Source organism: Xyrauchen texanus, chromosome 2 (genome assembly GCF_025860055.1).
Source record: "Xyrauchen texanus isolate HMW12.3.18 chromosome 2, RBS_HiC_50CHRs, whole genome shotgun sequence".
NCBI lineage: Eukaryota > Metazoa > Chordata > Actinopteri > Cypriniformes > Catostomidae > Xyrauchen > Xyrauchen texanus.
The window spans coordinates 42,806,221-42,878,309 of NC_068277.1; the positions used below are offsets into that span (position 1 = coordinate 42,806,221).

A 72,089-nucleotide genomic window follows, 5' to 3' on the forward strand; every position below is an offset into this window, starting at 1 on the left:
TCCTGGTCTGAATTTTTAAGAATCCTCTGAGGGAAAGAATGTGTTGTCACCCTAAAACAAGCTGATATTACAGCTTTTCGTACTTTACAACTTGTTGACAGTTTGGCCACATCCCTTAATGATTGTAGTACTGCACTGATAAGCAGCACATCTGGACAGGTGAATGCTCTGACATTGTGATCCACGAATATTGTTTCACTCGTAACATATATTATCCATAAAGAACAAATTAAACTTTAATCATGATTGTAACTAGAGGACAAAATGCAACTGTCGTATCTGAAGGCCACAAATGGTGAAATGGTCATTGAGGCTTTATGGTAGTTGGGGCACACCAAGATGGCTGCTTGAACACTACGGTGGCTTCACCTCCTGCTGGCAGTTTACCATTGCATCAGTGATTCAGTTCTATACAAATATCAGTGGCAAATACCCAATGCTAAAGCACAATATAATGTATTTTGTACTTGTATTGGGGGCGGCTGTTGCTCTGATGGTAGAGTGGGTTGTCCTTTAATCACAGGGTTGGTGGTTTGATTCCTGGCCCACACGACTCCACATGCCAGAGTGTCCTTGGGCAAGACACTGAACCCCAAGTTGCTCCCAATGACATTCATTGGTGTGTGAATGTGTGTGTGAATGTGTGAATGAGACGCAGTGTAAAGCGCTTTAAATACCACTAAGGTTAAAAAGGTGCTATATAAGTGCAGAACATTTATCATATCTTTGGCTTATTTATTTCTGTCTAGACATCTCTATGTGTGCGTGTGTATTTGGATGAGTAAAGCGAAGCGAGGAACAAATGGGTTTGAAATATATAAATAAGCATGTCTGTCAAAGACTTCTGTTTTTGGAAGTAATGTGTGTGTGTGTGTGTGTGCGTTTTAATGGTTGCTGCTCATGTCTGCATGAATTTGGGGGATCGTTTCCAGATGCTGACTCCCAGAAGGATGAAATGGTAATGTGAGCCTGAGGCGAGCAAACCCTCAACTGTTAAAAACACAGAGAAAATTTTATCTGTCATCATACTGAGGTTTGTATGTTAGACTGTGCACTAAACTGTCTTATTTGCTTCTCATATCAGTAAAAAAAAAAAAAAATAAAAACAAAGCACATCCCTCCTGCAGTGCAGCAAACTAATTTCTCAAAGTTGTTTTCCCCTTTTTGGCCCATGGAGCTGTCAGGTTGAAGGTGACCTTGTTTAACATATATTTTGACTGAAATGCCACCTAATAGGTCCTACTGAATAAGGAATGGCAGCACGTTCTCCCACAACCTTGCTGGGTCGTCTGAACATTACAAGCTATCCGAAGTCATGGCTTTTACAGTTCTTCTGCATTTCTCACTCTTTTCTCTTCTATATTTTGTGAATATCATTCAAATTTTCCACATACAGTCTCAAAGCCCATGCAGTGTCATTGCCCAGGACTGGGCTTCCATCCATGAATGGCTCAAAACTCCTCCAGCAAAAACAGGGCAGACTGGAAACAAATAAAATAGTTGAAACCACTTGCAATAGAGTTGCTAGAGGAAAGGAGCAGCCTTGTGGACCTCAGAGTCCCATGTGCAGTAAATTAGTAAGGCACTATAAATAGTCATGTGGATAACTGTAGGAAGATGTGATATAAGAAATGTAAGAAGGTTTGTTGTCCGACATGAAACCACATTTTTCTCCAGTTTAGACACAGATTGTGTTTGAGGAACAGTGAAAGTCTTAGAAGTGCTACAGTATAATTTTGTATTCTGGGTAAAAAGTGTTAGAACAGATCTTTTTTTTTTTGTTGGAAGTTCTGTCTGAACAATGAGTAGTCTTGTCGCATATGTGGGCTAAAGTCAGTCTTTTGGTTGTCACTCACTTTTCACTCACTACTGTCAAACCGTTTATGTGGTTTGGATTCTTTCTGTCAAAATCAAATTTTCTGCATCTCAAAAGGGACTTGTGCTGACGGTAATATCACCAGGACATAAGCAGCATTACACAAGAGCCTGGCAATAACATTAAAGGACACACTAAGACAAACGTTGCATTTTGTTTTCCGTCAGAAGGAGAAACCTGATCACCATGCTTCAACCAAAGTGTTGCCCATTGTCTGAATCAATCAAGCAAGAGGGTGTTGTTTTGGAGCTGATTACATTAACAGTGGAAGTCTACCATGACACTGTTCTGTTTTTATAACCTCTCAGCCTCTTTACTCTAATTAAAATACATAAATCAGGTAAACAATTAAATTAAATTCTAAATCACAACCTATCGATTAGATTAAATTCTGATTTCCATTCAATTCTAATTAATTTCGATTTATTTCAGCTATAATGTAAATTTTGCTTATACTGTATATGAAAGAAATTATCTCTCAGCTAACGCTGTAAATTATACAGGGAACCTCGTAACTTGGTATATGAAAAACAGGGCACTTACTTTGCAGTTTAATTGCTACCTATTTATCAGATATAATAATCAACACAACCAAAAATGGAGATTTCATGGGGCAGGTTTCATCATTTTTCATTCATTTGTTAAGTTTCGTTAGTTCAGCAGAATGCAGTGACAAGATGGGAGCCGCTCTAGAAATAAATTTTCAGGTAGCCATTGAAAATAGACAAGAGATCTACTTTTTCATAATGTTGTAAAAGGGAGGTTTACCCTATCTTGTTGTTTGAAACATTCAATAGGCATGTGTCCATTGCAGGACACCACAAAGAAAGCCGCTGCTTTCCAACAAAAACATTGCTCTGTGCCTGAAGTTTGCAAAAGACCACCTTGACACAACAAATCTATTGGGAAACACTTGTTTGAGGTTATTACTACCAAATGAGGATTGACAAGTTATTAAATCCAAAGATTCACTGTGAATGTTTAACGGGATGTGTTCAATAAAGACATGAAATATTAAATTGTTTGTGTATTGTTAGCTTAAGCACATTGTGTTTATCTATCCTTCACATTTTATGCAAAAGAAAACCCACCTAATTACAAATGGTTCACATACTTTTTGTTACCACTATAATGGACTGTTTACATTAATACTACACCAAAAGTAAAAAAAAGTTAAAAAGTTAAAAATCAGTCAAACAGCACAGGGGTACTGAAATGAGAAAATAAAAATGTATCTTCAAGATTATTGTTATTTGTGTAGTTTCTCTCTCTACTGTCTTTTCCTTTTCCAATGTTAAATATATCAGCCAGTGGCTGTCTTGCCTAATGAGCACCACTGGCATAAAGTAAAAGACTGATCTTGTTATTTTAGGAATCAATATTATATGTTTTGGGCAATGCATGGCGATCAGCCTATTACCACACAGAGTTTTGTAGGAATACACAATATAATTGTTTAAATGTTGTTGGGGAGACAGAGGGCGGGAAGAGGGAAATAGAAAGAGTATGACACCTGTCAATCTTTATGTCCTTGGCCCAGGTCGGATATTTAAAATTCTAAGCCATGGAGAATTTGTTTGTGGAATACCAACAGTTGTGAATTAGTGGAGCCAGCACATACATAGATATATCAGCATCCTTCCTCTGTTGATTTTATACAAATGCAAAATGTTCTCTGAAAATATTCCACATGCTGAGGGAGGTTTAGGTGGCCTGACAGAAACATTGGCCACACTTCAAAATCCAAATGGTGTCCATTTGAATTGAGATGTCACTAAGAACCCAATAATCTCAGAGGTTGCAGCTGAGATCTAAAGTCCCAAAACACATAGTGCAAAGCCATTTGAAACAGGATTAAATCAAATACACCAAAACACAAAATTATAATTCTGCATTTTTCAGAATAAAAGAGTGTATATCCTCTTATCCCATGGTGTTATCTTTTTAGATTTAGTTAGGTTTCTAGTTTTGTTTGGTAGAGCTGAAGCATGGGTTTGATAGGATTTCTCCAGACTTCTACTAAAAAACAAAAAACAAACAAGAAGCTTCCTAATGACGGACATTAATTCTCATTCTCATTATTCCTTCAGACTTTCAAGGACTGTGGTGTCTCTCACTAGATTTTTATCTCTGTCAAATCACTCATTTAACAATCAAATTGGATGTTATAAAGTGCAACATTTGGAACATTTAATGTAGAGCAATAAGGTGAGGCAATAACAACTTTTCCATCCATTAATGACCAAGCCAATGTCCAGTACCTGATCTATGTCACTGTTCTATTATTGTTTATTCTCCGGAGCATCTTGTTGCCACCAGAGGTCAGAGGAAATTATCTCTGAGCAGTGAAAAGTTGGTGGTTTGAAAGAAAGTCAAGCTGACAGATACTTAGAGAAGGTGACTTGGTGAGACAGAGTGAGTTTCCCAAAGGCACCAGTGCCATGGGAGTGTTTTAGATAGTCAATCCCCAGTCTTACACCCTCATGGGAGGCATGGATTAGTGCTGAAACCCCTGAGCAGCCATGCTGCCACACCACATACTGTTCTGCCCAATTATCTCCTGTCTCCAGTCTGTCTTCAGTCCTGCTGCATTGATCCCCTGGAACCCTGTCAGTGAGCCTCTCAACACCTAGAGCTCTGGACAGCCCTCAACAAAGGCTCAGGCCTGAGACAGTTCATAGTATCAGAGCTCTCATGACACTTTATGCTTTTTCTGTTTATCAGCCATTATGCACAAAATATAATTTAACAGATGTTTCTGTCAATAAGAATTTCTCAAAATCTCTAAAAGCAAAACATTTTTTTCAAAGTAATTACCATTTATAATGTTATTGAATGTTGAGCAAACAATATCAGCTGGTCATCTGAAACATTGAATGTACTGAGGGAGACAATTGCTCACACTTTGATAATGCACCATTTGAGACTATTTGGCGGCTGTGTCCCAAATGACAGTTTCAAAACAAAACACTGACACACAAGGGAAATGGAATAGAATATTTAAAATATCTTTCCCTTTCCAAGAGAAAATTTGCATGCAAAACTCAAGCAGGACATCAAATGAGGATAAAATAATTTATGAAATATATTTCCCCTCAAGAGTCCTCATTGATTGCTTGGAACATATATTGGGGCTCATAAGGATAAAGATCTGGGGGCACTTTCAAGGTAAATATATAATATACACTCATTTAGCTCCTCATTCCTCCCTCTTCCTCATCAACACACTGTCAGTACTTGAACCCTATTAAAAGTTGCATGATTTGTAACAAAGCGTTTGAATACAGCTGAGCTTTAAACGGGTGCTTAAAATTATATGAATAAAGCAGTTTGAGCGGAATAAATTTAACCCCTCTCTATACTGCATGAAACATTAATTCTGATAAATGAATAATACACTGTATGCGCCCCATGTCTTAAGTAGTTGCTCATTTATGTTTAAATCATTATTCTTCTCACTCAAACCACATGGCTCATTAGAAATTATATAAAAATATAAAGCTTATGAGTCTTCACATTCAATGCACATTTCGATTACGATTGACTGGTAATCTTTCAGGGGCAATAATGTAATGTAATATAATTTGAGTTAGGGCTGTAAACCTATTTTATTTTTTAAACCAATTAATCTTACAGTTTTCTGTGATTAATCATTATTTATCATGGTACATTAAAACAAACATTCAAATATAATCATAAATATATATAATTTTATACTTTGTCTCATAGAGAGGGCCGGCCCTGGCATTTTGGGGGCCCTGTGTATTTCAAAATGGGGCCACCTTAACTAAGCATTCTTAAATTGTGCAAAACAAACAAGTTAATTGTAAAGGATCCCACTGAGGACACCGGACAACAGGTTCCTTCAACTCAAGTGAGTACTTTTATTTGGCTTTCACAGGGCGCCACAGCACACCAGCTTCAAAGTGGATGTCAGCTTCAAAATAACTTTGCATAAAGTTTTGTAAAAAGGTTCAGCTAAACAATATACATTCATCTCTACAACACTTTAGGTTCATGGAACTTTCTGATCCAGACTCTCTCTCTCCCCGGTCTGCTGGCTGTGTGGCTCTTTTATGACGCTCTCCCTGTGTTCGCTGTAAACAAAAACAGGTGTTAGGCATAATTTAGCTCAGGTGCAATCACCCTTACCGCTCTCTCTCTCTCTCTCGGACGGACACTTGCCCACGTCCCCGCTGCCACATAAATGTATTGTTAAATGTATAAAGCTTAAAATTGCAAAACTATCAACTGTTGTTTATTAGCACATATATATATATATAACATCTTTCTACAGTATATTATCTAATTATATAATATAAAAATATGAAATAATGAAATATAAAAAAAAAAAAAGTTGTTTGATAGGTTCTAGCGAACTGTTGGCGTGCACATAGCCGGGCTGTGTGCCTAGTGCAATTTACACTTGAACACCAGGGGGCCCTATGCAGCCACTTATTACACTTATTAGGCAGGGCCAGCACTGCTCATATAACTTGCAAGACATTGTTAGTCGAGTAATCAGTCTGGTGCAACTTCACCTACAGACAAGGTGCATGGAGAAGACAAAGTACATTCGAAATCGAAATGACTGAGAACACATTTTTCCCCAATCTGATGGTTGATGTTGTAACATTTCCAGTTTATTGTTTAATTTATTTTCTTGAAATTGCCATTTTATTCCTGCCCTTGGGGGGGGGCAGTGTATGCTTCAGTTTTGTAAGTGCATGCTACATTGATATACACACCATTTGCGACTGTTCATCATGAGAGATCAAGACCTATCGTTTCCGCTCATCTTACGCCTTGAATTCCTTGTGTCAGCTGCAGTCATGTTGGATTTTGACATCTCCACATATTAATTTCCTGGACAATAAGAGTCATCACATCCTTTCTCTTGCTATAACCAGCTATCCTCAATTAATCTATATTACACCTTACCAGCTCTTCAAATATCCAATAATACCATAGCTGTCATAAAGGATTTGATGAGTCTTGCAGATGATTCCCGCACCAAAAGACAGCTAGAGGGTTTATTACTGATCTGGCCTACAGTCTGCACAGATGTGCTAGGCCAAACATCTGTCATTAAATACCAGATAATGACCAGTGATTCCATCCCAGTATGCAAAAGAGCATACCACGTACCAGTCAACAAGCAAAAGTTCATCGATGAGGAAATCAAGACCATGTTGAACAAGGGCATAATACGACCATCCACATCACTTTGGGCAGCTCTGGAGACATTCAAATACACTTATGTGGGGGCCTGAGTAGCTCAGCGAGAATTTACAATGAATACCAACCCTGGAGTCATGAGTTCAAATCCAGGGTGTGCTGAGTGACTCCAGCCAGGTCTCCTAAGCAATCAAATTGGCCCGGTTTCTACGGAGGGTAGAGTTACATGGGGTAACCTCCTCATGGTTGCGATTAGTGGTTCTCGCTCTCAATGTGGCACATCGTCATTTGTGCATGGAGAATAGCATGAGCCTCCATGTGCAGAGTCTCCGCTGTGTTGTGCACAGCAAGCCACGTGATAAGATGTGTGGATTGACAGTCTCAAAAGCGGAGACAACTGAGACTTGACCTCCGCCACCCGGATTGAGTTGAGTAACGGCACCGCCACGAGGACATACTAAGTAGGAGTTACTCAAGATGGCGCAGAGTATGGCTGCTGCGTTGCGAGCTCCGACACAACAGTGCAGTTTATTGTTTGTTTTGTTTACAGTTTTTTGTTTTTTGTCTTGGATGTTGTCTGCCTTATTGTATACAACAGACAAACGCTTTTGGACATTGGTTATACAATTACACACCGTAAACCAGACTTCAAATTCCTCATTGCCGACCCGCTGTTTACAAACAAGCCAGCGAAGCCCTTTGTCTTGGCTGCCCGGCCACGGATATGCAGAAGGAAAAGGGGAAAAAGAGCCAGCATTCTCATCAGAGTAAGACGTCGCACAAATCGACCCATGCTACCCAGTATACTACTGGCAAATGTTCAGTCTCTGGACAACAAGCTCTGCGAGCTGAGAGTGCGGATCTCTTTCCAATGAGAGACGAGGGACTGCTGCGTTATTTGCCTTACAGAAACCTGGCTGGCTGCGGGTTCTCCATCCACCGAGCGGACAGAGCAAAAGACCTATCAGGTAAAAGCAGAGGTGGTGGTGTATGTTTTATGATCAACAAATCATGGTGTGATCAGAGGAACATACATTTTATTAAGTCTTTCTGCTCCCCTGATCTGGAATATCTTATTCTTCTGTATTGACCATTCTGACTGTGTACATACCCCCACAAGCTGACACAGACCAGCACTCAAGGAACTGTATGGGAGTATAAGTGAGCATGAAACTGCGCACCCTGAGGCCACGTTCATTGTTACTGGGGACTTTAACAAAGCCAATTTTAAAACAATCGCACCAAAATACCACCAACACATCAGCTTCAACACACGAGGGGACTGGGTTTTGGACCATTGCTATTCTCCTTTCTGGGATGGCTACAAATCCCTCCCCCGCACACCATTTGGCAAATCAGACCACTCTTCCGTTCTGCTTCTGCCCGCTTACAGGAAGAAACTCAAACAGGAAGCACCCACCCTCAGAACAATCCAGTGCTGGTCGGACCAATCAGACTCTGCGCTACAAGACTGTTTTGATCACGTGGACTGGGAGATTTTCCGGTCCGCCTCTGATGATGACATCGAGGCTTACGCTGATAGCGTAACGTGTTTCATCTGTAAACATCTGCTGCTGGATAGATGGTATGGTCTCTGCGTGTTGGTATGTAAAACCCACTTATGTCTGAAACTAATCCACAAAGGTATGTGGATTAGTTTCAATTTTGCTTTACATTTTAGGTGAATAAATCAGCCCATTAGTGCATCTCTTCCTGCTCTGTAACTGCATAGCTTGAAGCTTTGATGCTGTTGTTTTGATTCACTGTTTTTTTTCACCGTTTTGTTTCAGTGTTTTTGTTTTGTTTCGCTGGCTTTCTAGCCTAATTGATTTTGTTTTAATTTTTTTTGTTGGCTGCTACTACTTTTGGTTAGACTGGATTTCTGGTACACCAGGGGATTAAACTCCTTGCTGTGGTTCCACTAACCATTGGAGTGGATATCCTCAGGTTTGAGTGTCTTTCTTTTGTTATTATAATTTGATTCATTTTCTGTGATCATTGGTTTTGGTGCATTTTGCTTTTGATTTCTTTTTTTTGTCTTTCTAGGAGCTGTGGGTCTGGAGTGGGCAGGCTAGTCATCCCCATGTGGTGGTGTTTCTCCTTACACTGAGTGCTGTGTGCATATCTTTGCAGTGTATCTCACAGGAGTGTGTGAGTGTGTGATCTGTTGCATGTGTGGTTATTTATTATTGCGGGTATTACTTGGGTCCACCAGACCCTCCGGAGGCGTTCCCAGTTCGGCAAATTTCATCATTTGCTCCAGGAGCTCCGCCTGGATGACGGCCGCTTTCAGTGGTACTTCCGCTTGTCCCGCGCCCAGTTTGATGACCTGTTGTCCCGCATCGGAGCGAGGATCACCCTTCAGGACACCGACTACAGGCGCTCTATCCCAGCTGCGGAGCGCCTGTCCATCTGTCTTCGGTTAGTAAATGTATATAAAATGTTAAATACAGTATATTAAATATATGTTAATTTACGCTATGCTAGCAATGTTTTTCAAACTGTGTGGTACGGATACCACTGTTGGTGCTCTTTCTAGTGATACTCAGTTAACTGCTGTAACGTTAACCTAAAAAATAAAATATTATTTTGGCAGACGTGTTGATGTCTCTATCTGTAAGCAATATGTAGTGCTCTTTCTAGTGATAACGTTACTCGGTTAACTGCTATAACCTAAAAATGATACTGTCATGTCTCTATCTGTAAGCAATATGTAGTAACGTTACTCTTTCTTTTGATAATCAGTTATTGGTTATTGGCACACTAGTGATTTAAACCATATACACATATACCCTTTTGTTTTGAAGATTCAAAACTTTGTTAAATTGCTTGCAAAATTGCTAGCAAACAAACAAATATGGTGCATTAAAGTAAAACAGACTGGTTATTGTATATAGTTGAATATGTAACTACAAGTGTACTTATAAAAATATTTTCTAGGTTTCTTGCCACAGGGGACTCATTCTGGACCATAGCGTCCAGCTTCAGGGTTGGTGTCTCAACAGTGAGCCAGATCGTCCACCAGGTTGTGACTGCAATCTGGGACTGTCTTGTGGAGGAGTGCATGGCTGTGCCCACCACTGATGACTGGAGGTCCATCGCAGAAGGATTCCAGGAGCGGTGGAACTACCCTCTATGCTGTCCTCCAGAGAGGCGTGTCTTCAATTACCGCCTCTCCAGAGCCAGGCTGGTGGTGGAGAACGCCTTTGGCATCCTCTCCTCACAGTGGAGGATGTACCGCCGCCTCATCAAGGTCCACCCAGAAGTTGCGGAGAAGTGTGTGAAGGCGACGTGTCTTCTCCACAACTTTCTGAGGTGTTCGGAGGGGAGAGAGGCACCTGCTGCGAGGGAAGCGGGACATGCTGGAGAGGAGCCACTGCCAGGTCTGGGTCGGGTTGCGGCCAACAACTCCTCCAGAGAGGCACTCCGGGTGAGGGATGTCTTCATGGCACACTTCTCGGTGGAGGGAGCAGTACCATGGCAGCCGACGGAGTAGCGTTTGAAGTCCTCCTCATGACTTCCCCACAACGGCTCTTTTAAGAGCCACCCACAAACCTATAAAGAGCTAAACTATCTAAAAATAGTCCATTATTATTATATTTTGTTTTTTTTTTCCCAGGTTGTCAGCCCCAGTTCCAGGATGTCAGGTCCACAACATGCACATTTATTAAGTTGAGACTTTTTAAAAATGTCAGGTTTTCCATGGTAGTATATCAGGTTAAATTATTTATTTATTTTTGTTTTGATGATAAATGGAGCCAGCCTCAAAAGTAATTAACCTGTCCTGTGTTTTTTCCTTATTCAACACTGTCCAGACACTAATGTTGGTTGTCTTTACATTACAATAATAATGTTTCATATAATCTAGATTTAGATATGGAATAAATAGCAATCATTTCAAAATCAAAATGTCTCATATATTGAAATCAAGTTATGTGATAAAATATTTGCTTTGTTTGTGCATTAGAACCACACCAGGCATTTAGTCATATTACAAAATAATTTATTGAGGCCAAACATATGAAGTAATTTTAGGTATAACATTAAAAAACATATTTAGGCAAAACGTAAAAAAAATTATTTAGGCAAAACATATAAAATAACAATATGAACTGAAAAAAATGAACAATATGTGCAAACTATTTACATTAAGAGACAGGAACAAAAAGGACCTCGCTTGGAAGGTGGAAGAGCCACAGGGAACGGCATAGGAGAAGAGGAAGGAGGGCAGCAGGCAGCTAGGCTCCTGATTGGTTAACGCGGCCAATTGACGCCAAAGTTCAGATTTTTCAACTCGTGCGGCAGACGCGAATTCGCGTCAAACGGCGTGAATGCACAAAATGCACCATTCGGCAGTAGCGCCAGACGCTCAATTCAGCGCTGAACTTGACGCTGAATGAGGCGTATTCGCGTCTATCAGCGCGCGCTCACGCCTCATTCGCGCCGCAGAGAATTTTTTACGCGTGTAACGCGTCTTTGCATTGACTTAACATTGAAATCACTCGCGCCTGACGCGCTATTCGCGTCCGGTGTGAACGTAGCATAAAGAGACCTTTCTACTGACTCTGAGAAACACCAAAAAAAAAAAAAAAAGATGCCCAGGGTCCCTTCTCATCTGCATGAATGTGCCTTAGGCATAAGGACTGCAGATGTGGTCAGGGCAATTAATTTGTTTGTACTGTGAAACACCTTAGACTTAGCACTTTAGGGAGACAAGAAGGACAGCTGATTGTCCTCGCAGTGGCAGACCATGTGTAACAACACCTGCACAGGATTGGTACATCCGAATATCACACCTGCGTGACAAGTACAGGATGGCAACAACAACTGCCTGAGTTACACCAGGAACACAATAAAACACTCAAATAAACCATTGAAGGTGGAAACGCATGTAAATTCTTAGTGGTTGCACTGCTGTCACCTGGGGTATGCAACCAACCTCGCCCAACTTTACGACTCAACAAACACTCCGACTACAGGGATTTGATTTCAATGTGAGGTTTTGGAAAGGGCAGTGCAATGTTTTCCCTGATTCTGTGCCATGCCTGAAGAGGAACTCATAAGACGAGATGCGGTATGTCAGGTGCAAGATGTAGGTGGAGATTTGCAGACTGACTGGGGAGAGATTAGCAGCAGTCAGAAAAGTGACCAAACACTGCAATCTATATGGGACAATGCAAAGCTTACCCCAATGACTCCCAATCATTTCCAACTTCGTATTCAGATGCATCCCCAATGATCAAAAATGTCACATTTTGCTAGTGGTCATCTCAACAGTTTCTCAAATTTGCTCACGATAACCCATTGAGACATTTGGGGCATATGAAGACATTACACCAGCTACTCAATGTTATGTATTGTCCAGAAATTCTTCAGGATGTTTGGGATCAGACTTTCCAAAAGTACAAACCTTGCATATCCAAACTGTCTGGATACCTCCAGTCCACACCTGTGGAAGAACCCAGACATATGCTTGGCATCAATCCTATGGGATCATTCCTAAAGAGCTCAATATTGAATGAGTACATACTCGTCATCATGGACTACTGTAGCAACTGAGTTGAAGTGTTCCATTTACATTCAGCAAAGAGACCTCTGATAGCTAGCATCCTTATCAAAGACATCTTTAACCGTTGGGGGACATCAACTTACATGGTGTCAGATTGAGGAACACAATTTGCCTCTCAGCTTCTGAACACTACTTGCAAGCATTGGGGAGTCATTCAGAAGCTCACCACCGTGTATCACCCACAGACCAACCTGATGGAGAGGGTGAACAGAACTCTTAATGCCATGATAACCTCATATATCAAGGACAACCATTGGAATTGGGACAGATGGATCCATGAATTCAATTAATCAATTCTTCTTGGGAGGAGAGTACTGAACATACCCCAGCCGAAACTGTCCTGGGATGCAAGTTGAAGGGACCCTTAGAACGATTTCAGTATCTTCCTCCAAATCCTAACAACTATGTTTACGACGTCAATGAATGCCAAAAATCCCTTCTGGAAAAAGTTAACGAAAATGTCACAAAAGCCCAGAGTAGAAAAGACTTTCAAGAAGGAGAACTTGTCTGGGTTCGTCACCGGTTGTCTCGTGCTGCGGATGCGTTCATGGCCAAACTGGCTTCCAAGTGGCAAGGACCTGACAAAATTATAAAACAGTTGTGCAAAGTAAATTGCAGAGTTTAGATGTTAGCCAATCCAAAGCAAGCTAAGACATACCACATAGAACATTTAAAAAGGTTATTTTTCTCAACTGGATCACTCTTTGTACTTAGAACTTTAATCATCTACTGATATCATAAACCTGAATTATTACTTGTTCCATGTTTAGGATTACCATTAATTGGGACTAAACCTTTTTTCCACAACTGAACTTCAGATGTGCTTCAACCCCTTCTCCCCCTTTTCCTGGAATTCTACAGTTTGGTGAGAGATTGACAGTTTTCTTTATTCACACCTGAAAAGATTTTTGAGTGCTTGGATTTGAACAGACCAATAATGAGTAGGAACATTCAAACTGACTTTTGTTGTTGTATATATTCTCTTTTATTTTAAATTGTATTTTATATTTCTGGCCTCGTAAATATAATTTTTTAAATGTTTAAATACATTTAAATTTAGTTCTCAGATCGGTGGATTCCCCTCATTATTATATTTAGCTTTAGGAGTGTGACCAACATTAACTGAAGCTCCTGATCTGTATCTGCATGATTTTATGCATTACACTGCTGCCACATGATTAACTGATTAGATAATTGCATGAATAAGCAGGTGCACAGGTATACCTAATGAAATAAAATTATATTTAGCTTTAGGAGTGTGACCAACATTAACTGAAGCTCCTGATCTGTATCTACATGATTTTATGCATTACACTGCTGCCACATGATTAACTGATTAGATAATTGCATGAATAAGCAGGTGCACAGGTATACCTAATGAAGTGGTCAGTGAGAATATGTTTACATGCCATAAAATCAGTGGACAGGCAGTAATTCAAAATTTGGGGAAAATCCTCAGGTATTTTTTTTTATTATAGGATTTATTATAGGAATACTTAATTTGTAAGCTTAATCTTGTAAACTTTATTTTTTATTTTGTAATTTTTTTATATGAAAAATGTAATATTGCATTGCCAATATATAATTAGACACTATACTTACAGATATAAAACAAATAGAATATTGAATTTTAATTTATTGAAGTTTAAAATATCAAAAGTATTATTTTCTCTATCACGCACACACTGGATCTCTTTGCATAGTTTCATTTTTGACAATGTCAATGATTTAGCGTTTTCAGGCGATGCAAAGAGATACTGTATGGCAGCTTGCCCATAAATTTCCAGCACCTGTCTTACAACTTACAGGTGAAGTCTTTATTTTCCATACAGTTAATCCTCCCCTGTAGTTATTATGCCCGGGACATGTGTTGTGCGTAATGAATAAGTTTGCAGTGCTCTCCCAAATGGATGTGCGGTCAATTTGAGTGTGCACCTCCTAAAAAATTTAGATATGCTAATTTTAGTGAAGTTTTAGGAAGTGAAAACAACATAGGCCAATGGTTTACATTTACATTTATGCATTTGGCAGATGCTTTTATCCAAAGCAACTTACAGTGCACTTATTACAGGGACAATCCCCCCGGAGGAACCTGGAATTAAGTGCCTTGCTCAAGGACACAATGGTGGTGGCCGTGGGGATCGAACCAGTGACTTTCTGATTAACAGTTATGTGCTTTAGCCCACTACACCACCACCACAGTGTTCCAAACCCTGTTCCTGGAGGCCCCCCAACACTGCTCCTTTTGTATATCTCATTATCTGACACATCCATTACAGGTTGTGGAGTCTCTACTAACGAGCTATTGAGTGAATCATGTGTGTATGATTAGGGAGATATCCAAAATATGTAGTGTTGGGGGGCCTCTAGGAATGGGGTTGGGAACCACTGACTGCATTATTATTATTGATTTTTTAATGCTTTAAATTACCCTGCCCTACTTTGAATACAGTATATTCAAATGCATTAAATATGAGAACATGGGTAAAGCTGTGAGGTTCAAAATACTTTCTTTGAGCTTTGGTAACTTACATTCTAAGCTCAAATCTGGACTTGCATCAGTATTGGGTTAAACCAGTGTTACAAAGGCTTACACCCTGCCAGCTTGTATCTGGAGCCTTCCCTATTCTTTAAATTGTTTTTTGTGATCAGAGAACTGACCCTGGGTCTGAAGTTAGGTCTTCCATTGGGCCTGGCAGGATAAAGCTAATCCTCTGGGCAAATGTCACCAGGCCTTGATCTGGTAAATCTTGGGATGAGCTTTGGGGACAAAAAGGATGCTGAGAATCAAGGAAACTGTTAACTGCTAAGACACATTGTATGACCTATAATATGTCTTAACCCAGATGTCACAATTGCATTCTCGAGACTCAAGCTGAGAAAGTATTCAATTAAGTAGTTGCCATCCACTTTTTAAAAGATCCGTTCTCAGGCTTAAATCTACAATCCCATAACCAAGCAGCAACAAACCAGCAAAATGCAAACCCTGGAAATAATTTATGCCTTTAAAATCATAAAAAGGACCATAGGAAAAAGTAAAAGAGTAACTGCTTAAATAAGTTTGCAGTTTTACTAAAGCACTGTGATTTTACTGTAATCAACTTTTATTTCACTTCCTTTCATAACAGGAGTGCTTTGGTAGAAATTGGGTAGTCTTTTTAAATGGTCCAATTTAGAAATATTGCATGAATTGATGAAGAATTTTGTTTCAATAATTATACAGCATTCAGGGTAAAAAAGAAAGCACATCAGAATTTTACATTACTGTGCCTTGAACTATGCACTGAAGATTAAACACAGAATGACACAAAATAGAATTTTAGACTTTCTGTATTACAGAATCACCACATAAAAACATTTAGTTAAAAGCACAGCAGGAGTACAGAGAAAGATTCATGTGTATCTGAATGGTGTCTTACGTTGATTTTGTTTTGCTTAACGTCATAAAATGTCTAGACAGGAGGAGTTCCTGCCCTAGTGCAAACCTTCCATGAAATATAGTCAGTATTTTTCTTCTCCTTTCTTTCTTTCTTTCTTTCTTTCTTTCTTTCTTTCTTTCTTTCTTTCTTTCTTTCTTTCTTTTCTTTCTTTCTTTCTTTCTTTCTTTCTTTCTTCAGACAGCATACTTTGGAAAACATTGAGTCTCAACTGAAGAATGATGAGAAAAGCAGAGGTGAAAAAATTATAAATCTTGTATAAGCAGCAATAAAATCATCATTTTGTTTTACTGTGGTCGTCTACCTGGGGCATCTTCATATGGCTTCCCACTTCAGGTCTTCACTGTAGTAGGGAACACATTCACAGATGAGAGGATGAACATATTGACTCAGAGGCAATTAACATGCTCAGTATGGAAGACAATGTGTTCGGTCTGTGATGCCAGGACTCTCCATGCATCAAACATGTTAAGATTTTAAAAATTGCTGTCTATTATTATGTGGTGGTAATGGCTACATCAGTTTAAATATAGTCAATGTTTTGTAAACAAGTATATTTTCCTACCAGTAATTCACACATATATAAAACATTATAGTAATTATTTATTTTTAATATAAAGTAGCCAATTATTTTATAGTAATATTTTATTCATACATTATACATAAATATTTATGTACTTATTTATTTTAATAGATAGACAGACAGACAGACAGACAGACAGCCAGCTAGCCAACCAACTAACCAGGACAGCTCAGAACCTGGGAGTACTGGTCGATGACCAGTTTAACTTCACTGCCCATGTCTCATCAACCACCTGGTCTTGCAGGTTCGCACTTTACAACATCAGGAAAATCAGACCTTTCCTGTCTGAATATGCTGCACAGCCTCTGGTCCAATCTCTGGTCATTTCAAGACTGGACTACTGAAATGCTCTGTTGGCCAGCCTCCCAGCTACCAAGATTAAGCCACTGCAGTTGGTCCAGTATGCAGCAACAAGTCTGGTATTTAATCACACAAAGAGGGCTCATGTGACCCCACTCTTGATTTCACACCACTGATTAACTGTAGCTGCCTGCATAAAATTCAAGGCTTTCACTCTGACCTCCAGGACAGCCTGTGGAACCGCACCTTCTGACATCAATTCACTCATCCATGTCTAAGTCCCAATTCACTCACTGCGGTCAATAAATGAGCGGCGCCTGGGGGTCTCGTCACATAGAGGCACAAAGTCTATTTCACAATTATTCACTTTCTGTCAAAATCACCTCAACATTCAAAATTCAGTTGAAAACACATCTGTTCCATTAACCAATCCACACTAATTTAAATTACTTAATATTTAACCCTTTAAATACGTATGATCAAACCAGTGTGATTATACTTGGTTGGGCACAGATGCGTACGATCAATCTGGTGTGATTTGCATTTGTGCAACTATTAACCAGCTAAAGAGTGACTGAAGCGATCAATCACTAAATAAAAGTTTAAAGCCATTATTGTTGGAGCACACTGTTTTATACACAGATGTGGCCATGTTTTCTGTTATCAAACAAAGAATCCAGTCCAAAAACAATCAGTCCAATCGAGCCTTCTCCCATTCCGTCAGTCACTCATTTTAACCATTTCCAGTGCTGGGAATGTGGAAGGGCTAGGTTTTTAGAACCTTCTATATTTCTAACACAAACTCAAAATCCCATGTTGCATTGCATGTAAACAATATTGCAACGTGCATAACTGGCAATCGCATTCACGATTGCAACTTATCTATCTTAATCAAACATTATAAACTTCTAAAAACCACATTATAGTGTGCTGTGATATAATCTGTCCAGCAGTGCATCTACTGTGAAGTGTAAGGTAAGATTATTATTAAAAAAAATGTAACCAATTATTACAGCGTGGAAAAATAATTCACGGTGGGGGTCCGTCAGTACAGGAGAAACTCACATGCTTAAAGATTAACAATATTTATAAAAAAATACAGAAAAAAATCTGATTTAACTTTTTATAATATGCAAGCTTCTATACTAATGACAAATTGCTTACTATGTTCCAGATTTTTTAGTCACTTTGGATAAAATCGTCTGCTAAATGACTAAATGTAAATGTGTAAAAAATAAAAAATAATAGAAAACTAAAATGCCACACCAACTCATGACGAATGTTGCTCCTATTACTAAATGAGGCTTGCATTCTTGTGTGGTCTCAGGGGAGCTGGTAATTAACAGAAAGAGAAGCCTCTGAGTAAAAGCACAGAGCGAGCTTATCTGAGCTCCAGCATGGCCCTCCGATCACTTTGCCCCAGCTAACAAGTGCTCTGCTCTGCGGTAGGCAGCCCTGCACACTAATTTTAATGGCAATTCAGTTGAGGGCACACCTGCTGTTTTAGCAGTAGCTTCTAAATATGTCCACTTCCTGTGCCATTATCCTCATCTACTGCAGAGTTTTGGTGAAAGAGCAGACATCTGGAAACAAGTTATAATTTTGAAAGAACAAAAGGTTAAAGTGTGGAGAGATCACGCCATCATGAACAGTAAAGCAATGCTGGTACAGAATAACTGAAATGAGGGTTAAGGATACTTGTTGTTCCTTATGGTTCTTGTTACTTTGTCTCTTATACAAGAGACTGGAAATTTGAGATGTTATATGCAAACAATGAAAATAAATAGATAATGGGTTTATTGTTTAGACTGGCCTTGCAATTCTAGACAGGGACAAAGCCTTGTCTAAGGAAGTAGACACATTAATGCTGTAATTTTTTGTTCCTGATACATGAGGACAAATCATGCAATGTGATTTTTTTTTGTTAAATAGGAGAACAGTTTGACATGATGGCTAGCATCAGTGTTGGGGAAGCTACTCACTTTACAATTGTAGCTTCCAAAATGGTTTCAAAGAAACAGGTTTCTTTTATTGCAAAGTGATTTTTATTTGACTCACTGATACATTCAGTAATGTGTGCAGTTTTTGCTGTCCATGTTCTTACTCTCTGTCTGTGTCTATGGGTGTGTCTTCTGCTCTGAGTGTCTGCAGGTGCCGCTGATTTGCAGATTGGTCAGTTCTGATTGTGTGCCTATAAAATCCCTGTGCTGCCTTTCAGATGGGAGCTGTTGTGACTTTGGGCCTGTCACACTCCTCCACGCTCTCCACCTGATCTTCAGAATTGGACTGTTTTCTGAGCAATAGCAGTTAGGATTGTAGGGGTGACCTGTCCTGTTTATTTGATATTGTTCACTCTGTTTCTGTTAGTTTAATCAGGTTAGTTTAATTGTATTTTTATTTCCTCCTTTTTAAGGTTAATTATTTTCTCCTTTTTTCTTCTAGATTTTGTTTAATTTGGACTAGGGGTCACCCTGAAGCCCAAATTTCTGCTGCACTATTACATCTTTAATACTTCCAATTTCCAATAAAAACAAATATTGGATCTATGATCTTGTCTTGGGGTTTTTGGTCTGACGGATGTGCGGAGATCACACCTCCCTTTACTTTGTTGCATCCTACCTTAGGGAATGTAACCCTCGTTGTACATATCATGGTAGTTTCCTGGTGAAATAAATTGTAGATATGCTAAAACACATTTTCTTATTTTATTACCTTTGATACAAATCGCAAGTTAACGGCAGATTAGCAGTTCATAAACATGTAATTTTCACTCTTTTCCTCATACAGTTAAATTTTATGATATAAAACACTTTTACTATTGCACATGACTTGAAAGGTGATATATATTTAAACATTTGCATTACATATCCAACTATCTTTAAAAGCTTGCTTCCTAGCAATCAAATTATCCTTTAGCTCAACTGTGACAACTGTGGAAGGTCCAATGTATGAGTTGTTAGACACGGGGGCAGTGACATGGTCCCTTCAGCAATTGCGTTTTTAATCTCCAAGTTGCTTTTTCTAACACTATTTCTTTGTTTTAGGGTTGTAGATACATTTGTTGATTTAATAGTCAATGGAATGTCTCGGGTTACTTAACTGTAATCCCTGTTCCCTAGAATAGTTGCCCTGACTTACACCACTGGCTAGTGCAGTGGACATAAATCTGAAGGGCATGGACTGGACAAAGTCTGTGAAGTTTTTCCTGCTCCGGCATTGTAAACATAAGCGAGCAGAGGATGTCTCCCCAATGGCAGCCCATCAATCAAGGTGTGAAAAGCCGATAGAGTGGCCACGTAAACCCTGAGAGTGGCGAGGCATGTGCCTGCTGACAATTCTTTTCTGCAGAAAGTCCAGAACTGAAAAAATCTGACAGTTAACTGGATCTGCATTATGTGCACTGCACCATCTTTCAAAGACACCCCATTTATTGGCACAACTTCTTCTAGTAGAGGGAGCCCTAGCAGTTAGAATGGTCTCGAAAACTTCAGTGCCCAGTATAATAAGCCCAGTGTCCCTCAGTTGGTACCCTTCAGGGGCCAAACATGAATGTTCCACAGCTCGGGCCGTGGATGAAATATTGTCCCCTGCGCTTGAGACAGAAGGTCCCTCCTGTCCGGAATTGCCCAAGGCTTGCTGTCGAGGAGAGACATTATCTCGGAGAAACATACCCTGTTCGGCCAGCGTGGCACTATCAGTAAGAGGCAGGACCCTTGCTGGAAAACTCTGGCCAAGATTCCCAGGAGCAGAGAAACCGGCGCATTAGTGGTTTCATAGGGGTATCCTGAGGATCGAAGTGGATGATACACAAGCCCTGTCCTGAGGGGGGCTACCCCCACAAGGCTGGGCGCAAGACCGTCAGGGTTTTTTCCTCTTAGAAATGACTGCCCTGAGTTCTTGCTTTGGGGGCTGCTGAAGGCGACAATCCGGTCCCCAATCGCTTCGAGGGGGGGGCATGACTCGCCATGCTTTGTTTCTGAGCCTCCTTTCTAGAAGGACCGGGGTGGGGCTTGGTGGCCGATGGCCCCCTCCCCCTGAGTGCAGCGAGGAATGAATTACCCGAAGGCCTCCTCGTGATTTTCCGCCTCCTGGAACCGGTGATAACTACATACATAGCGTCATCAAATAAGCCAGAAGGCAAAACCGGGGCATCAAGAAGGAAAACTTTTTCCTTTTCTCTGATGCCCAACACGTTGAGCCATAAGTGTCTCTCCATGCTGACTAAAGCAGACATAGACCGGCCAATGGCGCGGGCCGTTTGCTTGGTCATGCGGAGAGACAGGTCTGTGGCTTGACGAAGCTCAGAGAAAGCCTCCTCATCGACCGTGGTGCCCGCACTCAGGTCCTTCAGCAGATCAGCCTGGTACACCTGTAACACTGCCATAGTGTGCAGGGCAGCACCAGCCTGACCTGCTGCCTGATAAGCCTTCCCCACAAGTGTAGAGGTGGTCCTGCATGGCTTTGTGGGGAGAGTGGGTCTTTTAACGATCTCTAGCCAGGCTAGAGATAACCCGCAAGTGTCTCTTCAACCGGCATCATCACCGAATACCCCCATGCCTCAGCATCCACGATAGTCGAATATATCGACGTCGAGGGCACGAATACACAGGAAGTATAAGGTTTCCTCCATGAACGAGAGAGCTTGTCATGGGGCTCATAAAAGAAAGGAAGGGACTGATGAGGTGTTCCCGTCCCTTGGCCACCAGACAGAAATCTGTCCTCCAACTTGGAGCATTTGGGGGTATCTTGTTCACGTGGCCAGTCTAATTGAAGCCTGGCACCCCACGAGTAATCACCTCGACTAATTCCTCCAATGATTTATTATCATGCCCGGAATGCTCGTAGGTGGGTAACTCGAAGTCCGCAGACTCAAGAGATTGATAGTCCCCCTTATGAACCGAAGAGGTGCCGGAGCGTGCATCAGGATCACGGGAAGGACCAGCTGGATCTGGGGAGAGAGCGAGCGATAGGAACGGACCTGTCTCTCCCTCCTCAGCCAGTTCCATACGAGAGCCCCACGATGGAAGTGTGGGCGCTGACTCTCGGAAGTAAGCAAGACAAGTGCAAAGCATTTTGACTGAGAACAGATCGCAATTCTCGCACCTGCCCCAACGCAAGAGAAGCATGCTCTTCAACCAAACATACAAAACAAAACTGATGTGTGTCCCTCTCAGCCATAGAGCGTAAACAAGGGAACACACACTGCTTGCTTTGTCTTTCAGGCATTTTCTTTTTTTTTTTGAGAAAAGACCAAGGTTTCTGCACACTGCCTAATTAAATCTAACTCCTAACAGAGGAAAGTAGAAAGTTTCTGACAGGCTCATGAAGCACACACACAGAGTGATCTGAAGACAAAAGATCTGACAGTGCATCTATGGCGCACCTATTTATAGCCTTGCTAAAGTTGCATCATATTATATCACCAGCAGAGGCTATCAAATCTGGTCAATTTCATTGACGTGTTGCACACATATTCACAGCTGGTCACACCTAAAGTTTTTCCCAAAGCGCTAAGTCAGTGCAGCATCAAAGTGTAGCTTTTTGACAGGGAACATTAATCGTAAAAACCTCATCTGTCAAGGCGGTAATGTAACCCACTTTAAGCGCCACTTAGTGGACATTTCACATGGGAACTGTCGTGATGCGGGTATGGGCCCACGTAATTAGCAAAAATATCACTACAGTAAAGTAAGTCTCATGTGTTCAGGCTACTCATAGGTGCTAAACTATAGTTAATGGGAGGCTTTTTAAAAAAAAAGTTGGGAACACTACAGCTACTAACACAAGAAGCAAACTACATTGAAGCTATTAAATAATTTTTTTTAATACTACTCTAATTCTGGAAAAGTTGCTAATAAAAACAAAAATTAGTGATTTGTAAATTATATTCACCCTTTGCTATATTGAAAGCACTACAACTATACATTATATGATGTATTAACTTGTGAATTTCATTGTTCTTTTAAAAATGTACAGTCATTTCAAATCAGATTATTGCAACACACTCCAAAAAAGTTGGGAAAGTTGAGTGTTTACAACTGTGAAACATCACCATTTAATCTAATAACACTTATTAAGCATTTAGTCACTGAAGACACAAGTATGTTAAGTTTAAAAAGTAGAGTTTACCCCCATTTATCCACTACGCAAGGCTTCATCTGCACAATTGTTTGGGGTCTTCCTTGCCATATTGTGCACTTCATAATGCACCACACATTCTCAATTGGAGATGGTCAGGACTGTAGGCAGGACAATCTAGCACCTGTACTCTCTACTTATTTGGCAGGGACATCCCTGGAAAAGACATGCTGGATGGCTGTATATGTTGCTCCAAAATTTTTACATACTGTATCTGTCTTCAGTAATCGTGCCCTCACAGATGTGTGAGTTACCCATGCCATGGGCACTGACACACCCCTGGCCCATACAGACACTAGCTTTTGGACCTGATGCTGATAACAGCATGAATGGTCCTTTTCCTCTTTGGCCCGGAGAACACGATGGCTGTGTTTCTCAAAAATGTTAAATGTGGACTCATCAGACCAAAAAATACAGTTCCACTGTTCTACTTTTCATCTAAGATGAGACCGAGCCCAGAGAAGTCGGCAGTGCTTATGGACAGTGTTAATGTATGGCTTCTGCTTTGCATAGAAAAGTCTTAACTTGCATCTGTGGATACAGCGGTGAGTGGCATTGACTAAACCAAAGCCCATGTTCATAATATCCATTACAGATAAATGACGTTTTTTAAGACAGTGATCATACACATTCATAAGTGGTTTTCGTCTTGCCCTTTGCGCACCAAGATCTGCCAGATTCCTTGAATCTTTTAACTATATTTTGCACTGTAGAGGGTGAAATGCCCAAAACCCTTCCATTTTGTCTTTGGGGAACATTGTTCTCAAAGTGCTGGATTTTTTGCTGAATCGTATTTTGGCATATTGACAAGTCTCGAATGATCCTTGTTCTTGAAGGACTAGACTGTTTTTGGAGGCTTCCTATATACTATGATAGGATTTCCTCAGCTGTTTACCATCCCCTCTTTCACATCGCCTTGCTATTTCAACTCATCAAATTATTATTAGTCTTAAATGACCCCTGTCTCTTCTTTTTGGAGTGTGTTGCAATCATCTGGTTTGAAATTACTGTATATTTTCAAAAAACAAAGAAATTCACAAGGAAAAACATCATATAATGTTTAGTTGTAGTGATTTCATTATAACAAAGGTTGAATATAATTTACAAATCACTTCTTTTTGTTTTTATTAACTTTGTTTATACTGTCCCAACATTTTCAGAATTTGGGTTGTACAAAGGACATTTAATTCTATCATCAAAACTATACATATCTGTCACAAACAGCAGTGTCAATCTCATTTAGGGTGACATTAAACAATTTCCAAACACTTCCTTCATCTAAATCAGCAGAGCAATATTTTTAATAGTGTCACAGAATCACAACATTTACAGTGGAGGAAATAAACATATACAGTAGATGCCTTTATTATATTTGTCTCCATGTAACCAGTCCTACTCGACAGGCTTCGAGCAGGATTCAAACCGGCATCTCCAGCATGAGATGTGGGCACACTAACAATGAGGCTAAGGATACAGCCTCTAGTGTCAGTCGCTAGTGTGCCTCTTGAGGCCAGGAGAGTGAGGTTTACACACTGCACAGCTTCATATAAGCTGGCTACCATTACACTCACTCCCCTAAACCTCACTCCCATCCAGGCCCCGGCACCACTGTAACTGGTCCTACTCTACCCACTCCGATTGTGATTTGAATCGGAATCTCCAGCATGGGAGACGGGTGTGCTAGAGCCTATAGTGTCAGTCACTAGTATGCCTCTTGTGGCCAGGGAGTGGGGTTTACACACTGCACAGCTATATATCAGCTGGCTACCATTGCATCTACATATTAAGCTGGGATAGAAGAAACTATTAAACAATGAAAAAGTTACACACGTCAGCTTTAAAAACATAGAACAACGGAAAGGGGCAACGTATTGAAATAGTCTAAACTCCGTCATTTGAATTCTAATTGCGTAACTGTTTGCATTTAAGGTAATTTTCTAAATGTTTAGCTCTTCATCAGTTACAGTGGTGCTGTAATCATGTAATGACGTATCCTCACAAGCGTACACCCAAGATATATTAACCCAGATTTTTCACATTGTTTAATAGACAAGTCAGACAATGATTAGTTTGTCAAAATCAAACACACCAAAATAAAGTTTTCTGCTCACTTTGTTGCTTTCAAACAATACCTATTTAGGATCATTACTGTGATGGCTTCCCTTTTCATCCAGCAGTCATCAGAGGGTAATGAATCCTTCCAAAGGCCTGTTTGTTTTGGTGCTCTTTGTGGAATGTCAGTGATATGACAGGTTTTGCGTCTGACAAATTTCCAAGGACGCCCCTGACAGCCAGTGCTATGAGCTAGCCTGATGGACAGCAACTAGATCTTATCAACAAATGGCTATCAAGGGGTGTGACAAGCCTCTTTATCTCCCAGCCACACATTCTCCCCTATGACTGGGTGGAGGGGGGAGAGTGTTGTCAAGATAGAAGGAGAGGGTAAGGGAAAAGCAGACAAAAGAGGAGTGGCAGAGGGAGGCAAGGAAGAAGAGAGAAATTTGTTGTTTAAAAAAAAAAATAAGGATGTGGAATATGTTAGTCTTCTACTAATGATGATGACATGAACATCTGCACATCTGCACACCTACGTATTAATATTAATATCTCATCAGCCAATTGTGTGGCAACAGTGCAATACATAAAATCATGCATATACGGCTCAGAAGCTGCAGTTAATGTTCACATCAACCAACAAAGTGGGGGAAACATGTGAAATCAGTGGTTTTGACTGTGTCATGGTTGTTGGTGCCAGACAGGCTGGTTTCCTTTCAGTCATTGACAACTACAAATAGCCACAAGTAACCAAAGTAAGAGTGGGATGAAGCTGAGAGAAAAAGAATGTTAAAAAAAATATATATATATTTTGTGAGTAAGCGGAATGAGAGTGCACACTGTGTGTGTGGTCCCTTGATGGAGGAAAGGCTGAGGAGCAAGACTGTGGTTAACTGCTGTGCTAAGCATGTCAGATGGGTTCTATTCCCTGTCCACCTGTCATCTGCTCAGTCTGATTCATTACAGCTGTACACAAACAGCAAATGCTATGTTCCTCCACAAACTAACTGCCTTTATGATAATGACATAGAGGATAAATAGCATCCATTCAGATCTGTCAGAACTAATCTTGCCAAAAATGTTGTTGTCCTTGCCTTAACCTTTTTTTTTCCTGATCTCCTTGTTGTGTGCTCGAAAATCAAACATCTACACCCTGTCAGCAATTAAAAGATCCACTTGCACCTCATCTTTACCATGCCAGCACAGAGGGAATTTATGTCAAAGTGTTCCACTGAGCGAAAATGACTGCTAATCTCAAAGGACAAGGATACATCCTGTTGCTATGGATTTCACATTGTGTGGCAAAGTTTTATCATTTCTTAAAAATCACAATTCTGTTTTACCCTTAGAGATCATGACACTTTGCCTGTTTTTTTTATTAATGTTTTTATTTTTATTTTTTTTATTTATTGTTTTATAAAACAATATTGTTTTTTTTTAATCATAATATCAATGTTTTTGTATCAGTAAAAGTGGATATAATATGTTATTCTTTTTCTTTTCTTTTTATACAACAGTTAGTTAAGAAATTCTAAACATTCATCAGACATTTTTATGTAAATTATATAAATGGGTTTACCTGTTTCTATGGCTGTACTGTTAGCATGTTGCACAAGGAGCCTCAGAGACATGGGTTCCGGTCCCATAAAAAACAGGAAGTAATGGCATTCACAATGATGAGAGTGATTCAGAGATTGGATTTTCCCTCAAAGATTACATTTTTACTCTACTGACAGTTGGGGTTTTGGTGTAGGCTTGATAAAACATGCATTCCTGTTATTTTTATTGTAAAAAAAATAAAATGTTTTACGACTCTCTTTCAGTGCCATGTTGTGGACATTTCACTCACAAACAAATGTCCATACTTTCAACAACACTTCCAGCTTCAGTTATTGGGGGCAGTGATACAAATTTCAGTAATTCAGATTTATTTAAGCAGCAAAAATATTGACCCGCTGTCACCAAATTAACAATGAGATCAGTCTGGACATGGTTCTGGTTTCTTATGGAACTAATTTCATTGGATTCATTGGCATAACAAGCCACATTCTGTTACTGAAGTTACTCAATTTCAACTTGCTCTTGTACTGAATATTAGCATGGGTGCAATTAACTTCCATGCTATTCATTTCAATTCCAATCTTGCTAATGTAATATTACTTTATAGTGATAGGTACTGTAAATCATTGGTGTTAAATCAGATTATAGATTGTTGATCCTGATATTATCTGTTGGACCACAACTATTTGTACATGCAAGCCTTATCATGAAAAGCCTTTCCACCCAATACAGACAGACACAAAAGTGAAACCAATGATGGTTACGGTCATATTCCATGGTGACCAGTGATTAACATACAGTATGCTATCTCTCAGATAACAGGGACAGATTGCTAAAGTGAACAAGAGCAGACACCAAACAGCTATCTGACACAGTTCAAACACTAATCTGTGCCAAAAAACAAGATTACAGTATATGGCTAAAATAAAGGCAGCATAACAGCAAACTGTCAGGCAGTCTTGGACAGCAGCCCAAAACAAACTGTTCCTTTTTAAAATGACAAACCTATATTTTTCAAATCAAACTGACAAATACACAAAAACAAAAAAATAAGAAAATTATATTAATGAGAGAGCAATATCCATCTTCCAAAACATGTCTTTACTTTACCCAAATACACTTTGATAAACCTATAATAATGATTTATATTTTAGAGCTGTCAGGATGGATTTCGCAGGAAATTGCCTACATAAGTCATTCGCCTGTGCATGTTTACGTTTTCACGTCATATCAGTACACAGAGAAAATAAGCAAGAATGAGAAAAATTGACCATAGATCATTCAAAACGGCAAACCCCCAGGGAGTCAAGTCAAGTCAAGTGGTTTTTATTGTCGTTTCAACCATATACAGTTAGTACAGTACACAGCAAAACGAGACAACGTTCCTCCAGGACCATGGTGCTACATAAAAACAACAAAGGACCAACACAGGACCACATGAGACAACACAATGAAATAAAATACCTATATAAAAAACCTATATATACCTATATAAAGTGCACGTGCAAACATGTGCAAAAAGTACGGGACAGTACAACAAATTTCTGACAATGAACAGGACAATAGACAGTGCAGCGCCGACCAGTACTCAGTAGTGCAAAAAGATGACAGTTTCTAAAAATGTAAACATAACATACTATGAGATAGTGTTCTATGCACATAGCAGTTATTGAGGTAGCAGACAGTTATAAAGTGACAGTAATTAAAGTGCAACTCAGGACACATGTGTCTCAAACCAGTCTCTGAGTATTGAGGAGTCTGATGGCTTGGGGGAAGAAGCTGTTACACAGTCTGGCCGTGAGGGCCCGAATGCTTCGGTACCTCTTGCCAGACGGGAGGAGGGTAAAGAGTTTGTGTGAGGGGTGTGTAGGGTCGTCCACAATGCTGGTTGCTTTACGGATACAGTGTTTTTTGTAAATGTCTTTGATGGAGGGAAGAGAGACCCCAATGATCTTCTCAGCTGTCCTCACTATCCTCTGCAGGGCTTTGCGGTCCGAAACGGTGCAAGTCCCAAACCAGGCAGTGATGCAGCTGCTCAGGATGCTCTCAATAGTCCCTCTATAGAATGTAGTGAGGATGGGGGTTGGGAGATGTGCTTTCCTCAGCCTTCGAAGAAAGTAGAGACGCTGCTGGGCTTTCTTGGTGATAGAGCTGGTGATGAGGGACCAGGTGAGGTTCTCCGCCAAGTGAACACCAAGGAATTTGGTGCTTTTGACGATCTCCACAGAGGAGCCGTCGATGTTCAGCGGAGTGTGTTCACCTTGCGCTCTGCTAAAGTCAACAACCATCTCTTTTGTTTTGTCGACATTCAGGGACAGGTTGTTGGCTCTACACCAGTTCGTCAGCCGCTGCACCTCCTCTCTGTATGCTGACTCGTCATTCTTGCTGATGAGATCCACCACGGTCGTGTCATCGGCGAACTTGATGATGTGATTCGAGCTGTGCATTGCTGCACAGTCGTGAGTCAGCAGAGTGAACAGCAGTGGACTGAGCACACAGCCCTGGGGGGCCCCAGTGCTCAGTGTGGTGGTGGTGGAGATGCTGTTCCCGATCCGGACTGACTGAGGTCTCCCAGTCAGGAAGTCCAGGATCCAGTTGCAGAGGGAGTTGTCCAGGCCCAGCAGGTTCAGCTTTCCAATCAGGTGCTGGGGAATGATTGTGTTGAATGCTGAGCTGAAATCTATGAACAGCATTCGAACGTATGAGTCCTTATTGTCTAGGTGGGTGAGGGCCAGATGGAGGGTTGTGGTGATGGCATCGTCCGTTGAACGGTTTTAACGATACGCAAACTGCAGTGGGTCTAGTGAGGGGGGCAGCTGGGTCTTAATCTGCCTCATGACGAGCCTCTCGAAGCACTTCATGATGATGGGTGTAAGTGCGACGGGACGGTAGTCGTTGAGGCAGGACACTGAAGACTTCTTTGGCATGGGGATGATGGTGGTGGCCTTGAAGGGAATCACCGGTTGTAAAAACAAAGAAACACCGAACAGAGCAGAGTCTAAAGCAAAAAGGGAAAGTGACAGATTCTGTAATAAAACCCGAATCAACATCAGCTTGGCTTTTCAGAGGTGGCGACGACTCCGAGATCTGAAAGGATAAAAAGCGACCCAGAGATGGCTTTTTTCTTACTCAACAGGTAAGATATTTTATTGATATTGTTTATGTATAGTTGTGTAATCACTCACACACAAACACACTTTTCACTTCCTGGCACACGTGTATTTTCTTTATAACACAATAATTTATCTAAATAAATCATTTAGTCCTAAGACTGCCATGTGAGTCTCGAAATTATGTTGACCACTGGTTGGTATCAATGATAATCTATAAATAAGTTACTATCGTGGCCTAAATCCTGCAGTTGTAAAAACTTTACAAGGTTTGACCTTATCAGACTAGCAATCGTTATGTCTAATGTTAATGAATGTTGCCTAACTTTTGTAACGTCATTTAATTCAAAACATCAGTTTTTCCAATTAGCCAAATAACCGCATAAGATATGGAACTTACCTGCACAGATGATGTGTTTTTGGATATCTGTCTTTTCCTTTCTTTCATTATTTATTTGTCTGTTTGCTCTGATAAGGATACATTCCTTTATCCATGTGCACACTGGTGGCTCGTACCACATTCATCCACGCAGAGCAGAGACAAAGTACAAATTTGTGCTTTTTTTTTTAAAGAAAAGTCGAATTTAACTTCTGTGGTACTCAACATTATCCCACAAATGTTGTCAATTGAGCTTAACTTGTATTGAACACGGAAGGGGAAAACCTTATTGACAACCACTGTGAAATTTGTTATAAATGATTGATATTTATATTAGGATTAAATGTATTAAGAGTGGATGTTTGTTATTAGACTTCTGTGCTAGTCATGGATTATCTATAACAAACACCATGTTCGAACATAAGGATGCTCATAAGTGTACGTGGTACCAGAGCACCCTAGGCCGGAAGTCGATGATCGATTTTGTAATTGTGTCGTCGGATCTGAGGCCATATGTTTTGGACACTCAGGTAAAGAGAGGGGCAGAGCTGTCAACCGATCACCATCTGGTGGTGAGTTGGGTCAGGGGGTGGGGAAAGACTCTGGACAGACCTGGGAAGCCCAAGCGAGTAGTGTGGGTGAACTGGGAACGTTTGGAGGAGATCCCTGTCCGCGAGATCTTCAACTCACACCTCCGGCGGAGCTTTTCAGGCATCCCTGCGGAGGTTGGGGACATTGAACCGGAGTGGGCAATGTTCAAAGCTTCCATTGCCGAAGCCGCGGTGGAAAGCTGCGGCCTCAAGGTTTTAGGTGCCGTAAGGGGTGGTAATCCTCGAACACCGTGGTGGACACTGGTGGTCAGGGAAGCCGTCCGACTGAAGAAAGAGGCCTTCCGGGATTTGTCGTGCCGGAGGTCTCCGGAGGCAGTTGCAAGGTACCGACAGGCCCGAAGGGCTGCGGCCTCGGCCGTGAGGGAGGCAAAGCAGTGGGTGTGGGAAAAGTTCGGAGAAGCCATGGAGAAGGACTTTCGGTCCGCACCAAAGTGCTTCTGGAAAACCGTCCGCCACCTTAGGAGGGGGAAACGGGGAACCATTCAAGCTGTATACAGCAAAGATGGGACGCTGTTGACCTCAACTGAGGAGGTTATTGGGCGGTGGAAGGAACACTTTGAAGAACTCCTAAATCCCAACACGCCCTCTATGGTAGAGGCAGAGCCGGAGGATGATGGGGATTAGATTCTATTTCCCTGGGGAGGTCACTGAGGTAGTCAAACAACTCCGCGAGTGGCAAAGCCCCGGGATTGATGAGATCCGACCAGAAATGCTGAAAGCTTTGGATGTGAAGGGGTGTCATGGATGGCCTCTTCAACATTAGCGTGGAAATCTGGGACAGTGCCTAAGGAGTGGCAGAACGGGGTGGTGGTTCCCCTCTTCAAAAGGGGGATCAGAGAGTGTGTGCCAACTACAGGGGTATCACACTTCTCAGCCTCCCTGGTAAAGTTTACTCCAAGGTGCTGGAGAGGAGGGTTCGGCCGATTGTCGAACCTCGGATTGAAGAGGAACAATGCGGTTTTCGTCCTGGCCGTGGAACGACGGACCAGATCTTTACTCGCAAGGATCCTGGAGGGGCCTGGGAGTATGCCCATCCGGTCTACATGTGTTTTGTGGATCTGGAGAAGGCGTATGACCGGGTCGCCCGGGAGATACTGTGGGAGGTGCTCGCGGAGTACGGGGTGGGGGATCCCTTCTTAGGGCGATCCAATCCCTGTACGTCCAAAGCGAGAGCTGTGTCCGGGTCCTCGGCACGAAGTCGAGTTCATTCCATGTGGGGTTGGTCTCCGCCAAGGCTGCGCTTTGTCACCAATCCTGTTTGTGATATTCATGGACAGGATATCGAGGCGTAGTCGGGGTGGGGAAGGTGTGCGGTTCGGTGGGCTGGGGATCTCATCGCTGCTTTTTGCAGATGATGTTGTCTTCATGTCATCATCGGTCTGTGACCTTCAGCTCTCACTGGATCGCTTGGCAGTCGAGTGTGAAGCAGCTGGGATGAGGATTAGCACCTCTAAATCTGAGGCCATGGTTCTCAGCAGGAAACCGATGGAGTGCGTACTCCAGGTAGGGAATGAGGTTTTGCCCCAAGTGAAGGAGTTCAAGTACCTCGGGGTCTTGTTCACGAGTGAGGGGACAATGGAGCGGGAGGTTGGCCGGAGAATCGGGGCAGCGGGGGCGGTATTGCACTCGCTCTATCGCACCGTTGTCACGAAAAGAGAGCTGAGCCGAAAGGCAAAGCTCTTGATCTACCGGTCAATTTTTGTTCCTACCCTCACCTATGGTCATGAAGGTTGGGTCATGACCGAAAGAACTAGGTCATGTACAAGTGGCCGAAATGGGCTTCCTCAGAAGGGTGGCTGGCTTCTCCCTTAGAGATAGGGTGAGGAGCTCAGTCATCCGTGAGGAGCTCGGAGTAGAGCCGCTGCTCCTTTGCGTTGAAAGGAGTCAGTTGAGGTGGTTTGGGCATCTGGTAAGGATGCCCCTGGCCAGCCTCCCTAGGGAGGTGTTTCAGGCACGTCCAGCTGGGAGGAGGCCTCGGGGAAGACCCAGGACTAGGTGGAGAGATTACATCTCCACACTGGCCTGGGAACGCCTCGGGGTCCCCCAGTCAGAGTTGGTTAATGTGGCTCGGGATAGGGAAGTTTGGGGCCCCCTGCTGGAGCAGCTGCCCCCACGACCCAACTTCGGATAAGCGGTTGAAGATGGATGGATGGATGGATGTATTAAGAGTATACAAAGTTGCTAGTAAAACTTTTACATAAATTATGCTTAGAACATGCTAGTTCTAGACTTGTGCCTTTTTTAAATGTCCTCCTCCCAGAGAACATGTTGTCATACTTTATTAAAAGCTTGGATTTTCTTGTACTCTTTTCTTGGCTTGTTAAGCACTTAAGGCAAACAAAGACATGAAAATGGAATTAAAAGGAAAACCTGTTCAACAAAATATTGACCCCATTTATCATAACCTGAACATCTCCTTTGACTTTTCTCATCAAGCTAGAATTGGTTCATTTGCTTTGATCTCACAGTGAAATTATAAACAGTCATTTACCTTGTTTTTTATTTTTTGTTATTTTGATAAAATTGGTCTGTGCTTGCTGAAATTCAAAACACTGCACCCAGTGGCCAAAGCAGTAATTGTTGCTGGGCGTATGAGCATGTATGAGCTTCATTTTCTGTATGAAATGTCCACGGAGGGGCACCAAAGCAAGTTGTAAAGCTAAATGTTTTGAGCTTTACAGGCTATAATACAGTTAAGAGGAATGCATCTTTCATAAACTACTCCCCCCAAACCAAACCTAAACCCAACCATCAGTGGAGTAAATGTAATGTTAGAAGACCAAACCTCTAAAACACATTTACATAATGGTTTTAAATCAGGATCTGAAACTGCGCCTCCCATGCTGCTTATGCAATACGCTTCCAGTCATGCCACAAGGAGAGGTACAGTGAGGGAAAAAGTATTGATCCCCTGCTGATATTGTACGTTTGCCCACTGACAAAAAAATTGCCAGTCTATAATTTTAATGGTAGGGTAATTTGAACAGTGAGAGACAGAAAAACAACAAAAAAATCCAGAAAAACGCGTCAAAAATGTTATAGATTAAATTGCATTTTAATGAGGGAAATAATTATTCGACCCCTCTGCAAAACATGACTTAGTACTTGGTGGCAAAACCCTTGTTAGCAATCACAGAGGTCAGACGTTTCTTGTAGCTGGCCACCAGGTTTGCACACATCTCAGGAGGGATTTTGTCCCACTCCTCTTTGCAGATCTTCTCCAAGTCATTAAGATTTCGAGGCTGATGTTTGGCAACTCGAACCTTCAGCTCCCTCCACAGATTTTCTATGGGATTAAGGTCTGGAGACTGGCTAGGCCACTCCAGGACCTTAATGTGCTTCTTCTTGAGTCACTCCTTTGTTGCCTTGGCCATGTGTTTTGGGTCATTGTCATGTTGGAATACCCACCACCGACCCATTTTCAATGCCCTTGCTGAGGGAAGGAGTTTCTCACCCAAGATTTGACGGTACATGGCCCCGTCCATCGTCCTTTTGATGCGGTCAAGTTGTCCTGTTCCCTAAGCAGAAAAACACCCCCAAAGCATAATGTTTCCACCTCCATGTTTGTAGGCGGGGATGGTGTTCTTGGGGTCATAGGCAGCATTCCTCCTCCTCCAAACACGGTGAGTTGAGTTGATGCCAAAGAGCTCGATTTTGGTCTCATCTGACCACAACACTTTCACCCAGTTCTCCTCTGAATCATTCAGATGTTCATTGGCAAACTTCAGACAGGCCTGTACATGTGCTTTCTTGAGCAGGGGGACCTTGCAGGTACTGCAGGATTTCAGTCCTTCATGGCGTAGTGTGTTACCAATTGTTTTCTTGGTGACTATGGTCCCAGCTGCCTTGAGATCATTGACAAGATCCTCCCACATAGTTCTGGGCTGATTCCTCACCATTCTCATGATCATTGCAACTCCACATGGTGAGATCTTGCATGGAGCCCCAGACCGAGGGAGATTGACAGTTCTTTTTGTGTTTCTTCCATTTGCGAATAATCGCACCATCTGTTGTCACCTTCTCACCAAGCAGCTTGCCGATAGTCTTGTAGCCCATTCTAGCCTTGTGTAGATCTACAATCTTTCTTGGACAGCTCTTTGGTCTTGGCCATGGTGGAGAGTTTGGAATCTGATTGATTGATTGCTTCTGTGAACAGGTGTCTTTTATACAGGTAACAAGCTGAGATTAGGAGCACTTCCTTTAAGAGTGTGCTCCTAATCTCAGCTCGTTACCTGTATAAAAGACACCTGGGAGCCAGAAATCTCTGATTGAGAGGGGATCAAATACTTATTTCCCTCATTAAAATGCAACAATTTTGACATGTGTTTTTCTAGATTTCTTTTGTTGTTATTCTGTGTCTCACTGTACAAATTAACCTACCATTTAAATTATAGACTGATCATTTCTTTGTCAGTGGGAAAACGTACAAAATCAGCAGGGGATCAAATACTTTTTCCCTCACTATAAACATGTGGAGCGATGCAAAAATGTCTGATATGTGATGCCCCTTGTTATCGATTCGGCATAATGTGTCCAAACTTAGGGTACTGGAACTCTCAGAAATGGCATGCTAACGATGGGCAGTAGCTTCACAACAAATAGTGAAGCTAAATAGCTTTACTGCATTTCTGAATAGCGAGGTGGTTGCTATGTTAATTTTTAAATCAAGTCATTTTTCACAAGTGTAGCTATATTTTTGATTAGGTAGCGTGTAGCTTTGACAAAAGCTACACCACTACATCATAGGCTACATCACACAGGTGTTTACTATCTCCAGTTTTTAATCAGAACTAAAGATGTCCGACTCACAATTGAATCGCTCATCTGAGTTGGTTCTTTTCAATGAATTGGTCACACACTATAGCAAAGTGATCTGAATCATTTCACAAATCAATCTGAATGACTGAGAAAGCTCATGTGCATGCTGCTTAATCATTTGGTGGGCACTCTCACTTGCCAACATGGTAACAGAATATTTTAAAACATTGAAAATAAAGATAATTCTGATCAGAAGCTTCCAGTACATACAGAAATACAGCAGCAAGACAGAATTGCAGGATATGATGAATAGTAAATATACAGAGTTTTATAAAGTAATGTGCAAAGGAAATTATGTTCAAATGTTGATTATGGAGATAGCAGTATGCATGTGAAATATTTTATGTAAAAATAGTGAGTTTTCATTTTGAATACATGGGTTTGTATAGGCAGAATGCATAAATATGAATTTACATGTTTTTTTTACATGTACATACATTTGATATTGCACCATACTGTATACTGTACTGTACAACCCCAATTCCAAAAAAGTTGGGACTGTATGAAAAATTGCTAACAAAAACAAAAAGGAGTGATTTGTAAATTATACTCACCCTTTGCTGTATTGAAAGCATTACAACTAAACATTATATGAATTTTTTCATTGTGAATTTAATTGTTTTTTGAAAAGCTCCAAAAAAGTTGATACAGGTTCAATTTAAGACAATTAAAAAATTTGAAGAGTTAAAATAACAAGGTGATGTGAAACTGGAGATGTTAATCAGGTGAGGCAATCACATCATAGTATATAAGGAACCTCCAAAAACATCCTAGTACTTCAAGAGCAAGGATAATTCAAGACTTGTCAATATGCCAACAGATACTTCAGCAAATAATCCAGCACTTTGAGAACAATGTTACCCAAAGACAAATTGGAAGGATATTGGGCATTTCACCCTCTACAGTTTCTAATATAGTTATTAGGAATATGGTCTCAGTGCATAAAGAGCAAAACGAAAACCACTTCTGAATGTGTTTGATCTCCGATCCCTCAGACGTCACTGATTTTAAAAACATAATTCATCTGTAATGAATATCATGAACATGGGCTTGGGATAACTTTAGTAAAACTTTGTTAGTCAACACCACTCGCCACTGCATCCAAATGTAAGTTAAGGCTTTACTATGCAAAGCAGAAGTCATACATCAACACTGTCCAGAAGCTCTGCAAACGTCTCTGGGCTCTGTCTCACCTTAGATGGAAAGTAGATAAGTGGAACTTTGTTTTTTGTTCTGAAGAGTCCACATTTCAAATATTTTTAGGAAAAGAGCAATCCAAACTGTTATCAGCTGTTATTATGGTCCAAAAGCCAGTGTTTGCAAGGGCAGGGGGTGTGTCAGTGCCCATGGCATGGGTAACTTGCACATCTACGAGAACACCATGAATGCAGACAGATATTAACTAATTTTGGAGCAACATATACTGTCATCCAGCACTGTCTTTTCCAGGGACATCCCTGCATTTTCCAGCAGGACAACTTCAAACCACATACTACCCGGATTACAAGTGATTAAACAATTAAATTCACAAGGAAATACATAATATAATGTGTAGTTGTAGTGCTTTCAGTATATAAAAGGGTGAATATAATTTACAAATCATCCCTTTTTGTTTTTATTAGCATTTTACATACTGTACCAACTTTTTCGGAATTGGGGTTGTACTATACTGACTATTCTTTACCATGGCTTTAATAAACATTATGTATATAATCTTTTAAATGTTTTGTATATGACAGTATGCTCTGTGCATCTGGTTGAAAATGAAGTAGTTTAGTAGTTGGTAGTTTAGCTTGCAAAATTTTTAGTTGCTTTCCCAACACTGCCCATGTGATCATACTGCAATTTGACCACCATGAAAAGCACCTCTATTTGCCCTTTATATTTTGACATAAGCTTGGAATGCAGAATCAGTTTGGGATTTGAATGGATAATGTCAATTAACTCTGAGTTTGTATTAATAGAAATAGTAAAAGTTTAGTGCATTCATATTGCCGGGGTTATCTAGAGTTTGCAAAGTTCCCTACCCTTCTTCAAACTTTTAACATTTATCTTTTCATTAACTTCAGACTATTCTTGAAGACGATTTGCACTGATAGGACACATTATTAAACTTTTGGTTCATACCAGATTACTGCTATCATCACTATCTCTCTTTTGCTTGACAGACTTTTTTATTTAGGATGAACAAGTATGCTAATTTTATTTAATTTTAGATATGGAAACATTTATCTTTCCCCCACATTCAACGCCAAGGACTTCTGGCTGCTGGACTACTTTGAGGAAATAAAGTGTTTTTTTAGGTTAAGAACCCCCCCTACCCCCAACCCAACCTCTCCCACTCTCTCTCTCTTTGTCAGACTGTCTTTTTTGCCATTCAGCAATCTCTGGCTTAATGAAATGACCAGGCACCCTTTGTGCACTAGAACTTCAATTATACGCAGTCAGAAATTAGGGGGGCCTGAATTGTTTAATTACGTAATCTCCGAATCAGTGGACTGCTCTTTTATGGTTTACAAACTTCACTTTCAGTTTGGTAGATTAGAGAATGTGGATGCACTGTTATGGAAAATAACCTTGAGATGAACAGGAATTCATCCTCCGAAATTACCAACAAGAAGGAACACAAAGACTGTGCTAGATACTCACCAACCGTTGAGCCAAATATTGCCCCCAGCCATTGAAACGTTCTCAGTTTGCTTTGTTTCTTGTTCCATCTGGATAGAGAAGTGGTCTGCTGAGTATGACTGATTTTAGCAATTGCTTTGTGCAGCTTGAGCTATTACACTGTGAAACATGAGAAAAATACAGGGAAACTCACTGAGCTTTAGTTGCAGTGGCTACATGTGGGACAGAGCACTGTCCATAAAATTATCCACCACAAACATCTCTGAGTTTTAGACAGGCTGTTTCATCTCCGATTTAGTAAAAAGAACACCATTAAACAAATGAAATATTTGATGCAGCAAACTTGGCAAGAATTAAGAGATAAACACTACAATAGGCCATTATGATTTATGTTGTCTATGTGGCAGACCAGATGGAGACCGGATTTAAACACTTTAAATGCTCTGGCATTGTCATTGCTAAATAGAGTATTAGCATGTCGTGTATAAAAGCAGCTGCCCCCCACCGGCATGTACAACATTTATCTAAGAGGACTGCATGAGAATGTGTCATTGAAATGGTAGACACACTTCAAGAGTAAACTATTTTCCCCTTCTGCAGCTGCGTTGTCTTTAGCATTCCAGTTTGCTGTCTTGCACTCTTGACCCTTTTATCCAGACGTTATTTAAAAACTTTCTATTCATAATATCTTTTGAAAGGGTCTCTTTAAATGGTAATGGCTAGTTATTTGCTGTGCCTGAAGACACAATGTAACATAATGCAACTATATATTTATTTGTTTATTGTCAGATCCTAGACAGTAAATATTCAGATTTCATATTGATTAAGCCTAAAAAAGAATATCTGGAATCAACCTTACTGTCAATTGACCCATTTAAAAATAAAAATTATAAACCTAAATTCTGATTAACTGACAATTATCCGGTGAAATATTGAAAATAATGCACACACCAAGGTGGTAAAGTGGTAATATTGCGAAACAGTTACACCGTGGGTGTGCATTATTTGTCAATATTTCAACAGGGCGGAGGTATACGTTACACCCAAGCCTCCGTTGCTATTTCGAAAATGTCACTTTAGAATTAGCAAAGGAGGATTGCGATACTTGTGCTGCTTTACTCGAGCACAATGTAGAGCATGTATATGTGTGTGGGCGGGTTTGGGTAGTTAATTAATAATTTTTTTTAGGTTATAAAAAAGGGTATTATGGTATAAATGTGGTTTATGTGGACATTTCCAGTGTCCCCATATCTCAAAATGGCTTAAAAAACATACTAAATTATGTTTTTTTGAAAATGTAAAAATTCTGAAAGTTTTTTGTGAGGGTTAGGTTTAGGGGTAGGATTAGAGCTAGGTGATAGAATCTATAATTCATTCAGTATAAAAATAATTATGCCTATGGAGAGTCCTCATAAAGATAGCCGAACCAACATAGGATTGTGGAGGTGATTATACACACCCGGTCCCTTATCAGGCTAATCAAGCCTCCGAGAGGGATAAAGGCCGACTGCGGAGGATTGTGCGAGAGAGAGAGATAGTTTATGGACATGGCCGTTATGTGTGTGTTTGTGTCTTTTGTTTAAGTTTATAATTAAAATATTATTTATATTATCAAGCCGGTTCTCTCCTCCTCCTTTCCATTGACTGCTTTACAAGGATAAATATGTTTAAGGATACATCTCAGTGTCGCCATTCTTGTTTGTTTAACCCTTTCCCCGCCAAACACGGAATTTTCCGTGTTTTATGAAAAAACGCTTCCCCGCCAAACACGGAATTTTCCGGGTTTCCGTGTTTTAGGTGTTATACGGTAAGGAAGACCCCTGTGCATGTTTTGAAAGAGTACGCAACTCTTTGATCAAAGAAACAGACTGCGATCGTCTCAAACATGAAGAAGTGGAGTATGAGAAGCTCAAAATATCAGACATAAACATGCCTTTTTCCCAGCTTTTTGTCTGAAATGTTGTTTTTTGACAAAACCTACCTCTGTTCAAGTCGCAATAAAAAAAGAACAAATGAAGATAAAATAAAATCGTTTTTTTTTTTTTGCCTAAAAGCAGAGGCTCAGATCTTTATTGTGATATATAGCATCTTCATATATTCATGGAAGAAAATATTCTGCGGGCCATTAAAGTTTAGTGAAAATCGTCAAAAACCCTGGCGGTGGCTGGCAACTTTTTTTTAAAAACGCTGGCGGGGAAAGAGTTAACTTTATTATTCATTCTGTTTGTCACAGAGCAGAAGTTCGGCCTGATGAGGCGCGCGAGGGATAAAGGCGGCCGGTGGCGATGGTTTGAGAGAGAGAGAATTACGGGCATGTCCGTCATGTGTGTTTATGTTTGTGCTTTTGGTTTAAGTTTCTCATTAAAATATTATTTATGTTGACAAGCCGGTTCTCGCCTCCTCCTTGCCCATCCTTTACACCATACCATATTTTTATTTAAAAAATGTATATAATTGTTTATAGATTTCCCATTGCCACACAACTGTTTTATTAAGTTGTGCTGGTTTGCGAGTAATACGTATGTGTATGTGAAAAAAATCTAATAAATTGTGTCCCTGTGTGAGAGTATGGGTGAGAGAGGGGGAGCGTGAGGGTGCTTTCCAGTGAGGCCATTAAGGGTGAAATACAATAAAACACTTGCACATATTATACATTATTTCTGATAATTTAGAAATGTTTGTATTGACAAATCTTTTAAATATACAGTCTCTCATGTCATATTGCTTCAGTCTACAATGGAACACTTAGTTTGGAATTGCTCAATTACTTTACCTGCTTTAAAATAAAAGTTTGTTAAATAAAAATTTTTTAAACAATACACCATCTGTGGCATAGGCTACAGTTAAAAATATACCAAGAACAAGAACATTGGCCATGATGAAAGCTAGTCTATTTAATTCATTTTAGGCTATTTTATTAATTTACTATTTTTATTTCACAATGTCATTGCTAAAAACATTCATTAGAGCATTATGAATATACCAGCTGATAGCAAGACAACCACAGGACGATCTCGATAACAGGTCAAAAAGAAAAGAAAGTAGACAAATACACAAATAACTTGAATCCTAAATATTGGCTGAGTTTGGTATGTGTAACGCACTTTTTAATGGGGATAGCTCACCCAATTAGTTGCAGCAGAGTTAGACAGAGACTCACAATGTGGATGGTATTCCTCAGCTGGCATTTATTTGCAGTCACTGTCAGTCTTACATGAAATTGCAGTTATCAAACCGCCACCCTCAACAGCATTACTGAACAAACAAAAATAACTAAAAAAGAGCTACAGAAATATGAGAAACTCCTGTGCCCCACAGACATGCGGTGAGCACAGCTTGCGATTACTACTTAGACTGAATGCTCAAGGGAAAAGGAAACAGTAAAGAGCGTGCTGCTCTTAAAGGAGCAGTACCAAATTCTACCTGTTACAAATGGCTCTTACTATTTCTTCCATAGACAGACGTCGCAGAAGTAGTAAGGGTAGTATGGGTAGTATGCCATTTCACACTGAGACATTGACTTGGTTCTGTGTGCATGCTTTCACACCTGAGCAGATTGTAGTGTAATAACACTTAGTTATGTCTAAAGTAAATGTGGACAGTGGGACTTTAACTTTAAAACGTATTCATGTATTATAATTTATTTTTTGGTATCGACTACTGAATTTTAGGTATCGTGGTAACACATGCAAAATTAAAAAGGTGACTGAAAACAAAGTCTTAAATAGCATCTTGACCCATGTTATGGGCATAATACTTAGTTACTATAAAAAAGAATATGAAGCCATTAAATGCATTCTGTATAATGGTGTAGTTGTCTAATTATACTGGCGGCCAAAAGTTTGGAATAATGTACAGATTTTGCCCTTATGGTAAGAAATTGGTACTTTTTTTCGCCAAAGTGATATTCAACTGATCACAATGTATAGTCAGGACATTAATAACGTGAAACATTGCTATTACAATTTCAAAATCAATTTCAGAACTTCTTAAACTACTGCAACGAGTTCGCAAAATTAAATCCTGCATGTGCAGCATTGACAGCTTTGAAGATCCTTGACATTCTAGTTGTTTTTGTCCAGATACTCAGGTAATATTTCATCCCACGTTTCCTGTAGCACTTGCCATAGATGTGGCTGTCTTTTGAGCATTGCTCACACACCTTACAGTCTTGCTGATCCCACAAAAGCTCAATGGGTTAAGATCCATAACACTCTTTTTCAATTATCTGTTGTCCAATGTCTGTGTTTATTTGCCCACTGTAACCTTTTCTTTTTGATTTTCTGTTTCAAAAGTGGCTTTTTCTTTGCAATTCTGCCCATAAGGCCTGCAGCCCTGAGTCTTCTCTTTACTGTTGTACATGAAACTGGTGTTAAGGGGGTAGAATTCAATGAAGCTGTCAGCTGAGGACATGTGAGGCATCTATTTCTCAAACTAGAGACTCTGATGTACTTATCCTCTTGTTTAGTTGTACATCTGGCCTTCCACATCTCTTTCTGTCCTTGTTAGAGCCAGTTGTCCTTTGTCTTTGAAGACTGCAGTGTACACCTTTGTATGAAATCTTCAGTTTTTTTGGCAATTTCAAGCATTGTGTATCCTTCATTCCTCAAACAATGATTGACTGACAATGCAGCAACTGCCATAAATAGTACACAGTTCACATTCAAATAATATCCAACTGTTTAAACTGATTGACTGAAGACTGACTGACTGTTTCCTTTTGCCATTTTTGACCTAATATTGACCTTAAGACATGCCAGTCTATTGCATACTCAAAAACAAACACAAAGACAATGTTAAGCTTCATTTAACCTGTTGATACACAATTTCACCGCACTCGGGAGTGACGTCACTCTGCTTACTATATCTCTGTCTATAAATGTAATTAATGTTAACAAATTATACATCTTTTCAAAGGTATAAGGGTTCAACATTGATATCCGATCTCCGTTTCATGATAGCAATGCTCCAGAAACAGAAATTTAGTTATTTGTGCCAGGAGTACAAATTAAAACATGCAATATCAAAACGGGATTTCTCACATTTGTTATGAAATCACGATCGCCAGATTAATCCAGTTCACCACAATTGGGTCAATTTTCCATGACAATCGTTCATTGAAAAAACTTCCAATAGCACTTTTTGTCCATAAAAGTGATAAATCTGAGAAATATTGATCTCATGTTTACATGAGGTCTCGCCTGAAAGATTTACCCTTCGTCATCGTTCTTCAACAAACTATGCAATCTGAGCAGCATTCATGTTGTAAAACTGTATATGATCTTATAAGAGTCTCATAAACAAAATTAGCCTGTCTCCAAAGTCTATTTTTAAAAATGTTTTATTTATAATAGCCAAGCAGTGGAGTCAGATTTTGTGTCGTCTTGAAAGGCAGAGCCTTACTTTTACTCTGTACACCGGCATCGATTTTACAGAGAAAAAAAGCTTGCAAGAACCTCATTTTTCGTTAGATCATCTTCAAATTTGAAACGTAACTTCTTTAGACTTGTGGCTTTGAGAACATTGTATTTCTGGGTTGTCTTGGCACTTTTATTCTTGTTTTTTTAGATTATAAACACACAAATATTTCCATTACTATAAACTTCAGCTTCTCTAACTTTAAGAAATAACAACATATATTAATTCTGAAATAAAAATCTTAAAACTTGGGAAATAAAGCTCAAAGTGTCTTCTTTCAAAAGATACAACAACTGTGTCCATACTCCAAAGGGTCCAGTAAATACAACCATTTAAGTTCAGGTATGCCATTTTCATGGTTTGTGCTCAAAAAGAGGGTGCGTTTCAACAGGTTAATGAACCAAATAGCTTTCAGCAGTGTTTGATATAATGGCAAGTGATTTTATGCAAATAGTGATGATGCTCCATTATTCCAAACTTTTGGCCACCATTGTAATCATTTAGCTTTTTACAGATGGACTTTGTTGTGTCTTTGTTATGTAAAAAGGCTGGCCTTTTACACATATGTAATACTATGTATATATAAAACTACATTGGTGGCCAACATTTTAGAATAATCTACAGATTTTGCCTCTTTTGGAAGTAAATTGATACTTTAATTCACCAAAGTGGCATTCAATTGATAACAAAGTATAGTCAGAACATTACTGATGTAAAAAAAACAGCACCATCACTATTTGAAAAAGAAATCTAGACAGGCCCCATTTCCAGCAGCCATCACTCCAACACCTTATCCTTGAGTAATCATGCTAAATTGCTAATTTGGTACTAGAAAATCACTTGCCATTATATCAAACACTGCTGAAAGCTATTTGTTTCGTTAAATTAAGCTTAACATTGTCTTTGTATTTGTTACTGAGTTGCCACATTATGCCAGAGACTGGCATGTCTTAAGGTCAATATTTGGTCAAAAATGGCAAAAATAAACGTATTTCTCTAGAACCCATCAGTCAATCATTGTTTTGAGGAATGAAGGCTATACAATGCTTGAATTGGCCCAAAAAAAAAACTTTTAAAAGATTTTATACAAAGGTGTACACTGCAGTCTTCAAAGACAAAGGACAACTGGCTCTAACAAGGACAGAAAGAGATGTGGAAGCCCAGATGCACAACTAAACAAGAGGATAAGTACATCAGAGTCTCTAGTTTGAGAAATAGATGCCTCACATGTCGACACCAGTTTCATGTACAACAGTAAAGAGAAGACTCAGGGGTGCAGGCCTTATGGGAAGAATTGCAAAGAAAAAGCCACTTTTGAAACAGAAAATCAAAAAGAATAGGTTAGAGTGGGCAAAGAAACACAGACATTGAACAACAGTAAAAGAGTGTTGTGGATCTTAACCCCATCAAGCTTTTGTGGGATCAGCTAGACGGTAAGGTGTGTGATAAGTGCCCAACAAGACAGACACATCTATGGCAAGTGTTACAGGAAGAGTGGGGTGAAATATCACCTGAGTATCTAGACAAACTGACAGCTAGAATGTCAAGGATCTGCAAAGCTGCAATTGCTGCACATGGTGGATTTCATTATGAGAACTCTCTGAAGTAGTTTAAGAAGATCTGAAATTCTATTTATTTATTTTTAAATTGCAATAGTAATTTTTCACATTATTAATGTCCTGACTGTACCCTGTGATCAGTTGAATGCCACTTTGGTGAAAAAAGTACCAATTCCTTTCCATAACAGCAAAATCTGTAAATAATACCAAACTCTTGGCCGCCAGTGTACATAATTACAATGTGATCATGTTTCATTACTTGATTAAATGCTTAGTACATGTTGTTTCATGTCATTATTTTGTTTAGTACTCTATACTTACTTGGGTAATTACACTGTAACAGGGACACTGTAAAATAAAGTGTTACCCAATGAAGGCCTTGTGCATGGTAGATCTTACAATAATACAATTATGAAATAGTAGATCTCATTCCATAGAAGTGTTAGCACCCCTGCTCAATTTTCTTATTTCCATTCATGCAGCAATGTTTATGCATATGGAACATATTAATAAGTATTGTTGCATTAATAATAATAAGTACATTAATTTTCCACACTTAGCCTATAGTAAACCATATCATCAAAGAGTGATGCAATCAGTAATGTCTAATTAAAAAATTTCCATCTCCCACAGAAAACAGACAGAATAGAGAGAGAGAGTAGAATGTGAAAACATTTGACACCCCAGAGTACATAACTGATATTAAAAATAAGAAGAGACCTAACTATTCACTTAAAATATAATGATATTTAATCTACCGTAAAAAGTACACTATATACTCTTGTTAAACATCATATACATTTTTACCATTGATATATGGGAAAAACATACTTTTTACATCTATAAATTATAATTTTTACAACATTTTACCGTAAAACTACATGTATTGTCTTTTTAAATATATTAAACATTTTTATCTTATATTTTAAGGTAACTACCCGTTAACCAATTAACGTTTTTTTTACTGTAGCATTTTTAAAGTGTTTTATCATTACAATTACAGAAATGTTTTACAGTGTATGCATCTTTTCATGCACCCTAACAATAAGACATATTAGACCCTGTATAGCCTTTGTAATGGCAGTTCCAGAGATGCACTCCCTTGTTGAAAGATGAGATGCTATTTACTTAATTCTGCCGGTAAAATGGTATGACTGACAGATTAATGGAGAGGCTTTTGACAGCCAGCTTTGCTATCACAGTGTGGGAGACTTTCTGAAATGAAAATTAGACATTGCTGCTCTTCCGCATCCATATCATTTCACAGGTAAGGCGTGTGATAACTAGGAGACTTTCTTTGAAGTTCAAACTAATTACTCTACGCCACATCTTTTCTAAGCTCTTTTTCTAACAAACAGGTAAATGACTAATGCCTTGCATGGGGACTATGTGAACTTGGGAGACAGAGAGTAGAATGTGAAACAATTTGTCACCCCACCCCGGACCTCACTGATTTCCAAACTATGGTTACAGCCCTGGCTGCATTGGTTTTGGCCTACAATGCAGCAACTGACATACATAGTTAATTGTCCTTGTAGATATTTCAGTGAGAGGGTTGAAGAGTTATGAGCAGTAAACTAGTGAAGATGTGGGTAAAACGATAAGAATAGTGCTTTTCTGCCATGATGACTACAAGGACCTAAATACTACAGCAATTCCTTTAATGGCATGCAATGACAGTTATTATCATTATCAACTGATTAAATGAGAGGAATTTGTGGGAATAGAGGACATATGTATATCTCTCATTATATGAGTGTGCCCTTCTTGGTGGAATATTACCTCAAGATCCATAATGGGTTCAGCTCAATTAGCCTTTAATTATAAAGCTAATTAAAATCTTCTTTGAGTGATGCTAAACTTAAATAATACAAAGACACCTGAACATATAATTAATTAAAAGGAAGGAAAATAAAATAATGGTCTTAATCAACTTAACCCTTGTGCGATTTCGATTTTGTTTTTTTCCATCATTTTGGCTGAATGGCATGAATTTTGCCAAAGGTGTGTATTTTTTGGGGAATATTGAAATTTAAACCTCAGTTCCTATAATATATCTATGATGCACTGTATACAAATTTTACACTCAGGACCTTAAGGGCAATATTTGATCCCAGTGCAATTAAAGCATGCTTTCATTCTGGATCACTGGCTTCAAAATGTAAAAAAATTATATTATCCATCAGATGGCACAATTTTTCTCATGTTTAGCCTATGGAGCATTTAAAGGGTTAACTTCCAGAAAATGAATGAATAAGCTTTGGTAGTTATGATCAGGACTGACAAAAAAATTGACTCATTAGTTATTACTCAAATTCGTTATTAATATATTATATTATTATAGCAGTTTTTTGACATGGACATTTTTGTCCTCTAAGGACCTCTGAGTAACTTTTTATTGATGCACAAGGGTTAATCAAATTCAAGAAGGAATTCATACCTTTGAAGGAGACACCCATTTCAACAGTCTACATACAAATTGCGCTATAATGTATTTAGACACTTAAATGCATTTTAATCCAAAAGTGAAAATTCTGAAAATCATTCACTAACGTAACTAACGTGCTATTCCAAACCCAATTAGCTTTTTTTTTTCTTTCTTTTTATTTTCTTCTGTGGAACACAATATATTTAGGGCAGAATGTGGTATGGAAGAAAAATGCCATTAAAGAAGTGGTACTTAGGCTAACATTCTGCCTAACATTTCCTTTTGTGTTTCAAGAAAGAAAGTTATTTGGGTTTGGAACAACATGAGGGTTTGTGAATAATGGCATAATTATATATATATATATAATTATTTTTTTTTTATATATAACAATCCATTTAAGGCAGACATCAATTTAATTTTATATATGTATAACACCTGTTTACAATATATATATTTTTCCAAAGCAGCTTTACAAAGAAAAGTGCCTTAAAAAATGGCCATGCAGCATTTAAAGACAACATTCGAAAGGAAAAACTTTAAAGTATGAGGAGGCAGTGGCGGAGCCAGGAGTTTTTCACAGGGGGTGGCCTTGCAGGGTCCAGTGATCAGTCTGTGTTGGCACAGAAAATGTGTCAATGTATGCAAATTATATAAAAAATAAGAAGAAAATAACAATTCATATAAAATATAATGAAATGTCATGGGTCACACAGGGAATTCTGGGAACAACCCTTTTTTTAACCGTAATTTTAACAATAATTTACCATAAAAAATACATATACACTCTTATTAAACATATACATTTTTACCTTTAATTATATGGGAAAATCATACATTTTAAATAAAACAAATTTGGACCACTTTAAATTAGGTGGCCTTAACTACTATGTACTTAACCATTTGATACAATGTACTTATTATGTACATACATGTTATTGCATTGTAACTACATTTAAATCACTTGCATTTAAATACAAAGTTCAGCCATGAAACTCTTCCTTGCAATTGATTGGTTCCCTTTCGTTGGAGCAGCCAGTCAAACTCCCCTTCCTATCTTCTCAATCCCATATATAAGCCCGCCTCAACCCGTCTAGCGCTGTACTGCACGCCATGAGATCTCTTTTTTAGCGCTATTGTTATATCTAGCCTCCTCTCGCTACTTCAGATGTATGTCTCACCAGGACATCGACAATGTTTTATCCCTTGATGAATCCAAGTCTGACACAGATCCTGACCCCGAAATCCAAGACAGTCTACCCACCAAAGTTGATCATCTCTCCACAATCACTAAACGCCAGAGTGCCCGATTTTCCATTTTCAACGGCTAGTATCTAAGATTTTGGAACATTTATTCAGTCGTGATATAACCCCTCCAACCAGTTTATCCCACAAGGATTTGTTTACCTTTTTTCTAATGCCTCCCCTGCCGCCTAGCTCCATCCCGGCTAAAGCTAAGCGAAAACAGATCACCCCTGCTTCTCCCACTTTTCCAGCCAAGCAGCTCCACTCTGACCCTTTCAACTCTATGGACCCTGTACTTGCAGCTCTCTTCGAGATCAAGGACTCAATCAATTGTCTGGACAACAGAGTTTCCACACTGGAAAAACCTAAAATACTCACCTCATTAATCTACCCTCAAAGAAATGGGGTCGTTGGTCTTCAGCAGCATTTAACGCTACGTCAGACTTAATACTAAAGACCTGATTGATGCCCAAAAATGTATGAGTTCTTAACATGCTTTGTCATTAAATACCATGCTAGGTGGTGCTGGATAAAAATTTTGAGTCATTCTTTCTATGTACTAGCAGCACAAATTCACCGCTTTATTATGGCTAGCACCTTACTGCGTGCCATAAGGGCTCTTTTGCCCTCCACCTGTATAGATCTGCTATGGGGTTTTCCTTATTTTACCTTGCAGCAGCAGTATGCATTCTAACTCGTAATTCTGAACACTTCAGCTGAAGCAAGTCTTGTGCTTTCTCAGCAGCAGCAACAGTAGCTGCAGCAGCAGCAGCATATCAGATCTATTCAACCAAGTCCAAACCTGTCCCATTCCGATTAATACAATTTAGAGAGTTGTCATGACTTAATTACATTTGTAGTTACACTTAACTTTACCCCTAACCCAACCCTTATCCCAAAACCTAACTCTAACCCCTAATCCTAACCCAAACCCACCCTTAGTCCTAAACCTACCCGTACCTCAACTTCAGTAGCAGCAAATGTGGGACTTTTGCAGAACAACATGTAGTTACACAGTAAATACATAGTCTTGGATGTAGTTAATGTTAGTTCATAGTAGATAAGGCCACCTAATAAAGTGTGACACTTTCTTTTTTTTTACTACATGAATTGTCTTTTTAAATATATATATATATATATATAAAGTACCTCATATTTTAAGGTAACTACCCATTAACCAGTATTTTTACAGTCTTTTATTGTAACCATTACGGACATTTTTTACAGTGTACAGTTTGCATGCACCATTACAATAAGACATATGAGAAACAGTATAGCCTTTGTAATGGCAGTTCCAGAGATGCACTCCCTTGTTGAAAGATGAGATATGATTTACTTAATTCTGCCGGTAAAATGGTATGACTGACAGATTAATGGAGAGGCTTTTGACAGCCAGCTTTGCTATCACAGTGTGGGAGACTTTCTGAAATGAAAATTAGACAGTGCTGCTCTTCCGCATCCATATCATTTCACAGGTAATGCGTGTGATAACTAGGAGACTTTATTTGAAGTTCAAACTAATTACTCTACGCCACATCTTTTCTAAGCTCTTTTTCTAACAAACAGGTAAATGACTAATGCCTTGCATGGGTAATATTTGATCTTGGGTATATATATATTTTTTGTGGAACCACAAAATGCATGACAGCACATCTTCAAATTTTTTCATCAACTTTGACATGCCAATTTATAATGTCACAGTGACTGTGATTTGTGGCTTTTTCTATCAAACAATGTAAACAAGTCACCTCCTGACATGTCACAAAATGTCAACTAGTTAATTGCTGGTGCACCTGTGAATTGGTTACTATGGGTTAGAGATCTAGCTATTTGTATGTGTTTTGAATAAACCAACAGTTTACAGTAAGATGCCACATGTATCTGTAGCCATACTGTATGTGCATATATAATTGTCTTATACACATGTACATACTAATGCTTGTCTAAAATACACCAGAGACAGTAAAAGGAGGAGATTAATGGGAGAAATCACAACATTTAATTCCATTCAAAGTTGTATGTGCGATATTCCTACTTGATATATCCGATCTCCGTCCATGAAGGCATTCCCTCGCCTGCTGCTTGTCATAAAAGGAAACAACAACAAAGAAATTTATTAGCTTATCAGGTGTTTGATTGTTAACTAGAAACAAATTAGCATCAGGTGAAAGAATAATTAAGCTTGGTTTTTACTATGTTTTACACACCTACTTCTGCAAACAAACTTGTATTATTATGGAACATAGGACATCTTACTTATTTATGTGTTTAATTTGCTTAAAACAAATTTTTCTTAAAAATATTTGTCATGAACTATGTCCATATACAAGGTTGCATGTTTGAGAAATGTTATTCAATGCATCTTTGCTAAATGAGTTGTGAATATCCACACAATCTGACCTTGGACGTTGCCAAGATGGCTGCCGAGTGAACTGGCTTACCTTAAAGGGACTTTTGATTGCACCATGATTCATGCTGTTGGTGTGTTGTACAATGGGTTAGGATAGGTTATTATCATAAACTAAAACTAAAACGAAAGGTAAATGTAAAAACAAAACATTTCGTAAACTGAAATAAAAAACAAATCAATTGTAACAGGTTCAGTATGGGCAAGGAGGAGGCAGGAACCGGCTGAGCAGTCAACGTATCTTTAATTACATAAATTAACTTAAACATAAACACACACAGTGGCCGCATGTCTCTCTCTCTCTCTCGAACTGGCGCTGCCAGCTCGTCTTTATCCCCCTCCCAGCTGATTACGACACTGCAGCGTAGGGAGTGTGTCAACAAGGCCAAGCCACACCCTACTCCTCCTCACATCAACATAATTAGAAAAACTGAAACTAAAATAAAATAAATTTTGACTCGACTTGACTTGAAATAATCTTAAAAAATATTTAGTTTACATTTTTGTTTTGATAGGTTTTTATACCTTTAAACCTGCTATCACCTTAACATGAAGATGCCACTAGGTGGTGATAGCACTAGCAGGTGGCCTATTTCCCTCATTACATTAGCAAAGACAGCGTGGGAGGGAATCACTAAAGTACATCATGGAGGTAGAATGCAGGTAGAAAACTAGGGTGACCAGGGGTCGGTCCTAGTTTTACGAGGTGTGTCCTGTAATTTCTCTAAACAATTTAATAATGTCCCTGTTTCAGCTGTTCGGCACACAGATTTTTTTTCTTTGAAATTAAATATTCTCAATGTCCTTCGTGGTATTGTTTCTGGTATTGATTGCAGGGAAGGGAATAGATTTTATTGCATTGCACGATGATTTAACGATACTTTCATTCTATCAATCCGCAGCAATCTGCTCAGAATCTATCTTGTTACCATGACAATGACTCACACACTTGGCACTCTCTGATGCTCTCTGTCATCATTCAATGCAAATTAGAAATGCCCAAATGATTGCACGTTCAACCAGCTGAAAGAAGCCGATCTATGTCCTTGTACAAAATGTGAAAATGGAATTGAAATGCTTTGTTGTCACTGCAAATGTTCACTTTCCCATGACAACAGTGTTCAATAAGAGATTGATGGTATATTCATACAGCTCTATTATTTTTTTAAATAGTACAAGCACTTAAATGTGGAAATGTGGAATTGTATTTTATCTTTTAAATTCCAATGTTGCAAATTTTGTGTAAGAATGTGTAGCTGACAAGCGCTGACAAGTCATATCATTATTACACATGCAATATGACATCATATGGATAGAATAAGCTATATGGAATTTGTACATTTTACAAAAGTGCTGACAATCTATTCATTTTTTTATTGAGTTAATCACATTCATGGGCTGTGATTAATCATGATTAATTGCAAATGTAAAATACTAGGATTTACTTGTAAACGTGCAGTTCTGAAATAAATAAATGCATAAAAACTGATTTAAGGAAACAGATTCTTCAGTTTTATTATCTCAACCATTAACATTTTATTAACAAGTGTTCAATAAAAATCGCTTAATTTGTTGAGGCATCCATATGAACTGCAGACATATTTTGCAGAACTCAACAACTGTTACAAAGTAATGCCTGCTGCAAAATCACAAAAAGCTTACCTGTACATTTTTTGCATAGTAACATCAACTAAAATGAATGCAACAATAAGTAGGCCTATTTTAGAAATGGAATGCCATAATGTCTGTGAAGAGACAGAGTGAACAGTCTCTACATTTGTGGTTAAAGATAATTACTTCAAACAGTGTGCATCTGTGCAACTTGCCTCCTGTCAACCAATCATACAGTCTACTCTTCTTTCAACCAGTTGCTCAGGCAGACTAGCTTGTTCACATTTTCAGATGATATAGCTGACCTCTTCTGCAGAATGTGGCCTGCAAAAGAGAACAGTCTCTCACATGGCACTGTTGAGGCAGGTGAAACCAAGAACCTTTTTGCAATATGGGCTAGCTTACCATATGCACCTTCTTGTGATGACCACCACTGTAGTGGACATGTTTCTATGCTGACACAGGGCTCTGCCTGGCACCTCTCTAGAGATTTATTTGTGGACAGTACCTCATCATCAGACTCCGACTCTGATCCCATCAGTAGGAGGGCCATATTCTTCTTTGGTGGCTCTGGCTCCAGTTTTTCTCCAGAGGTCTGTGGTGCAGGTTCTCTATCCTTCAGCATCTCGCTCAGCTTTTGCCACACCTCTCCCCTCTCTGCTCTGGGCAAGCACCTAAAGTACTTAAACCTAGGATCTAGAGCGGTTGCTGTAACCACCACAGGTTTGAGTTCCCTTTTCGCCCATTGAGGTCCTTTGTGAATCAGAGATCTCCACTGTACACAGGAGATGATATAGTGGTGGAAGCACCATTGAGCAGGATACATACTTTTCACCACCTAGGAGCTCTGTGATGTACCTACAGTGCAAACACAGCACCACACATTTGACTTAATGACTACAGTTTTCATTTAGATGACATCTATTTAGGGTATAGGCCTTAAATTATGTCTAAATGACTTACAAATTACTTATTTTTATAAGTAAAATTGGAGAAGACAGAGAAATCACATTACCTGCAGGGCTCCAGCAACGTTTCCAACTTTGCCTGTGATATTCAGCTGAGGTTGTGCTTCTGCTGTGCCAGCGTTTTCATCATTTCAGTAGTTGAATTCCATCACGTCCTGGATGAGGGGCTCCTCTATTAGTGCATGAGAGGCTTGCTGAGATTTCAGCTCTGCTGTGTTTGCAGGATTGTGTCTGAAATGTCCAACTATTTTACGGCACTTGGCTAAAACGCTGTCAAATCCACTGTCCCGTAAAGCCACGGTGATCACCCTTTGTATCATGTGCGCTACACATGGCACATGCTCAAATGGTAGACTCCTTGCAGTAGCAATCATATTGCGAGCGCTTTCTGTTCGTATAGTTGTGACCTTACCCGTTATCTCCCACTCATTTGCAACTTTGAGAAACTGGCAAATGCATTCTTCTGCAAAATGCCACCATCGTACATACAGTTCATGTTTTCTCATAACAATAGTTCCCCTGGATGGTAGCTTGTATGATGGTTGCCTGTGGCGATCTGAATTATGTCTTGAAGCCCCCTGTCCTGAACTATGTTGATAGGCCTGCAGTCTGTGGCGATCCATTTAGCGATTGCACTAGTTAGCATTGCTGTTGTCATTTTGTTGACAAATTTGCCCCAACTGCACTCCGCCAGTGTCGTTTGACCCTGTGTCACTACTAGCATATTTGCTAACTTCAGCAAAAACGTGTTTCACCCGAAGATGGTACTTCAAATGTGTCGTGCTTCGGTGAATGGACAGTTCATCACTGCAATAAGTGCACACAACTTTGGTTTTATCAAAACTTCCATCTAGAATCTTTTTATAACAAAACTAGCCGTTCAGCAGAGCAGACACTGTCTCCTCTGTCATCGTATTACTCGCATTTGCCATGCCCTTATCACACAAGGCTAGGTAGGTGTCCCAGTTTGAGACTTTCAAAATCTGTTCACCCTATAGAACACGCTAGATGTGTCTGGGACTTCAATTATGACACATTTGAACCTTTTTGGAATGAGTGTGCATTGTGTGCCAATGCATGATGTTAAAACAAAGAGACCAGGAACAATATAATATCCAGTAAATTATTGTGACTTTCTTTATCTCTCTCTTTCTCTCTCTCTTTTAGTATTATTTACAAAATGTACATTGGGTGTCCTGCTATACAACCTACATTGCACAAATGCCTGTTTTCCCCATTCTATATGTATCACTTGAAAACTAAAATAAAAAACTGGATGCAATGAAAAACTAAAATTAAACTACAATATATTAAAAAAAGAAAACTAATAAACACAATGAAAAATAAAGACCATATAAGTAAAACATTTAAATCAAAACAGAAATAAAAACTACATTTAAAACTATCGCTGGGAGAGGGAGCGTCTGTAACTAGGATTGATTTAAATCTGCTTGTCTTAATATCCTGTTGGTGGGGCAGCTGATTGGAAGTCAGGTCAGCCATCATGCCCTAAGGAAATAAGTGATAAGTTATTTATTTATTTTTACTGGTACTGTATTATCTGTTTAGTAAACTTAAAGTGAGTTCTCTGGTGCTATTTCTCAGTTTTCCCTCTGCAATGCAACTGCTGTTTCCTAGTATCTCCCATAAACATGTCTTTCAGGACCACTTAGGACATAATGAGAGAGAGAAAAAAATAATTACTGTATCAAACTTTTCTCTTTGCAGCCTAAATTTTTGAGAGCGATGTGTCAGTGGTGTGGATTCCATAGTCTCTGGCAGCTGTTTAATATCAAGGTCTACTTCTGCATGATGGGATGCAGAAAATGACTGATTACTATCTCAAATTTAAAGCACTGAAGCAGTGACCCTATGAAGGCTGCTGGGACCGCACAAGAATAGAGCCACCCTACTGATAGGAATCTGTTTGGATGATGAGCAGTCATGCACACAGAAATGCTCATGCACTTCTAATTGGATCCAAAGTATCTTTTTATTGTAGCTGTGAATGGACGTGCACACATGTGAGAACGTCACATTATTGGAATTGTCTTCCATTTCACAATGATATCAGACACAGCACTATAGTGTTTATGTTTAATCTTGGCATTAAAATATTGCATAACTTTTTTGGGAGCTGTATTTGAACCGCATGCACATGACCAAGTCAGTAGCAGCCCTTCTTAAAATAAATTCAGGAATGAAAGCTCAAAGAGAACTGAACGCAGATCAAATGAGCTGGAGCTGCCTATATGTTAACTGAACAGTTGCACACTCACAAATATAATGAGTTCAGGACTAGATCAATGTGTCTCTCGCTTGATTATTTTTGTTATAATTTTTTCCTGTTTTTACAGAGTGGCATTTATTCAAAACTGGACATTTGGAACATATGCAACACCATGCATCCATGATGACATAATCAATCAATATTTTTAGGCATTTGCCTAAACATTCCCCAACATGGCAAATATTTCACGTGTCTAGACACACGAAAATGGGCACTATAATATCAGCATCATTGGCAGTAGAAACAGCAATGTCAAAAGCAATAACAAAAGTGAGAGTGCAGAAGAAGCATGTTCATAACAACTAATCCAATAATATTAACATGTTTCACTTAATTTCTAAAATTCTGCTAACACAATTGATCCAAAATGTAAAATTCTTTGAAGCCCAAATTAATTGTAAAAATGTCTCCCATAGTTGGTTTCCACGGTAAACATCACTGCAGTGGGTCAAGCTGAATCATTCGAGGAGAGTCACAAGCAAGGGGAATGAAGATTTTTTTGTTTAATTTTGAGACAAACAGGATATAAATCCATGTGGTCACTGGAAATCAGAGGAGGCATTGAAAAGAAAAATGCTTTTTGCATTTATTTGCATGTTTTAGTAATTATAACCCTGATATAAAGAGACATTTGAATAAGCTACCAAATAATTGGAAAATGATGAGTGCTGTCATTAAAAAATATATATATATATAAAAAATATAGCTGCAATCAGCAATTAACAGGGTTCAAGCCTTTTAAGAACTTTCAAAGTATGCAAAAAATTAATGTAGTTGAATATGTTTATGTACTTTGTAAGTTGCTGAATTTGTAAACTGGTATTAAATATGACTAATGTCTTGTGTTCAACCCTCCTGAAACAGGATAATTGTTATGGTGGTCATTTATTTTACTTTTTATCTGTTATAAAGTCACAAAGCACCCAATCTCCAAAAAGGTTTTAGAAGTTTGAATATTTATTTTATGAATTATAGGCTTTTGGATACACTGATATGTGCAACCACTAAAGTTCAACTTTTCTTTTATAATTATTGACCTATGGAGTCCTAGATGTAGTTCACAATAGCAGGTAACATTGGATAAAGTTACACATAATTTATACAGCCATTTTGCTGAAATGTGATTGGCTGCTGATGGACATGTTTTTTTTATATGTCATACTGAGTCATATTGTAGAGTTTGTAAGCATTTGGCCCCTACAAGAAGCATACCAATTTTTTACTTCATTGATAATACAGATGCGAAGTTATGAGCATTTTTGTATTTGTAGTGCCCCCTATAGTCACATTTTTTTCATGATTTTGTATGCAGACTCTGCTGTTGTACATGTGTATCAATTTTCATAAAATTTGGCCTTTTCGTTTGGTAGATATTGGTCAATACACACAAAATGGATGACATCTGACCAATTTGTTGGCTTATATCTTTGCAACGCTTATAATAAAAAATAATCAAAATTCCTTTGATAACTTTTTGTCAAGAGGGTTCATAGTAGACACACCAATTTTTGTGAGAATCAGATATACGGCCTAGGAGGAGTTTGAATAAGTTATTTTTTAGAAAATTAGAATAGCGGACTAATTTTATAAAATGCCATAAAACTAAGATATACATTTTGTAGGTCTTGGTGCAAGGAATTTGAGGAATATACAGCCTCAAGTTCAACTTTGCCCATTCTTTGTCAAATTAGTTGAAGCGCCATTTGAAAATTGTATGGTTTATCAGTATTCTGTGAATTACTTTTTGTTGTGATTGCCTCTAGATGATGCAGGCCAATTGTCGTGCAAATCGGACAAACAGTCTAGGAGGAGTTAGAAGTAGGTTTTCAAAACATTTAAAAATGGCAGACAGGAAGTTTGCTCAAACATGACGTAAATGGTATCATTGTTCTAGGCATGAACTACTGAATCTATCAAAAGGAGTCAATAGCTTTTAGCATTTTAAATATAGCATTATAATTTTTTACCATGTGGCACTGTCCTGAAACGTTTTGAGTCCCTTCAGAGCATGGTGCCAAAGACACATACCAAGTTTCATAAAATATGCCAAGTTATTTGTAAAATACTGAATTTTATGTCTAAATTCAAAATGGCCGACATCCAAAATGGCCGACGTAGGAAAATGTGTTATTGTACAACTCAGAATGTAGCACTTGATCTAAAGAGATATATTTTTTTATTTTTGGCAAAAGTTTTCAAGAGTTATAAGCCAAAAAAATCACATCAGCATTTTCTGCCTAAATTCAAAATGGCTGACGTCCAAAATGGCCGACATAGGAATTTATCATATCACTTGACTCGCTATACACCACTGAATCTAATGAGACCAATTTTATGATTTTTTTTTACAAATTGTTCAGAAGTTATAAGCAAAAATTTGCTTTTTTCATTTTTCATGACCACTAGGTAGCACTGTTCCTAAACTCAGCAGGCACACTGAGTCATGGTGCCTAGGACACATAATTAGTTTGTTATGAATATGCTAAATAGTTACGGAGATATACCCTCACGTCCATTTTGGCATGCTCTTCATCGAATTTGTTGAAACGCCATTCGAAAATTGTATGGTTTATCAAAATTATGTGAATACAATTTTGTTGTGAGTGCCTCTAGATTATGCAGGCCAATTTTCGTGCAAATCCGACATACGGCCTAGGAGGAGTTCGAAAGAGTATGGTTTTTAGAAAATTCAAAATGCCCAACGTCCAAAATGTTCGATATAGGAATTGTTCATATAGGTTGGACTCGCTACACCCAACTGAATCTAATGAGACCAATGTGATTATTTTATGACAAACTGTTCAGAAGTTATAAGCAAAAATGTGCTTTTTTCATATCTCGTTACCAGTAGGGGGCAGTGCGCAGGTAACCTCAGGGCCTAATGATGATGACACATACCAAGTTTTGTCCCAATTCCTCAAAGCGTTGTGGAGATACAGCCTCAAGTTCAATTTTATGCATTCTTTATCAAATTCGTTGAAGCACCATTCGAAAACGGTATGGTTTATCAAAATTCTGTGAATATATTTGTGTTTTGAGTGCCTCTAGATGATGCAGGGCAATTTTGTGCAAATCAGACAAATGGTCTAAGACGAGTTAGAAAAAGCTTTTTTTTTTTTTCAGAAAATGAAAACATAGGTCTGGACGAATCTAATCGTTTTGATCCAAGGAATCAGAGGAAATATTTGATATTTTATTTCATTTCTAGGACTAATTATTAGCATAAACATAAGTGCAAATCTGGGCAGTTGGTGGTGCTACAGGGTTTGAGGTAGAGACACCAAATTTACTGTGGTAACAGATACGATTGTTCTCTATCTGTGTGCCAAATTTCTTAACTTTCTCACAAGTGGTTCTATGGGCTGCCATAGACTCAAGAGCAGAATAATAATAATAAGAAAACTAACTAAAACAATAGGGGTCTTTCGCCCCTTCGGGGCTTGACCACTAATAAGAAGAAAACTAACAAAAATAATAGGGGTCATTCGCCCCTTCGTTGCTTGACCCCTAATTACATGATGAGCCTGACACAAACTACACTATTCGATTACATTTGTACAAATGAATATGCAAAAATAATGCCATTCCGCATATCATACCTAAACAAAGATTTCTGAAGAATAGGGTTATGAATATAACCTGATTTCAAATGCTATATCTACATACATTCCAACATCTGGAGCTTAGCTTTGATATTTGTTTAGATGTTGCATTGACAATGATGTTATTTTACAGAAACAAAGGCAGGGTTCAAAGCATTTTGAAAAAAACATTTACAATTTATTTTTGTCAAATTGCTGCACATATATGATTCAAATATATGTAATTACCATAGTTAGAAAAGCTGTAACTATATTGTTGTGACAGGGGCACAAAGACATACAAGGTTTCTAGAAGTGCATAAACAGCTCCGTCCAAACCAAGGTGGTCTATAATATCATATGCACAGATTACTTGGCAGCAGTGTGAAGATGCTATTTTCCAATATTTCAAAATCTGTGATGCTCTCTTTTGAAACTATTGAAAAATGATAAAGGGTTGGTCATCTCTTTTTCTACAATGAAAAAATAGATAGAATGATACAATTACATTGGTGTTCATTACCAATCCCAGGTATCTCCTGTTGTGAACTGTTGGCAAATCTATATTTTTCAAGTGTAGTTCAAGTGTATGATGATAAAAGGAATTTTTAAAGTTGTTGCCTGCCTTTGTCAAATTCATATGTGAATGGTTTATACATATGACTTGTCTACAGTAGCTATAGCCTCCTGATTCCATGGGGTTGTGTTCCCTGCAGTTATGCTTAACCTCATATCATTATTGCTGGGTTTGATATTAAATGATAGGTAAATAGACACTGTCTTTTTACTTTGAACATTCTACTTTCACTATTTGCAGCCTATAGATGAAATAAACCAGTGCTATTTTTTTAATAGGTGTGTTGGATGCTTTTCTAAATTCTGAAGCCTCTGATTTGCCTCCTTGTTCTGTGTTTTAAATTTTTATGCAATTGTCGTGGACAAAACTCTGGACATTAGCTTAAGTTACAGAAAAGTTAACAATTGTCTTCTTTATTTCAAAGTGATGTTAAGCTACAGAAAAGAAAAAAATATATAATATTTTCTTCTATGTAATTTGTGAGTTTTGATTGCTTATGCCAGAGCGGTTTAAGTCCCATTTGATTTTTTGGAAGTCTACCCAAATATCAAATCCAGTCAATGTGTCTACTTACAATAAGTATCATGCCCACACAAAACATGAGAAAATAGACACTAAGGGGAAACATTATCTGACAGGGATAAAAATGAAGTGACATTTGTGTAAATGTTCCAGAAAGACTGGCTGTGATGTGACATCTGACATACAATAGTGGATAATCCTGCAGACTTAATTATTTGTCAAGTTAATAAACAACATGCAATGAAGCATATATTAGCCAAGAAGTGTCACAACAGTAATTTCCTTCCTCAGATTTGTTAGATGATCCAGATTTTAAAGCCAGCTCTAAACAAAGTAGATTGAAGGCAAAGGAGCATTAGACATGTATTTTAAGCAAATATAACTCAAAGTGTTCAGCTAAATTCATGGAAGAGACTGACATGATTATACCTCAAATTAGTTGGGATAATTGTTTAAAACTGCAACAAAATATGCTCAAAACAACAACGCATCAGGCTTTCTTACTGAGCCATATTCTGAAAGCAAAAGAGAAAGTCAATGTTAGTGTGCTGTGACGTGGCATGCACACATATGGAGTCTATTACTTTTCACCTCCTCCACCTAACCAAAATACAGGCTGTGTCGCTGTGCTAACCAATTCTCATTTTCCAGGAAAAGGCACAAAAATACATTTTAGGTTGCCAGCAGTCATGTGGTTAAACTCTTATAAAGAAGAGAAGAACCACATGGGGACTGAGAGTTCCAATCGAGAACACATACTGCTAAATGCACAGCTGCATGCATTGTGAGCTTTGGTCATCAGGGTCTGAGGGCTAAAAGATAGTGCTCATTGATTAGAAAATGGCAGTAAGGGTTTAGATTTGGGCTTAATTCAGGCTAAGGAGTAATCCCACCAAACCAATTTATTTACTTGATAAGGATCTTTGTTACAACAGTAGTCTCATTCTAATTTGCATATCTCCCCTTTGGCACTGGGAGTGTTAAACAAGCAACTTTATGCAACCTCAAGTGAACTCACATGAAATGTGTCTAATATGTATAATCAAAACAGCAATTAACATTGCAGTGATTTTAACAATTAGAATTAATCATCTGAAATAATGAGATGACTACTCAGTTAACATTGCAGCTAACAATCTTATATACTGTAGAATATGATAACAACTGAGGGATGCACAGCATAACGTTTTATTGTCATATTTAATTCTCTTCCCAGACAGAACAGACATGCAAGAAAGGATCAATATGGATGCTTGGCAGACCTTCCTGTCTCACTGTGGAAATGTGGCATAGTCCAATTAGAACTCAGTATGCCAAGAACAGACGCAGTCACGCACGCACACATTCCGGTAAAGACAGGAAAAGAATGAACCGCCTGTGAGTCATCAGGTGTACACAGAGACCTGAGTCTCTTTTCTGCTAAAATAAGGGGTGCTTACAAGGTTTTCCATATAAACCAGCAAAGCTTTCTTACACTAAAGAATATGACTCTGAAGGCCAAAAGGAACGAAAAGGCTGTGAGAATGAGGATGGCCAGAGATTGTGCCCACTAGCCCAGCACAGTAGAGCAGTGCTTTTGGTAAACACAACGTGGAGGACTGGGAGGGATAAATAAATGCTATTTTCCATTTACCTGCACCAGTGCATCCTTGAGAGATACAGGATTGGATGAAAAGCAGAGTGACACGAGGCATATAACTGTGAGAAAGGGGTACCCAGCCTGATGTGGAGGAACGAGGGAGAGAGAATGAACAAATGTGAAAAAAGAAGAAATTGTGCAGAAAGAAAAGCTCCACATGCTCCTGCGGCACTGCAATCAGGCATTTCTGTGCAGCCATGGATCAGAATAGAAATTCTGGATGAAACATGGTGTGCAGGGTGCTATTTGTTTAAAGATTAGAGGACATCTATGCAAACAAAGGAGCCTTGCACTCAGATATTTGCATGTATTTTCAGACACCATTCAGTCCTCAAATGAAGAGAGAGAGAGAGAGAGAGAAGAGAGAAAGAGAGGGAGAGAGAGAGAGCAGAAAGAGAAGACATATTTGAAAGGCTGTAATCATGGGGAGATTTAAGCTTAAAATTCCAAACATTCATATTTAAACCATTTAAATAAAGACATTAGATATTTAAGTGTAATAGAGTTGTTGCTTTGACTTGAATGTAAAAATAACAATTGCAATTCATCAAGGTTGCAGATATGTTGTGCACTGATTGTGTGGCAAGTGCTTTGTGCCCAATTTGAGATTTACCATCTGTTGCTTAAGAATCACATAGCCCATATTAATGTCCAGTAAGACCTTTTTGTTTAGATATTATGTCTGCATCTTTGAGAAAAAAATTTACTTAAAACTGCATATGTTCACTGTCAGAAAAAAGTCCAGTGAAAAAAGACATGTAACACAACCTCTCTCACTAGGCTTTTTTCTCGGTCCGAATTACATGGACACAAATACACTCACACACACATTTTAGTCCCACAGCATTAAAGACTAAAGCAGTGAACAAGAGGCAAAAGAAAGATTGATCCTAAAACAGCAGGTCTAGATCCATGTCCTCAGCACCGATAATGTCCCTTAACAAACATTCATATTAATCAATGGCCTTTTGCAAATATAGAAAAGCAATCACAAAAACAATTATCCAGTAGGATGTGATAAAGTATACAATTTCATGCCCTACTGCCTGTGTTGTTGGGTGCTAGTCAAGCTGATTTGTAAATTGCAGCTGTATATCATCTTAATTCTTCTTTTTGCATCCTCAACTATTGTTACAGATTATCCTAGAGAGAGACATTTACTGTAGAGAAGTAATTATATTTTTGATTATTTGGTATATCATGTCCATCTTCAATAGCAATGTATTTTGCCCAGTCTATCAGTGGTGTTACATGAAGAGGGTCTTCATGACTAGGTGAGTTTATTTTCACAAATTCCATATCATACACCCCATCGCTGAGTTATAATGGATGTGAAGTAGCCGAATTGGGACTGACTAGACTAGGTATTTTCATTGAATCTAATACTGAAGCCGCTATTGCCATTTCAAAACATTTTATATTGTCTGAATTAAAATGTAATAGTAAAGTAGCCATGCCTTTATAAAAAAAGACATCTTAAAAGTAATGCTTATGTAATGATATATGGACTATAGCTTTCTTTAACACATTAACTTCTTGAAACTAAATGAGTACTGCAATCCACAAAAAATTATTCCTGTAATGTGTTTGCTTGACATTTAAGAAATGTAAATTGAAGAAAATATAGTAGAGAATAAGATATGAAAATTAAATAGTTGGATAGCAACTCTACATACATTTTACATATATGTACACTCACTTAACACTTTATTATGAACACTATGGTACTTATAAAGTGCCCGACGTGGTCTTCTGCTGTTGTAGCCCATCCGCCTCAAGGTTTGACGTGTTGTGCATTCTTAGATGCTATTCTGCTCACTACAATTGTACAGAGCAGTTATCTGAGTTACCGTAGCCTTTCTGTCAGCTCGAACCAGTCTGGCCTTTCTCCGTTGACATCTCTCATAAACAAGGTGTTTCTGTCCTCAGACCTGCCACTCGACTGATGTTTTTTATTCTTTTTTTTTTGTCCCCATTCTGAGTAAACTCTAGAGACTATTGTACATGACAATCCCAGGAGATCAGCAGTTACAGAAATATTCAGCTCGCCTGGCAGCAACAATCATGTCACATTCAAAATTTCTGAGATCATATTTTTTCCCCATTCTGATGGTTGATGTGAACATTAACTGAAGGTTGTGCATCATCATGCATTTAAATTGATATTGTATTTACGCATCTTAAACTTGTTTTATGTCCATTCATTGAAAGTCTGAGGGACACGTTTGCCTATGCCCTTTAGTCAATGAAACGCTTTGATCATAAGTATGTCAAGCTTACATGGTCCTTGGAATTTACCACTCTTGAGTGTAGACCAGGGGTGTGTTTCCCATACAATTACATAACTTGCTGCTTAACCACCATAGTACAGTACAATGCATCGTTGGAGAAATTAACTAGTTAGTCACGACTGTTTCCCAAAACCGTAATAACTATGTTTCACATCCATCATTTAAAACACGTTGGTTCAACAATATAGATATGCCATTAATGATGTTACACAGGGGGTGGAATAATAACTTCTGAGGATATCAAATTATAATAGCTAATTTACTTGTACTACAGGAAGATGTGTAATACTCTAAAACTGCTGAAGACAAGAAAAATGCGAGTGCTATGTAAATGTAACAGATACATTTGCTGTAATAGTTGTTGTTTGTGCCCCACTAGAAATAATGAAGTATTTTTTACATTCTGCAAAATCATTGGACATGCTGTAATTAATGCATTATTAAACACTATTCATACAGATATTAATAAATTGAATTGTGAAGTTTTATTCACTGAAGTTGAAAACCTCAAAATTATCGTTTTCTCTGACTGCCAGTCAGTCTCTTTCGCGCACACACTAGGTCTATCTTGTTCAGATGATAGTGAGTTTTTGGGCAATTCAGAAATATACAGGAGCTTGCCCGTATCTCTCCCACACCTGGCAAAATTTAGATATATTCCTTTAATGGTTCTGATCTATTTTTTTTTTTCTCTGCCATGACTTATCTACTTTCTCTAGCGGTCTCAGGCAGAAAAAGATTAAAGTAGCTAAGAAAACGTCTCTATTTGCTATGTACTGTCTTTAATTAAATCCAGCACTGATTTGTGTGTATTCCTATTAGAGTTAATAAGGAGTAATTAAACTGAAGCATTTATTGCTTTCTTGGTAGTTACAAATTCCGAATACAACCTATATACACATGACTGATATGTCATGTGTTGTGACATGTGTTGTGACATGCAGAATACTTTAACAGCATATTATTTAATATCACACAATAGTTCAGTAATTTGACAAACAAAAATCAGCTACAGTTGCAGCTTCATATCAAACCCATATGAGAGCAATACTCTCTTATGTACTAATGACTTACATTTTTGTAAGTATAATATCATACAAAAATTTGTGTGAACTAAGGAACTACATTTTTGTATGAATTGACCTTTGAAAAAGTGCCATTTTATATAAAGAACACAATTGACCAATTGTCCCCAATAATAACCTTTTCAAGCAAAGATAGCTTGAATAAAGAGGTTCATATCTTTCTACCTATATAGTCTACCAAAAGGATAGTAACTTACCATTTATTAAATCACTCATTACTAATTTATTATTTGGACTAATCAGTAATTACAATTTGTAACAAATTCATAAACATTCATTAGTGGAAATGAAGGATTAAAAACAAATCTCAGGTGGGGTGTGAGATGAGTTGGAGGTGGCATTGATATGATGCCAGGAATTAGACTCTCATTTTGTAAGCTAACATTGATGCTTTCAGCATTATAGTACTGAACGTTCTCACCTCCCTTTTCCTCAGCACATACCTCTCTTCACATTGCTTAGGTAATAGGGCTCTGTGCCTCTCCACTTCTGTCAGGTCTGGACTGGTAATTTTGCATACCGTGCATTTTCCCGGTTGGGCGACGCACTTTGGGGCAGTTCAGGGGAGGGCTGGCCATCGAGAGAACCTGGAGGTCTGGTAGGTCGGCCGTGAAATGGGCCAAATGGGCTGTGATAAGCTAAAATGACCCTGTGCATTATGCAGAATGGACCACAAAACGGCACAGCGATATGCAGAAAAATACGCAGAGCCCCCCCCCCACACACACCCCCCGCTTAACAATTTTTGGGCCAGTTGCTATGTAAAATCCCGGGCCGATTTCACTTCCAAGTCCAGCCCTGACTTCTGTCACCACATGTCTCAGGGGACAATCAGACTCTTTTCCCTTTTTCCCCTATATTATTGTATCTACATCTCTCTCTCTCTCTCTCTCTCTCTCTCTCTCTCTCTCTCTCTCTCTCTCTTTCCTCTCCCTCATTGGATTCAAATTATCTTAATGACTAATGGCCCCTTTTAGTGATGCATGAGTTGTGTTTGCTGAAGTGAAGCAGCCATGAGCTTAATAAACAGCTAAGCAGGATGCAGTAAATTTCAACCACAAATTTCTCTCCAGCCTTATACTCATTACAGGTGTTTGGCTCTAATCATGCACATCTGGATCCCAATGCTGAGATCTGTTCCAAACCTGTTTGTTTATAAAGGTTAATAGGCCTGCTTTGACTCAAGGCTCTGAGTGAAGTCTGTTTAACTCTAAGTTGCTGATTTTTATTTATCTTTTATTTATTTATTCTTTATTTATTCAGCTGATGTTATAACATCAGGCATGATGCTAATCTATACAAACTTGACATTACAATACGTTTTTACATGTGCCAAGTGTTAACATGAGTAAATGCATTAAATATCATGAACTAACAATGAACAATACATTTTTACAGGATTTATTAATCTTGGTTTATTTTAGTATAATTGTTCATTGTTGGTTTATGTTAGTTCATAATGCATTAAATAATGTTGACATTTGCAAGTTTTAAATATAAAACATTATCAGTATCAGTGGGGGCCCATGCATTTTAAGCCTAGGCCTTCAGTGCGATTCATGCCATTAAGAAAACACCATTTTACAATAAATAAGACACCCTGTGGACATACATCACATCGCAGCCAACTGATAATAGGCTACCAATTGACATTTTAAAAACACGTCTTCGCACATAAGCCAAAACTTGATTTGACACTGAATGCTCAGTCAAGCATAATTTTAACTGCAGCATGACTGTTTTGTTAAATGTATGTCTCCCAAACTGAAATTCAAAAATCATAATTTTTCATATGAATCTACCAAGGAGGTCTGTATTTCCTGGAAAAATCCATCTAATAATATTTGTGATTTCAAAATTGCTTGCAATAAATTTTGTTTCATCAGGGTACACAGATACTTTTTAAACTAACAATTAAAACCTAGAAAACTCCTGATGTTGCTATAACAATAGAAAAGGCCATTACCAATTTACTTGAAGTGAAAACCAGCCCTCCTTTTCTATTTAATTAATCAAGCAATCACTCGTTCATGCAGAATATCTCGTTTTATTTTTTTTGAAATCCATAAGGATCTCTTTGGTCTTTGATCTCAATGGTGATAGTGGCAGTGATGACAGCCAATTCTGTCAGCTTGATCTCGTGCTGTTAACTTTCAAATTACGTACATCCCTTAAAGCATGATTGCGTCACTCAAGGCCAGCAAGAAGGCCTGTACTTGGACATAACCTTAAGACCACACCAACCAAGAAAAAATAAATCAATCTGATTGACTAATGAATGTGACAATCTGACATTGGATGCCTATTCCTTTGCACTGCTTGGTTACATTTTTCAAATTTGACTGACATCAAAGTTCGGTTCATTTACGTGATGTGAACGCTGTTTGGATGTGCACACAGGAACCATACCCCAGTCCACTTGAAAAGATGGTCTTGGGTACAATTCACAGTTCGCTGCTGATATGAACACAATCATACCAATCGCAGAAGTAAACAGCTGTTAACAATGTATAAGTTACTTCTTTGAAGGCTTACGATTACAATTATTAAGGCATTTCTCATACCTAGTTGTGTCCAAATAAATAACCATCAGAGAGCAGCTTTAATACCTTACTTAACACAGTGAAGCTGATATCTTATGTTGTTACTTAGTTACACTGGTAAACAGCTGTTGCTTGTCCTCATGTTGAAGTTGTAATCTATTGCAAATAATATGATGTGAACAGAGGCCAGGGAGGGTGAGGAAACGAACTTGGGTGAGGTCCAAGCAATCAAACCAAGTGTGAAAGCACTCTTGAGGAATTCAGTTAAAATTTTGACTGGAATTTTTGGATAAACTTTTAATTTTCCATACTCATTTGTAGATGTATTAGGAGTGGAACATTATTAAAAATCCAGGCAAAAGGTGAATGAAAGGAGGAAAAAAATATGTATTTATTTGGTATGTTAGGCCAGCAGAGAAGGCTTTGCTGGCCCTGAGAATTCTCCACTGATCAGTATACTGTATGTTGTAATTAACAATAACCAAGATTAAACACTGTAAAAGTATTGTTAATTGTTAGTGCATGTCAGCTACTATACTAATATTCATTAAAACAAAAGTATTGTAAATTGTTACTGATATGACTTTTATACAGTAATTAGATTTTTCTGAAATAATTTCCATTAAGGTTTAAGCTAGAATTAACACATTTTAAGTTTCAGTCTAACAATAAACTAAAATTGCTTCTGCAAGATTTTTACATATTTATTTATTACATAGCAAATTGAGGAAGTATATTACATACAGACTTGTATTCTGAAATGTCACTTTCCAACCACACTAAGAAAAAGTGCACAGACTGTGTTGATGATGGTAACCAAGGACACAAATTATGTTCTCATGTCAAACCCTACTTCTGTTCTTCTTATCACTATATGACAAAAAGCTAGATAACCAAATTTGTTAAATTGTTGATTACATTGCAGGAAAGAAACCGTGTCTTAAATGTAATTATGGTTGTTAAGGGAGGCCAACAGAGTGACCTGAGAAAAGGAATAACTTATTTCTGAAAACTGAATTCTGGGTTAGGAAAATTGTGGGTCTCATCAAAGGGGTCAAATGGCAGAATGGTGAGTAGTGATTTCCAATAATCAATCCAAAAATGGCTGAAGTATGTACAAGCAACTTGAAGGAGCTGGGTAATGGAAAGCTCTGGTTTTCCATATTTAATCAAGATTGCAGTGGAAAGACCATACAGTTGATGCACTGTGATAATTTTACAAATACAGGGTGAATAAGACAAGAGCAATCCCAAATATCACACTATACACTATCTAGTGTACACATTTTCAAAGTGTGGTGCTTTGCCAAATGGAACACATTTTTTATAGCTGTTTCTCAGCTGACAGAAGTTGTGTTTTAAAATGTAAATAACATTTTAAATAACAAACATATTTACACAGCACAGGATGATGGGAAAGCATTCATTTCACATTTGTAATCACAGTTTTACTATTAACCATGATTATAAATGCCATGGTTAATTTAACCGTAAGAATTTAGAATCTACGGTTAAAAAACTTGAAATGCTTTATTCACACGTGGCAAACATTTTATATATAGTGTATAAATATATAACATAAAATAGTTATTCAAAATATTTTGTAAGCCTAAATGTGAAAAACTCTTGTGCATGTGTGGGTACTGGAGCTGTTGCTATGGTTATGGCAACTTTCAATTTACGTGAAATTGGGGCTATACGCAAACTACAAAATAAAATGGAGGAATTTGAACAACCAGACTCATATCCACCAAAAAAAGCATATGTTTGGGAGCAATTAAATGACTGATTGAACATGACGGGTGTACAGCATGCAAGCAGAAGTCATAGAAAGATAATAATAATAATTCCTTACATTTAGATTTTTTTCTAGGCATTCAAAGAGCTTTACATAGTATAGGGGGAATCTCTTCAACCATCACCAGTGTGCAGTTTCCACCTGGATGATGCAATGGCTGTCATAGTGCACCAGAACACCCACCACACACTAGCAGTTGGTGAAGAGACATGACTTGACTTGAGTCTGACTCGAGTTGCAAATTTAAGGACTTGTGACTTGGTTGACTAAATTAAGAAAATTACTTGACTTGACTTTGACTTGAGAACCAGTGACTCGAGAATTGACTTGACATGAACTGCATGACTCGACAATGACTTGAATGTTTTTTTATTATTATTATTTTCAATAACTTATTTTAAACAGTAATGAAATGTGTTTAAAAAATATTGCAAAACCAATTAATTCATATGCAAAAATGTAAGCCTGCCAGCACCACAGATCTGCATCTGCACAGTTAACTCTGTGCTCATAACGCGCCAAAATGACAGATGATTGTCAATCTCCTTCGGATATAAAGATTTAGAATTGGACCATTAAAATAAGTATGAAAATATGCCAAAAATATCATATAAAACCACCACAACCTCAAATTTCATCACGATTAATCTCATGTTTTGTAGCTCCGCGAGTTTGAAATGACCCGACATTGCCTCCGTGTGTGTGCCTTTTCTAAACCTTCTCAACATTCAACAATATACCATAACCATTTGTTGGCAATAGAAAAGCATAACAGGAAGATTTACAGTCATAACCCTTTATTTAAAACATGACAAGTAATATAAAATGTATAGAATGACTCGTGATGAAATCCAAGTGCTCTCATAGTGATTATGACTTCTGAAGACTTTAACTAAAGCCCTTGAATGCAACACCTTTATGACCGTTTTATATAAAAGTATCTCTGAAGGGAACTGACTGTCTTCAGGAAAGTTTCGATGGCATTTTCTTTTCATCTTACCTCCGTATAATGCCTAAGAATATATAACAGGGGTCGGGAACCTTTTTTCACTTAGGAGCCCATTTAAAAATGTTTGGTTGATGCATTTTTTGAAAAGAGTCATACCACAAACAAATAATTTACAATTTTCAAAAGAAATGTGTGTTCTTATCTAATGTGTTTGTATTGCGTTTTTGGTAATACAGCTAATGCTGCCTAAAGAAAAGAAAATAGAACTAGAGGTTCAAGGTGAATGTGTCTTGTATTAATTTATGATTTAATTTGTGTTTCTTTAATACAAAGATACCTGTATATATTACTGAACCTGCAGAGTTGCGTTCCCAATGTGTAAGAGTTAATTGCTCTGTGGAAATAAAGCGAAACTCACAGCACCTTACAAGTTGATCGGAGATCATGTGCAGCATTCTCATAGACAACATTATTCTTGCAAATAGATTTCAGACAGAGAAAAAGGAGTGATAACTCTTTACATGCGCTTGTTTCACAAGTCCCGTTGCATGCCTCAGACATGAGCACTGACGGCTTTTCTTTTGTCTGATCTTAAAAATATAATAAGTGTGTTTCTTCAAGCACATCTTTTTAACTAACAGAATTTATTGTCATGTGTCACTGCGAGACGTCTTACAGGTCACCCACCTGTTTTGGGTAGATGAGTAAAATTACTCGTGCATGAAATACATTTGGACGAGGAGCTTGTGAACTGGATTGAGCCTCGTCTCATTTTGCGGGTGTCAGGTTCTATATCACACCCTGGGTGCACATATAAAATAACAAACATTCATAAAATTGCTCGTAGAAAATGCTCTGAACTGCTAAGATCAATAGTTATTGGGAAACGAGGCCCAGAACTCTATGAATGTGCATGTCTAGGAAAAGTGCATGTCTTTC

General features: G+C 38.6%; 1 long non-coding RNA gene across 1 annotated transcript; it reads right to left on the reverse strand.

The window, feature by feature from the left end:
• Positions 1–5,745: 5,745 nt before the first annotated feature.
• Positions 5,746–41,549, reverse strand: LOC127617238 (uncharacterized). The gene is made up of 3 exons (XR_007967295.1): positions 41,368–41,549; positions 38,264–38,401; positions 5,746–5,973 (listed from the first exon to the last, which is right to left on the reverse strand). It is a non-coding gene; the product is annotated as an uncharacterized LOC127617238 (long non-coding RNA).
• Between the last annotated feature and the right edge of the window lie 30,540 nt (positions 41,550–72,089).